The following is a 72,089-nucleotide window of genomic DNA, read 5'->3' on the forward strand; positions in this document are numbered from 1 at the left end:
TATCTTCGGCACACTGCTCAGTTTCCTGCATCTCAGTCAACGTTCTAAATCAAACAGCATCGCACATCTAAGCCTCTTAAAATGTATGCAAAATGTAAGCTAATACTACTTCTAATATGTTGTTACCACCACTACTGATACTCCTACTATGATTTCTACTTCTACTAATATTGATACTATGTCTACGACTACTACTACTTCTAATATTGATACTGTATCTACTACTACTATGTATATTAATAATATTGATAACATTGGTACTACTACTACTACTACTACTATTTCTAATATTGATACTATATATATTACTATTATGTATAACAATAATATTGATACCATTGGTACTACTACTGCTACTACTAATATAGATCCTACTTCTACTACTACTACGACTACTAATAATATATATACTATACTGACACTACCATTACTACTATAGATACTTATACTGATACTCCTACTACTACCACTACTGTTGCTGCAGTTGTAGCAAAGCTCTGCTACTCATTACCTGGAAAGCGAGACCTTCCTTCATGTTGGTCTGATTCCTGATGTTGACAAGCACTTTCTGAACGTTAGTGACAGGTTAGACTATCAGTGCAGTGTAACCTAGTTATGCATCAGGATTCATGGATTGGATCTACAAAGATCAATACATGCATCTCACAGTCTGAATGATAGAGATCGAGATCAGAGATCGAACCACCAGCGATCCCCCATCCCTTCTCTTCTCTCCCTCCTCGTCACCACTCTCTTACTGTTTTAACCCCCTTCCGCTTTATTACGGTAGCATCACAGAACACCCGCCCCCGCCCACTCCCATACCCACCTATGCTCAGTGACGCATAACCAGTACCCCACCTCCCCGGCCTTCTTCATCGTCCCCTGCCTTCGTGGTTGTGGCCTTTGGCAGGTGATGGATTGTCACTTTCACAGGGAGGGGGGCAACCCAAGTGAGGGTGTCTGGAGGTTTTGTTCCGGATGGTGGTAGTGGTTGGGGGTTGGGGCGGGGGGTGACGCTTATCCTTGTTGTGGTGTATGGTACTGGTGGTGGTGGTTAGGGGGGGGCGGGGGGGGGGCCTCACCGAGGGGTTACACACTGCATGACCCCTCCCGCCCACAGACGCTGCCTCTGATTTCCAGCTCCCCAGGAGAGAGATTCAGGAGAAAGTGAAACTGAGGCCCCTCTTTTGTTCTTTAATGAGCTTTCCATATGTATGACTGAGATCAGCCCTCCATTTGTAAATCAAAACACTTTCTTTTGTCGCAAGCCCCATAATTCCCTTTCTCTGTGCTGTAATAGCGCTCCAAGGGATCTTACGACAATTCAAATAAATGTGCTCTGCTGGTAATTACCTCTACAGCTAACCTGATTATGGATTTGAGGTAAGTGAACATGACACAATACCCTCTGAACACTGTGGATCAGACCCTCTTGTTTTGATTACGAAGCGCCCTTTTCATTCAACAGAAAAAAGATCTACGCTGACCTTAAGAAGCAGGTAAATGGAGTTAGCTGTATATTACACAAACATCTTTTTACTGATCTTTTTCTATTTTGGAATTTGGACATCAGATCCTTTTTCCCCCCCAAATGAATGAGACTACTGTTCAATGTCAAATTGTGTTCAATGAAGACAAGTCGGCTATATGGGTCTGAGAAAATCAAGTCATTGCAGCAATTAATGCAAGCTTCTCTTTGAAACTGTCAGCGCTTACACAAGAATACAGATTAAAGAATGCATTCTTTATGCAAGGGGAGTCTTTCAATGACAGAAACCTCCTTGACATCCTAAGTATCTGGAAAAAACGCAAATGTGAACCACAGGAAGAGAATCCCTCATTTGTGTTGCCGCTGTCAGTCTACTGTCAAAGAGTATTGTCTGTACTTCCTGTTAACAAGCTATCAGTGTGATTACTATACGGTGGCTCTAAGCTCCTTCATAGCCCTCGTCCTAGGTGTGTGTTTGGGAGTCTGTGGGGAGTCATCCTTGGTCCTGTTAATCATTCCCAGTCCTGCCTGTGGCTGTGGACGGGGAGACGGACAGCATCACACTCCCATTCCTCCACAGCACACCTCGGCTGAGGCAGGGCCTGCATTGTTATGAAGACAAAATGGCTGCTGGTGGCAGGATGCTGCGTGTAACCATTAACTAGTTGCAGTACAGTGGTGCTGGGCTAGCAAGGTGACAGATCACCCGGCCACAACAAGAGACCCGGCTAACCATTAACCAGCTCTCTGTCAGGGTCTTCCTCTCCTCTCTCAGACGGATTGGAGCGATAGGCTGATCACTCCAACTATATCCATCTTCCCTCCTAACTACTCCCTTCCTCCTTGTCACTCACATGCTCAGTTCACTTCCTTGCGTTTGGTTGAGCTGGGAGGACAGCAGTGTGTGTGTGAAGGGAGAGAGAGCGAGCTGGAAGATGGATATGACAACAGATGGACGCGTTGTTTCCTGTTCCTTGACGAGGCGAGATCGTTTACGGACTTGTCACTCTTATCATGCCACTTGGAGAGGGAGTGTTGGGATGGGGAGGGGGGTGTGAATGTTGGAAAAGACTGAAAAATGCCAATAGTGAAACAATACAGTGGCTGTCACCTTGTCAATTGTATGGCTTTGCCATTGTGAATGTCTATTCGATTTTTGAATGTTCTGTTACTTAAGTGACATGGAACCTGTATGTTGTGGCCGTATGAAATGATGAAACAGACACAGTGCCAACCTGCCATTCTGCACTGCCTGGCTGGAGAATAAACTATTCAGTAAAGCGTCCAATATGTACACAGTTCCAGTCCTGATATCCCTCTTGACCACACACTCCAACTCTCTCTCTGAAACATTACTGGAGTGTGCCAGCTCCATTTCCCCCCAGAGAGGATTAAAAGGGTCACTTTCTCTGCAGTTTCCTCCGTCCCTGTTCAGCCTCCCCTGTCAACCGGTAGACCAGGCCGCCATGACGGCTCTGACTGGAACCGTAATGGCCGCCCTCTTCCGGGCCAGATGGACTGGAGAGCTTTCTTGTTGCCGAGCGGCGCTCAGCTCGTTAGCGTCTGCAGTAGCACCGCATCAAACGCCGCTCATTATTTTCAACAAGGGAGGAAGCACGAGCGGGGGCTACAGAGGGACTAAAGAGTTTAGACGGGATCTGAACCCTGCGCCTGCGTTGCCGTGGCATGCGTGAGCGCATCTCAGGCCACCTAGCGCGCCGGCAGGCCAACAGCAAAGATGTCTGACGAGATGAAAGACTTAGAACCAACACTGCGCCTCTACTATAGCTTCTTTATCCTGTACTTTACAGTTTCTGTCCAGTTATAGACTGTAAAAGGATGGAGAAAGGATAGCTCATGAAAATGTTTGGTACAAAGCGCTTTCTGGTTCTCTGCATTAACAGACAAAGTGTAACTAGGTGGTTGGTACCTACCTTCCTAAGAGTGAGGTCAAAGCCCAGAGAAATAAACGCTGACGTTGGAGCAACTCACCATCATCAGTATGTAATCCTCGATCATATGAACACTACATATCTGGTAAATGTCTGGTGATGTTGATGCTACAGGCCTGTGTGTTACTGCTGCCATGTTTGTGCTGGGCTGCTGGATATCACGGTGGCTTCATTGTCATTGCCCGTGTGACTAGGAAGTGACACATCGTACATACTCTGAATACACATTTTGTTGGACATGAAGCTAATTCCGCACATGCTGATTCTTTTAATGTAATCTTCTGTCATTGTAAGTAAGTGCATATTTGGTCGAGTCCGCTAAAGACTGCTATTAAAAACAGTTACATGGTCAACAAAGTGGCTTCTAATGTTATTGGAGTAGAGCCCAAAAAATTGTGTGGATATCACCATCAGGATCAGCTCTCATCTGAATTACGTCTATTTATAGTTTTAAAGAGCTTTACATCATTTACATAAAAGCCTCTATATATAGCTATATTTAAGGTAATGTGACAGCTGTTTGACGAGCCCTCTGCTCCGGGTTAAGATAACACACAATGGCTGCTGAAACTATTAAAATGCAAATGAATGCAACAACTCAACAGCCTGTTGTCATACCTACAGTACACTGAAAAAAATGCCCAAATAAGTTCCACTGAAAAAAAACCCCACAAGAGCCATACTTGATAAGACATACTCCTGTTACTATGGCAACGTCTATGGCTAAAGCGGAGAACGGAGAGGTCTGTGAAAACATTGTCATTGTAATCCATGGAGCCTGCCTATAGTCTATTAGACCTATGTATGCAACATACGAGGAGTATAATGAGGTATGAGCCGGCTGCAATTATTGAGCTTTATCAGCATTGACAGGGTAGTTGTATTAGTGAAAATAGATAGACAGGGTCAGAGCACTGCTACATGAAGAATATGATGAAGACAGCTGTACAATTCAATAGTGCTCTACATGAGCTTTCTTAACAATGCACGTACATGGTTTATTTGAAAGCATTTCAGCTCTATTCGAAGCTCAGGGCAAACAACTGGGAAAATAGAATAGTGGGTCCGTTTGACATTTTTCATGAAGCTGCGTCACAATGTCAGCGTGTTCTAAGTTGATATTTATTTTCTGTCTTTGCCACAGGCACATATAGGGGCAAAACAACAAAGTCAACCTGAACATAGCCCTGCCAATCTAGTACCTCAAGTAGCAATTATACACATTAAGTGGAATAAATGGGATAGATTGCAGGTGAAAGGCTTCATAATGACAGGCTCACATTGTATGCATACCAATTTAGCTCTGGCTAATAAGCATGTCTTCAATGTTTATTTATATTCATTTTTGTTTCATAGGTGAAGATAATATGGAGCTTGCTAACACTCACATTGTGGCATAGTACTGCCCGTGTTTTTGCTGGACTTTGGACCATGTTTCTGCAGGTGCCATGTGCCATCCCCAGATCTACGTAGTCTGCATTTGGGCTTTTGAACTCACACACAGACTCCTCACCACGTGGTCAATCATGAACACTCTATGTTGAAATGATCATATTAAGCTGTGTTTCAATGTTGGCCAGCACCCAAAGACACTGTGGAAAGACATGGACTAGAGGAGTCTAATAGTCATCAGCGGTATCTACGGGCATATTATTGGTGTATTAATGGCGCCCTCTAGTGTTCATAAACACAGTCTACAGGTTGTTCTTGTCAGTTTGTCCTTTGGGAATTATGTTCTGGGATTTCATTAAAAACAAGTTGTCATCTTGTGTGTATAGACTGTCCATACATTCATGAAAATAACCTTTGTGAGTTGACCTCTTGACCTCTAACATCTGTTTAATTGGTGTGACCGAGACCAACGTGGTACAAGCCTTGATTGATTGTACAGTAATAACTGCCTCAGGGAGCAATGATAAGAATGTGCTTAAAATACTCTGAACAAAATCTCTGTTATGAATTCCTTCTGATCCCTTGATCGCCATTACTACTGCCGGATGCTTGTCCCAAACACTCATGTCATACTTTGACATCACGCTTTTGTACTCCGCACTAAAGGTTTTCAGTATGACACACATGCCTAAATCAGGGTTCAAATAAATGTTGAGACAACAAAACTCATCTATCAATCATGCTGTTCTTCTACTCCCCCTGCCTTCTTCCCTCATCCCCCCTTTCACATCCGCAAGGCCAAAGTGAAAATAAACAGTTTGGAAAAATAGGATTTCATGCTGAAATGTCAGATATGTGTTATGGTTGCTAAGTCAACAGTGACTAAAAATAGATCCGGTTGGGTTTGTGAAAGTGCAGACAAACTAGAACGCAGCGCGTTTCCATCTCGACCAATCACAAGACAATGAAGGTGCTTTGCTTTGTAATTAGGCCACAATGGTGGTGTCTGTCACTCGCGGTGAACATGAATGAGAGAGATGGAAGGAAAGTGTCTGATCTAAGTCTGTCATCCTTGTCCACAACGCTGGTGGAGTGGAGTCTGGAGGCTGTTGTCTCAATCAGCTAACTGCTAAGATCAAGGATTATTCTTTACATTACTGCGAGATCAGGGCTGCATATCTCATTGAAAAGCCTTCAACTTCTACATGTTCATGTCTTCATAATATAAATATTTCAGAACTGTATGTATGTAATACAGCGCATTGAATAACAAAGACTACACATATAGTGATCAACTTCATTTTTCTTATCCAGAATGCTTTTTCCCAGTGCTCAGAAGTACCAATGCCCAACTGTAGTAACTTGGCCACAAGGGGACGTTTTTGGTCCTTCTGGGGAAAATTAAAGTAACGCTGATTACCTCACACACGCATGTCTGGGCATCCGTAGATGCCCAGACGTCCAAATCTGGAGTTCCCTTCACGGACAACAGTATCGGGATCACATGGATTGGGCCCAGTCTGGAGAGTGTTGAATGCATCCCTCTGTTGTTTCCTTTGAGAAATTGACCTGCAGGAGAAAAGAGCTTCCACGGTCTTAAATCAGCAAACATTAGTTTTCTTTGCTCGGTCTGATATCTTTGTCAAAGACTATAGTATAACTGATATGCTCTAACTTACACAATTAACATTCGGAATGTCTTTACATGATAAGCTCCATTCTTACCATGATTCAACTAACTAAACCTCAGATTAAGATGGTGGAGTGTGTAGGTGGATTTGCTACAGACATCACAAGCTTAAAATAGGTGTTGTTAATAGACTTAAAATAGGTGTTGTTAATAGACTTAAAATAGGTGTTGTTAAAAGACTTTTGGCTTTCACCATTGTCTATACTTTCATGTCAGGAATCCCAAACTGCAGGTGTGGACTCTGCACTGGTTAATCGGGTGTTTATCTTCTGTGTGTAAATCACTTACACAAACCTTTATGACACCTGTGATGCAAATAGCGAATTCATCTGTAACACACATTGAAGGAAGCAAACGCATTTCATATAAGAAAGAGTGAGCCATTTTTGATGGCATGATAAATTAATTATTTACTCCAGAAATTGATTGTTGAGTAGGTTATTGGTTTGTGGATTGATTCGTTTTATTGGGTGTATTGAATGCGGAAAAGAACCATCTCCAAATGATTCTCATTGTTGCTTGGTGGACTGAAGAATAATTCTCTGTAGACCTTTTTGCATTTGAAATAGTAGCCTAGTACTCAAGGGAGCGCTGCTGTGTGTTAAGGCCTTATTCTGCTATCTGTTTTACTGCATTGACAGCCCCTGCCTAGCGAACCACATAGGTAGTCTTTGGAGGAGAAGAATGCCTTATGTTAACGTCTACCGTTGTTTTCTTGATTAAAAACATCTCACCCGAAGACCCCCCCCTCCCCTCTCTCTCTTTCACAAACGCTCTCCTCTTCGCCCCGCGCGCCTTCACCGTGCACTGCATGCATGCCTACTGTATTCTGCTGCAGTGGCGCGCGTGACGTCAATGAAATCTGGAGCGGTTCCTTGACTTGGGCGAAAAATGGGGAGAAAATTACGAGGTGAGGAGCGTCTTTTTAAGATACATTAGGGGTATTTTAGGGACGATGGCAGTGCGTGGCTGTGTGTGTTCATTTATAGGTATCTAAAAACATTTGGGTAATCGTAATGGGCGATGGCTGGAAATAATGTCAAATCGTATCCAGCACACAACTGACCGCCTGCCCGCTGAAATTCAGGGCATGCGATCCCATGCCAGGCAATCTGCTACACATGTCATTAACACTAGGATGCAACGCGTCGCCATCCGTAACTATATGATTTATTCTGCAAGCGGCAATTAGCTATCTTAAATAATGCTTTCGCTCCTTCTGTTCAAAGTGATGGCAGCCGCATGAGGTGTTGGGCTATGCCGCTTGTCCTGACACTGAAATACGAATAAGCTAAAGCTATAGTCTACATTCTGTACGCAGGAAGTAATCCATAACAAATCAATTGACAAATTAGTTATCAATCGGTAGTATTGGTTTTAAAGAAAAGGATAGTGAATGCATAATACCATTGGCCTAATACGTCTCAATGACACAGTGGGTTGGTGTCAGAGAATGTCATAATGAGATCTTACCATGATATCATCTAGCACCATTTAGCTGGTTGTCTAATTTACGTGTTTTGACAATACACGGCTATATCCAATATCGAGTCAATGCGTGCATGCATCTTAAATTGCAATGCAAATTGTATCATAGCATAGTCATTTAACACAGTGTTAGATTGCTTATTTAGTACATTTCTGCATCCTGTCCTTGGCAGAGCAACATTATGTGCCATCTTCCTGAGTGTTCCTGGGCTGAAGGGTGTGAGGCTGCAGAGCGTTCATTACTTGGCAGTACGGTCTCAGCAGGGCCCCTTGAAACAAGAAGCCAACATATCCCGGCCTGTCCTGGGTCCTTGAGCAGCCTATAGCTCAGTGACAGATAGGCAGACAAACTCAGAAACTGCTGTGTGGGACTTCTGGAAGGCATCCTTGATGAACTGGAGTGCTGTCACGTTGAGTTGGGAAAGATGTGTTGCTGGTCAACAACGCTGAAGCGTGGGGAGGAAGAAAGGGGAGGGGATCTGGTCACAGTTTGTCATTGTTTGTGTTTTGAACGTGTACTAAAAAGTGTTCTAACCATAGAGGATTGAAAATAGTTATGCAGAAACAGTGTCACTGTCCCAGGTATCACAGGTATCACATGGTCTGGGGAGGGCGCTTCAGTAACATTTCTGTGTAGCTCACTGACTGTTCTAGAGACAGGATCACCCCGTGGGATCGGGAAACTTCAGTTTAGAACTTATCGTGAGGTTATTCTGATGCAACTGTCCAGGAATACTTGAATATTAATAGATAATATCAGCCTGTTTCTCAGCCTCACAATAGTGTTGTATTTAAATTCTAAAATTTAAATTTGAGTGAGTTTGCATTAGCTAGTTCATTGTACATTGTGTCATCTGTTAAGTGCTTTTGAAAGTTTGCTCTAATGGATAGAATTGTCTGACACAATTCTGTCACACAACTACACACACACACAGTTTGAGGGTCTGAGAGACAACAGAGGTGCAATATATCACAGAGGCCATTTTCTGCTCCGTTTCCCAGGGATGCCCTACAATAGTCAGCTATGTCTCTGAGCCTTCCTATTGGCTGAGTGCAAAGTCTTATGTACACAAGGATATGGGCTGTGAGGGGAGAAGGCTGGGAAAAGGTTTACCGCTCAATCTCTGCCTCTGAATAGCATATGACAGCTTTACAATAAAAGTCCCCTTTCCTGTTATTAGATAATGTAGTAAAGGTCTTGGGAGATTCAACTGTGCCCTGAGGTCAGAATGCTATCTAATCAGTCAGCACAACTTGAAAGAAAAACTGGAAAATGGAAGTATCCTGAATGGGCTATCTGACGGTAATGGTAGCATTACTGTATGTGATAATGTGGGTTTATATAATACATTCAGGGCATACGTATCACACAGGCTTAGTAGCTCCTCTACTGACACAAACGTCAACACATTCCTTATACTGAATGTCCATGCTATGAAAAACACTGTCACATCTGTCACATGAGCAGACATCTTTGAAATGGCAATAGATGGAGGTTTAACTGTGATTGGGTGTCAGGCAGATATCTGTGTGAGTCTGTGCGGTTTTTGAGTCCAGACCGTGAGTGTTCCTTCGAGTCGAGATATTCCATGGATTGTCAGCATGGGATGATTATCCAAGGATAATGGTGGATAATTGCTTCTTTTTAACGGCCTTTCCTGGATCAATAGGAGAAACTGGAGGAGGGAAGGAGGTGTCTATTGGCTGCACACCCTCCTGCTCCATCCCTTGTGACAGAGAATACATTCCATCTCCCCCTGTGGGACAATCACTGGATGTTCACTGGCTGGGCCAGTTGCAGTGTCACCCTTGTTGCCATGTGACCCTTACCACAATAGTGCTATTGACCTAATTCTGTATTGTGATATCACTGTATCCTCGACCAGTGCTTTTATGTAGATCTACAATCCTAGGTACAGACAATGTCTGCAGTACGTATACCTCAACTCTCTGACGTTCTTCCTTCCATCTTCTCTTTTCACCTTCTTGGTTTGTACACTGACCTGATAGATTCCTTCAGGCATACAGTATATAGTAGTGAACACTTTTGGTTGGAGATGGAATACACGGACAAAGCTAGTCCCTACAATGGTGAAAACATGTTAGACTGGCCCATGGGGTTAAGGCAGGTTTGCGTAAGTGAGTTGTACTTCGGTCTGAGGCGAGGCCTTGCCCTTTGCTGTTAGGTGGGGTGCCTTGGGCAGTGTTACTGGCCCGTCACTGAAAATCTCTGGCTTTCACAGAACTAACACATTTTGACATGCTAAAGCCTTAGCCTGGCGGGTCCAGGCGAATTTCAGCTAAACAGTTTTTAAGATGGGACTGAAGCCTTTACAACCAGTCAGTGGAGCTTACAGGAAAACGACAGTGAAGCGCAAAAGAACAACTAATGGTTCTTGTGTTGACATACAGTATATCTCATCTTTCCTTCCTGTATCCACATCAGAGGTGGGCTTGAGAGGCAGTGCTGGCACAGAGTTGGCATGGAGCCATTAAGCGTAGTCAAACGTCTGCTCTTGTGGTGCACCTTGGGCACAGTCTTGGCACCTTGAGTGGCAAGCAGTCACCTGACGACCTGAAGCCTAGCACAACACCTCCATGGAACCACTGCAGCGGAGAACAACAATGGTAGTATAAGTCGCACCCCACCTCCCTCTTGTTTCTCTATCTGTCGCTCGCTCCCGTTTTCTTTTCTGTTTAACAGCCTGAAGGGATATGGGAATACAGAGCTGCTCCGTCTGTCTGTCTAACTCACTGCTCGTGTGCCTGTGGTGCTTTGATGAATTTTAATCGTGGGAGAAGGTGCCTTGCCTATGGACCTGAACACTGAAAAAACGTAATGCCTGACTTTATCTTAGGGGACTGGCACAGATAAGACTTGTCTCCAAAAGACAAACCCATCACTGACCCAGAGGAAGACAGACAGGATTAGTTTCAGAAGTTGTGGGTTGATGCCAGCCCCATATTGATGGACAACAGCAGACTATTCCTCTGTTTGGTTCTTCCAACAGCAGATCTACTCTGCTTCTAGAAAGGGGGTTTAGCAGCAGGGCCCAGTGTTGACTCCCTCCCTCAGGGTCCTCTGGGACCTCATTAGACCTCGCTAGCTTCTCTCAGGAACGTAGCGCATGTTCTGAAAGGATGGTTAGCCGTGCCACACTGGGACGCTCTGTTAACCACGACAAAAAAGGTGAAGTTGAAGGAAAGAAGGAGAGGGGGGGATCAAGCCAGTTCAGTTGGTGGTGAAACTGACCCAGAGGAAAAGATCCTGATCGGGCTAGAGAACACAGCTTAAGATCTACATCTGAGGTGAATTTTCAATATAGAACTTGTTTGACTTTTTAGTTTTTGTCCATTGAACCTCGCAATCATGTTTTAATAAATCATGCTTTAAGCACTGTCCCTCCCTCCTCATTTGCCTTCTTTAAGGCATCATACCCCAGAGAGATCAGCTGGGACAGACCCCCTGCCCCCACCCCCTGGCCTGTTTCTCTGATGTTGTCTGTTATTACCTCAACATATCATTCTCTCTGGCTCTTCAACACCTGCGCCCCTCCCCCGACACTAGCCTACCTAGCAACCTCCATCTATCTTTCTATCTCCATCTTATTTATTTTTTATCTTTCTGTGTCTCCCTCTTTCTTTCTAGTTTCCCACCTTTCTCTCTCCCCAAATCATCTCTTTACCTCTACACAGTCTCTTTCTCTCTCTCTTTGCAAACTTTCGCCCTGTGACTTCCTGTCAGCGCAGTGGTCCATTCCTACACGACAGCAAGGGATTCTGGGAACTTGTGTGCCACCCCAAAGACTGCCACCATTTTTAGACCTTGCTACATCCCCACGGGTGAGACCTTTCCCCAGCTCTCTCCTTGTCTGCAGGAGTAGGCAGGGTCTGATAGATAATGTGCACAGTAACCGTCGTTCCTTTGTGTTGCTGCTCAGAGCCGTGTAACGACCCCGAAACATTTTATTGGTCTGTTTCATCTGCCTACTCATGGTGCAATCAACCTGGTGATAATCATGTCCTCTTTCTTCATTTGACAACAATATAAGGACCTGGCAGGACACCAGGGTGTTAGACCATTACAGCCTGCCAACGAAGGGTCTTTAAACGTTATCTCCAGTTAAAGGTCCCCATCGTTTTAAAAGACATCTCACAGACCCACTTTTCGGCACAATAGGGTCATACAAGTAAGGGAACAAAAACGGCTTCAATTAAGAGTCGAGACAAATGCAGCCTCCCAGCCAGGTTCTATAGATCTGCTTCTGCTCCTGTTCTGCTCAGACAGAAGGATGACAGGTTTGAGCTTCAGCCATGTGCCTCCTTTTCCATGTCTCCTTTCACAGGCAATTCTTCCTCAAGATGAAGTAAATGGCGCATGTTGTCAGTCTGAAAGAGTATTTGATAAATCCATCCAAAAGGTTATGCAACCAAGCCTAAAGCTTATAACCTGGTGGGATACGAGCTAGTGGTGAAAACGGTAGCATGCAGTATGGTAGTATGGTAGAGCAGAGTATAGTAAAGAGGGGTAGTATCTAAGTGTTTACACAGGACTGAAGTTGACTGCTAGTTGACTGGACGTCCCTGAGGCTTCATTAGAGAGCAGCCCACATGGTCCAGGAGGCACTCTGCATGGAAGGACGCTGCGCTAGAAATGGTCTGTGGCAGCCATCGTTGCTTTCACTTTAATGCGCAGTTCAGAGGTCAAGCGTGTACCGCAGAAGCCATTTCGATGTTGCTGGCTTTATTGTTCTGATCTGCTGTTTGTGGTTGACTAACTTTAGTAACTATAAACCTTTTTCAGTATTTTTAGGAATTGTAAGTATTGATGTAATTTTGGGTGAGTGTGTAACAAAACACACACACACACACACTTGTGTTGAGAGATCAACATCAGTCCACAGGGTCAGCTGCATTCCGAAGGCAGGGTGTAACACGTGGCCGGCAAGATGCCTCACTTCCTTCCTGCCAGACAATTAAATCACTCCTTCTAGAGTGAATGTCAAACGTGCACTGTACATGATGTCATCCTACAGCTGCAGACAGAGACCTGATCCTGTTACATAACAAGCTTGCTAGCGGTGTCTCCCTGATGCTAACCCCTTGAGACTGGTATTAAGAGTCTAGGACTGTGTCTGGTGAGGGCAGTGTTGGAGCTGGATGCAGAGAGAGGATCCTATGTCTGTGCCAGCCTGTTACTTCCCATCTGGCCTGAGCCAGGCTGGGTCATTAATAGATAGTTGTAGATAGTCTGGGGGGGGAGGGGCTTAGTGTCAGGAAGACATCTGTGGAACAGGTTTATGAATGGAGGGATGAAAGGATAGTGGGATGGAGGGAGAGATGATTTAATGGAGGGAGGGATGGAGGGCTAGATGGATGGAGGGAGAGATGGATGGATGGAACTCTGTCTATAGCCTTTTCTAGAAAAGAGTTGTGCAGCATGTCGCTGTAGCGGCAGCAGCAGGCCTGTGTTGTGGAAGCCGAGGAACTGACACGTCTATTTCTGGAAGCGTGCAAATTTGTTAAGGAACCGTGTTGACGTTTTCAGCATTTTCTATCAGTAATTTCTGCTTGAGAAATAAATTGTGAACTAGACCGGAGCAATAACGTATACATTCTTGTTTCTCTCTCCTCAAGGGCCACATTTAAGGACAGCACATAAGAGGCAGCGCTGAAGGCAAGGAACCTGTGAGGACTTTGAATGTGCCCGCGGGCCAGTGTGTGTCCCAGTCCAATCATGCATGGTGTTGTGAGTGTACAGAGGTCTCCCAGCACACAAAGCCCCCCCGTCGCTCCTCTCCTCTTCGTCTAACTCCACCCCCATCTCTCCTCCACTCATCCCTCCGTCAGATCAGCCATGGGACGATCTCTCCGCATCCTGGCCGGTGCGCCAGAGGACCGTCTCTGCCTCCCCGCCGCTTGAGCCCCCCCCCCCCCCCCCCTCTCTCCCTGCCTCACTTCCTCCCCAGCGTCTCTGTGGGCGCGGCATGGCCTCTCTGGACCTGCCCTACCGCTGTCCTCGCTGCGGAGAGCACAAGCGCTTCCGGAGCCTGTCGTCCCTGCGCGCCCACCTGGAGTACAACCACACCTACGAGACCCTGTACGTCCTGTCCAAGTCCAACAGCGTGTGCGACGCCGCGGCGCTCCTCCCCCTCGTGGCCGAAGGGGCCCTCCTCGCCCCCACCAACAACAACGACCCTTTCCAGCCCCTCCGACCCTCCTTCAAAGAACGACGGTTCCCGTGCCGCGAGCTACCCTGCCCTGACGACCTGGGTCTGACCCCCGCCAACTCCAACACTGCTGCACGTTACCTGCCCAATGTAGAGTTTCCCCTGGGGGAGATCTTCATGAAGACGGCCATGACCTCTGCGGATCCCGGTCCCCACGGCAACCCTGGCAATGCGGTGGCGGTGGCAGCAAACGTGGCGGCGAGCGCGGTGGAGGCGGCCTATGAGGAGGGACTGGCCAGGCTAAAGGCTCGGGCCTTCGAACGTCTAGAGCTGGACGAGAGACTAGAGAAACTATCTGAAGAGGTACAGGTCATTCTGAGGCTGACCGTCAAAAGGAAACTTAAAATACTTTGTATTTCAAGTTGTCCTCATCGCATCTTCTTTCTTTACAGAATAAAATAATTTCAAACATAAAAACGTGCTGAATCCTGGTGATGAACCCTCCTTCTGAATCCTCCGTTGGCAGGTGGAGCAGAAGATCGCTGCGCGCGTGGGCCGCCTGCAGGCGGAGCTGGAGAGGAAGAGCTCGGAGCTGGAGCGGGCCAAGCTGGAGAGCGAGCGGCTGGGCCAGGAGAAGCAGCAGCTGGAGGACAAGGCCTCGGAGCTCTCCAGACAGGTGGACGTCTCCGTGGAGATGCTGGCCAACCTCAAGCAGGACCTGGTCACCAAGGAGGACGAGCTCACTCACAAACAACAGTGAGTGGGGGATGTTGGCGTCTTTTCGTCTTTTTTTCTTCTTTTTTTTGTGTTCGACTTGAGATACGAGTCTCACTGTGACTTATTGTTGTTGATTATCATAGACTGCTGTGTTTGTGTGAGTGTGTGTGTGTAAATTCTGGTAGACAGCTGATTATGTTCCTGCTGTCCCTTGGGGCCTTACAGCTGTGTTAGTGTTAACAACGCCTGACTGAGCCCTGGGTGGGAAAACAGTGTTGTCACCTAGACCTATGCTGTACAGCAGGACAACACACACTAATTCACCCTGGTTAGCTTCTATTTTTCTCTCTCTCTCTCTCTCTCTCTCTCTCTCTCTCTCTCTCTCTCTCTCTCTCTCTCTCTCTCTCTCTCTCTCTCTCTCTCTCTCTCTCTCTCTCTCTCTCTCTCTCTCTTTCTCTGTCTCTCTCTCTGTCTCTCTCTCTCTCTCTGTCTGTCTGTCTGTCTGTCTGTCTTTCTACCTCTCTTGTCTCTGTTGATAGTGTGATTGTCAGTGGTAGTCCACCCAGAAAAAAACTGTGAGCTGCTCCTGTCTACTTGTGTGTCTATGTCTCTGTAAGCCTGGGGGGATGCAGTAGCTCAGCAAAAGGGGAAGTCTGGATCTGGTCTGCTGGTCTGGGCCTAGGTGCTACTGCAAGGCGTAGTCAGGCAGAATTTTACCAAGCAGGCTCAGCTTGTGGTTCTCGTGAGAGGACTAGCTGGCAGCAGAACAGTGAGCTCTGTCTGAATTTGGAATGAAAGCTGTGCTCAGAGAAGGAAAAACCGCATCACTGCCTGTGAATGTTGAGCCTGGGCCTTCATGAGTCAGCAATACTGGTCCACGGGACCGCCCAGAAAAATGTCACTTTTTTGTATTGAGTGTTTCACCACACCCAGGCCTCAATCCCCAGGCTTGATTTATACCTCTTCCCTGCCGAGTTGAAGGCTAAGTTGGCCTAGCAGGAGGAGAAATCCTCTTGTGATGACATAAAAAGACAACGCACAAAGCAGACACAATTCCACATCATATTTTGCCTCATGTCTTTTCTAACACAGTAGAGCAGAGGAGGGGGGAGTGGTCTCCTTATCTCCTTCTGTCACCTCTGCCGCTGCCGTGGAAACAAGATTGTACGACTCAAAAAGCATCCCACAATGCAAAGCGTAGTTGTCAGCAGAGAGAGAAAGAGAGAGGGAGAGAGAAAGAGAGGGAGAAAGAGGCCGGGGTGGGGGGGGCGTCTCACCTCATTAACAGCTGTGTCTTAGAGAGAGAAGTAGGGGGAATCAGCGCACGGCATTAGCATCATGTGGAGGTTAGTGCAGGCGTTTGCATCGCATAGAAAAAACTAACAAAACAAAGAGAAGATTAGAGAAAGAAAAAACGTCCGTCCAACTCCATTCTGTGGTAAATGCATCTGGTCAAATGCTCTTATACAAAATCAATAAGACGCTGCCACATGTATTGTTGCTCGTCAGCTATCATGGGTTCATATTAAGATAAGTCTTGGATAATATTGAAATGGAATGTTCTGGATATGAGGGCAATACAGATCATCCCCATTTTCAAGTTCTTTGAAACCTCACAAGAATATTAAACATACATTAACTGCATGCAATATGAACTTACAAGTGTGTTGTCCAGCCTGTATGATATTATATGTAGAATTCCTGAGTTCTCATTATGTACGCTGGCCTGTAGCAGGAGAGAACCAGGAGAGGGGGGGTTGGCGATGAACATCGGCCCACAGTCAGAGTGCGATTTATGGGTATAGGGCCGTCCGTCTTCCCCTTAGACAGCTGGGACCGAGGGCGGTGATTTGTGGGTCCTTGAAACTAGAAGTGCTTTGAGGAGAATGAGAGAGGAGGCACAGGGACAGCCCTGTGTCTTCTCAGACATGCCCCGCCCCTTCCTTTGTTGTGTGGATATAGATGGGTCAACAGGACCCAGCTCTGCAAGGAGAGAGAGAAAGACAAAGAGATAGACAGAGACACTAGAAGTGACAGAGATAGAGGAAGACCGAGACAGAGAGACGTGAAGAACAGAGAGAGAGACCAGAAGGAGAGAGAAAGAGATTGATACAGACAGACTGACAAGAAGGAGACAGGAAGCGTGTGAGAGAGAAAAAATTGAAAGAGAGAGAGACCAGAAGGAGACATGAGTGAGCGAGGCACATTAGGGTCCTGAGGTAATTGATCAGAGCTCCGTCCTGGATTAGCTCTGTGTTGGGAAGCAAGTCACGCTCTCCTGGAAGGGAGGGTTTGGAATACAGGGTCGATGCTAGCATCAGTATGGTGAGGGTGTACCGTTAACACTATAGCCTCTCCACACTGTGTCACTGCACGGCAGTATGAAATCACCTCAAGTATACCTCTCTCTCGGTCTCTCTCTCACACACACTCTCTGTCCAGGTGATGGCTAACTCCCACATGAGCCACTGTCACTGTCAGTTGTTGAGACGAACAAAGTGACTATTTACAGCAGCTCGATGTACCTCACACATCCTTTTTGGGGGGATAAATTATTTCAAACCATGAATATGAATGCAGAATAACATTGCATTAATGACCAGTCATCAATGACAAAACTGAAAGGAGGCTGACCAGCGGTTGTGATTACCATTTAAATAGAGCACTTTAGGAGGTCATTACTTATTCATTGTGTCTGTTGTGTCCAGAAACCCTTGGATGGGCCAGCCTGTCTGTCTTGGCCTACAGTACATCAGATTCAGGATAGCATTGCCTTCTCCCAACCTTCTGTCATGTAAATGACCACAGATCCCCGTGGTGGCTCTGCATCCACGTCTGTTTTATCTTTGCATCGAGAATTGCTGCTGCTTAGTTGATGAATTTGCGGGCCGCCTTCACTTTTGTCTGTCTGAGCTTTGTTCTTTTTCACCCATCGCTTCTTCCCCTGTCCGTCTCTCCAGAGACGGTGCTGTTCTTCTGTGGAACACCACACTATTATATCGCCTGCTGGAATCAGTGTTCTGATGTCTGTTCCATGGGAGATCTACTGTGTCTGGTATTGTACTAGTATTGAGTTGTCCCTGTTTGCATTTCCCTACGGAAACACCACTGTTAGGCAGACAGACTCTGACATATGCTATTCAGCTTGGCCTCTTTGTATTACTTAGGTAAGAGAGAGAGCGCATCATTGTGGCAGAGAGAAAGAGAATGAGACACAAAAGAGAGAGAAGGAGCTGGAGATGACTAAAGAGACTTTTGACAGGTGGACTGGTAGCCCCTCCCTCTTTAAATAGCCCCTCCTCCTCCACCAACCCCTCCCACCTCCTCCATACACAAACTGCTACACACACACACTGTACAGATGATGTACACACACACTCTTGGGTTTAGACACCGGTCCCATTAGAAAGCTCCCCATTTCACATCTCCTCATCTGAAACTACAAAAGGTGTGTGTTTTTCCCAGACTGCACCAGGACTCCCGCCATGACGGCAGGTAGTCCTCAGATGTTTTGATTGACTTTTCATTCCTTCGGGGATAGTGTGTTGGTGCTGTGTGTGTGTGTTGACAGTATGTGTGTGTGTGTCAACAGTATGTGTGTGTGTGTGTTTCCTCTCCCTCCACCTCTCCCTGTGCGCACCCCCTCTCCCTCGCTGGTTCTCCTCTGCCCCCTCGTCTCCTCCTCTCCTTTCCTATTTCCCTCGGAATATTCCATTGTGTGTTCAGCGTGGGGGTTTCTGCTGCCCCTTCGTCTCTTTCTCAAACGCAGACGAGGCCTCCTCCTGGAGGGGGGGCAGGAGACCGTCGTCCCTCAGTCATCCACTACTTCCTGGAGGGCTCTTCCTCAACCAAATTACGGTTACTCTCCTTAAACCTTCAACTCGTATGTAAACAGCACGGAGGAGCCGCCGTCCTCCTTACTCACCGTTTCCCCTGGATGATGTCTCTCTCTGACTATGCTTGTGACATCCCATAATAGGTCAAAACAAAGAAGCAAAGCAGAATCAGGCTGGTGTCGTTTCAGCTCTGTACCGCTATTTCAGCTCTGCTGTGGTTAGAGATATGTACTGAATCAGATCTGCCCGAAAACGAGCTGTTACCGGTATTCCAGGCGACTGAACAAGCTCTTTCAGGCTCAGAGCGGTTTCTTCACATCACACAACTGTCTCAGCTATCACAGGTTTGATTATTTATTTACACGCTGTTTTAGATACTGTCAGCTTTAATTTCTGCACTTAAATCACATGCTTGTTCTAATCGGGGAATCATATTTTGGACGTCTTTGCCCCCCAAGACAGGAGCAATTCTTTTTTCCCTGATATCAAAGCATTTCAAGGCCTGTGTTCTTCCTGGCTGCCAGTGTCTGGCTGGATCTCAATAGTGTGAGATCCTTTCTTATCCCTCTCTTCCTCCTTCGTCTCGTCATTTGGTAGTTGCTAGAGTCTGGCAAGAGGAGGCTAGCTGAGAGTAATGAGATACAGGAAGGGAGAGACTGCTTCTGCCCCAGGCTCAACTGAAGGACATGTCCTGGGAATTATAGAATGCAGATCTACATAAACAAGTAAGAAAAGAAACAGAGGGAGATAAGGAAGGAAGGAAGGATGTAAGGAAGGAAGAAAGGGAGGGAGGTAGAGAGGAAAGAGGGGACATAACTTTAGGTGTAATTTCTGTTTGTGAAAGTGATCAGAATGCACGATTACGGAAATCGTAGACTGCTTTAATCACAAGACGTGTGTGAGTGTTGGTGTGTACGTGTGAGATTGTGTGCGTGAGTTTGTCTGTGTGTGATCATAAATTGCGAAAGAGTGAATATGTACCTCATACAAAGCCATAATGTCTCTAGTAATATCTTTAAGGCCAGTGTCTGCTCCCTGTTGGGCTTCCTAGACTCTATACATTGCACAGACCCCCGTGTCCAGTGGCACTCTTTGTTTTGTACTTGTATATGGGTGTCTATGCACATGTCATAGCGTGTGTGTGTCAATGCATAGCGAGTATGTGTGATTGTGTATATACACACGTGTGTACTTGTGTGTGTGTGTGTGAACCTGCCTCTTTGCTTCCCAGGGAGGTGGCCCAGATCGACCAGTTCCTGCAGGAGACGGCGGCGCGGGAGGCCAACGCCAAGGCGCGCCTGCAGCAGTTCATAGAGGAGCTGCTGGACCGTGCCGACCGCGCCGAGAAGCAGCTGCAGATCATCAGCAGCTGCGGGACCACGCCCAACGGCAGCCTGGGACGCTGCAGCCTCCAGGGGTCAAAGGGCAACGGGCGCCAGGTGAGGCAGGGGCGGAGCTCCACGCAGGGGGGGTGTGAGGGCGAAAGTTTGCGTTTTCTGCTCGTGTGGATCCTCTTTGTGTTTGGATATGTGCGTTTGCTTTGTCGCGGTCGTCATTTGTGAGGCGTCTGAACAGAACCAGGAGCCTCAGCCAGGACAGCTGCCTGAGTTTGGTCTCAGAGAACAGCACGTGGGCACAGATGACCTCACAGCTTCTCAGTGATGTCAAAGCAGGTTACCCCCCCTGCATTATGTATAGGTATCGATTATATTGAGCTCTTTAGAGGCAGTGTCTCACTGTGTGATAGACTTGGAGGCCCCAGACACGTCAGTTATGTAAACAGTGCCTCCCTCACAGAATAGCAACACTGTGAAACACATACTGCCAGCGGATTCAAACAATGCCGTCACTTGTAAATATGAGTCTTGTAACTGGTCACACTGTATTTTTATAACGATGAAAAATGCCTGATTTCTTTTCATCAGATGTATCTGTAGCCGGTACTTTCTCCTACTCCTGCCGCAGATGAAGCATTAGTGCTGTGGAGTTTCCATGGAGACCGGTGTCTGTGCTGGGTAGACTATGGCTGCATCCACCTTTGAGAGGGAAAGCAGCCATGGCCCTGTGACCTCTGATCTCTCTCATGGAGGAGGTCTTCAGTGTGTTAGAGCCCTTCTGTCCTCACTTCCCCAACTGGAATACACCGGAAAAATGGCTAGATGGTAAACTATGATGAAACTGGCAGTTAGTTACTGTCAGGAGGCTTTGTGTCACATACATTTCCATCCTGTTTTTATGTAAGGCTGTTTATTTGATCATTTTCGAATGCTGCTGAGCACAAAGTCTGTTAGTCATTCAAGGCTGTAGTACAGATTGTTTCGTTGCGTCACTGAGGACGGTGTTGTCATGGGGCTTGACGTTAACGCTGCTGTGGCCAGCCAAGTCCTGCCTGTTATATTTAGACTGTTTACTCCAGAGCCTCTCTGTGAACCTAATGGCAAGAGCTGCGCCTGGGGCTTCAGAGAGCAACTGGAGAACCAAGCACTTCACCACAGGCAGACAGACAGGCGAGCTGGTGCGTTAGCCAGTTGGCGTCATGTGTCTCTGGTCACAGGGCGGGCACTCTCACCCTTGACGTTGGCTCAAATCGAGTCTAACTTTCTCCTCTCATCTTAGCCCAGCGCTCCTCTCCTTCCCTCTCCTCTCCTCTCATTTCCTTTACTTTCCTTCCCTCTCCTTCCCTCTTCTCTCCTCTCCTTCCCTCTCATTTCCTTTCCTTCCCTCTCCTTCCCTCTTCTCTCCTTCCCTCTCCTCTCCTCTCATTTCCTTTCCTTCCCTATCCTTCCCTCTTCTCTCCTCTTATCGCCTCTCATTTCCTTTCCTTCCCTCTCCTCCCCCCTCTCTCCTCTCCTCTCCTCTAATTTCCTTTCCTTCCCTCTCCTTCCCTCTTCTCTCCTCTCATTTCCTTTCCTTCCCTCTTCTTCCCTCTTCTCTTCTCTTTTCTTCTCTCCTCTCCACTCCTTTCCTCGTTTCATTGGGAGACAAACAACAGGAAGGGAAAAAAGGGGATAGGGAAGTGTGCCAGACAGGCCCACGCCCAAAACCTTACCTCCACAATGCACACACACACACACACACACACACACACACACACACACACACACACACACACACACACAGCTGTAAGTTCCTTCTTTCTTGTGTTACAGTAATGTGGACATTACCAGTGTGTGTTCCTTTGGTTCAGTCAGGAGACTCAAGTAGTATTTTAGCATGAGATGACTGACTACAGCCATGTCGTCATCGGCTGGATGGTTCTGTTTCATGAAAACTCTCTGCCCGAGAGCTCAACTTGAGACTTCCTCTCGACATCAGCAGCAAGGAGCTTAGACATCCATCATTCCTCCAGACAGATCAAGCCAAGACATAACCACGGGTGAAGTCTGGCCTGGTGGAGGGAACAACCAAAACAATCTTAACGATGAAGCACCCCTCTGAGTCTCCCACCTGAACCAGCTCTGCCCATTTAGATGATACACTCCCCCCCCCCCCCCCAACTCCAGCCAATTAGCTGACATGTGTTCAGAGATTCTTCCCATCACAATTATTTCTCCAGCACTGACAGCCCCAAGGATGGTATCTTTTAGCTTTCTTTTTCACATAGATCTGTCGGTGTGTGAACAGTTCTCTCTCTCCCTTTCACTCTCTCTCCCTCTCTCTCACTCTCCCTCTCCCTCTCTCTCTCTCTCTCTCTCTCTCTCTCTCTCTCTCTCTCTCTCACTCTCACTCTCACTCTCACTCTCACTCTCACTCTCTCACTCTCTCTCTCTCGTTTTCTCCCTCTCCTCCTCCTGCCCCTGCCTCTCCTGCTTCTCCTCCTCTTTCTCCTTCTCCCCAGAGAAACTCCAGTAACTCAGGATCCACCAGAGGAATGTACCAGGTGTCAGAGCAACGATCATCTCCCAGCACAGGGTAAGGAAGTCTTCACAGCACACACAGGACGGGATAGTGGGCCTAGGGACTATTTCAGAACAGACTAAATGTGGTCCCCTTGCATCATTGTGGAAGCTAACAATAGGAACTTTTTAACTGGCATATGTGTGTATGTATTTAGCTGTTATTTAGCACTTTAATCAGTCTGTTTATAAATATTACTTTCTTTTTTCCTCCACAAGATGCTATTAATAGAATATGACTTATGAGAGGAATGAAGCTGGTTGCTGTGTTGGTGTTTGAACAGAATCTCATTAGTTTCTTTATTGATTTTGTCTGTATTTTTACACACCACAACCGGCTCCTTCTTGCATCAAAATGTCTCTGCCTTCTGTCGTCAGCTTAGTAGTGCATTATCCATCAGGAAACTGCCTAAACTTCCTGGTTTTACATGCAAATAATGATTTCCAGCCAATTAGCAAGCTCCCCCAATTGATTTTCCTACATTGATTCAACCTGTGGTCCTGTTGAGCTAAAGTCATCTCAGTCACAACAAGATGTCTCTGTGGCCCCATCAACTGTGTCACTGGACGGTCACTCAGGTCCCCAAGGTTACGCTCATCCCAGCAATATCATTAATCCAAACCAGGACACCATAGTCCCAGCACGCAATGATAGGGATTTCATAACATCAGCTGCAGACTGTAAACAAATGTGGTCATTTGTACAGTGATAATATGCAATGCTCTGATGATATCCAGTGTTGGGTAAGCCGTTACTGTAAATAACATTATGTCAAGGCTTGTTTGAAAGCTGCTGGAGGGTGTGCATACATGAAACCGTAGGCAGAGGAAGAGGGAGATGGAGGTAGAATGACAAACAGAAGATGTCCTACTTTTTCTCAGACTCCGATTATAAACTGCTCATTATATGTAAGTCTGGAGGAGGAAGGTTAAGTGTGCTCTAATGCTAACAGAACGACTGTTTCTCCATCTCTTTACCGTCTGCTGCTGAAAGGCTGCTCTTTCTAAGACAAAAGCTCCTTAACTGAAAAGCATGTTAATATTCCGTAGCATTCATAGGCTCATTGTGCTATTGTTTAGTTTGTTTTAAGACATTGCTTGTTAAAAGGACATCAGTGTTTGTTTTATGTTACTGGACAGGAGGAGGAACTCTTTGATTCGTAAAATGCAGTGTTTTTGCTACTTAAATGTTTTTAATGCCGACGGCCACTTTGCGGGAGTTCATTCATATTTATGTTCTCACCCAGCTTCTGTATCTAATAATATTACTGGGTTGAGAAGAAACCCCAGGCATCTGCAGTTCTAATATTAACAACGTTACTAAGATGCGTTATACTGCAGTCTCTGCATGACGGAACCTTGTCACGGAAACATCTTCCTCTAATGTAGACCCCTTCTTATCTCCACTTGGTCCATCACCCCTCCTCTCTCTGTCCCTCTCCCCTCCTCTCTCTGTCCCTCTCCCCTCCTCTCTCTGTCCCTCTCCCCTCCTCTCTCTGTCCCTCTCCCCTCCTCTCTCTGTCCCTCTCCCTTTCTATCTCCTGTTCTTTCTGTTATTACCCTTCTCTTCTCCCCCCCTCCTTCTCCTTTTCCCCCACATCTCTCATCTCTCTTCCCCCGGTCAGTGGGATGGGTCGGGTTCACTCCATGTCCCAGGGCTCGGGCGGGTATGACAGTGACAGTGTGGATGTGCACCCCATGGAGGAGTGCCCAGAGGCCCAGTACTACCACGTCCAGTGTCGGCTAGGTGAGGGCGGGGGCGCGGGGGCGTACGAGCGCCTCCCGGCGACCGGCGGGGGCTGCTCCCGGAGTTGGGGGCTCCGCAAGCAGGCCATCCAGAACTGGCAGCGCCGGCCCTACCGCAACAGCACGGAGGGAGAGGAAGGGGACGTGTCGGACGTGGGCTCCCGAACCACCGAGTCGGAGGCGGAGCTGTGGGAGCAGGAGAGGAGGGCCGTGGCAGAGGTGCAGCAGTCTTCAGCACACCACAGAGGAGGAGGGGGATACCGTTTGGGAGCAGGTAGGGGGGCTGGAGAACACGCATACCGAACACACACACACACACACACACCCGACATGACCCCGTACACATGCACACACACACACACACACCATTCATTACCAAACACACATGTTCAACGCATTCACACACACACAGCACACATTACCACACATTCAATTCCCGATGTGTCCAAGACTAGACCAGAACAAGGAGGACTGGAGTGCAGACAGCCTGTGCAGAACTAGGTCAGGGTGAATCACAGCAGATCTGGGGCTAGACTGACCAAAGAGCAGTCAGAGGCTTTGTCACTTCAACATGACTAATGAGCAGACTGCTCCAGAGTCTGACTCTAGGTCAGCCAAGAGGTAGCTGTCACGAAGGGGTGACGGATGGCCACACTGCAAAGACCAGGTCACTACTAAAGTGACACACTTGTGCTGTGTGTTGGGGTGTGCGTGTGTGTGCATGCGGGTGACTAACTCCAGATTATATTTGAACCCCCTCAGCTTTTGAATCATGGAGCCAATAATTCTAGATATTCTCAATATTCTAAACTAGTGCCAGTTTATCTTTTACACGCCCTTCTCTGCCAACTTCCATTCCCGACTGCCGTCCCACACGTTTTATTTCATTTTATTAACAAGCAGCTTCTTTAAATGGCTACATGGCTGGGAAGTTCGCTGAAGGGGGGAAATCTCAACAATCCTCGACACCAGGAACCAGCCTGCTTGGCCTTCCAGCGTATCGCAAGGCTGCAGTGTCAGTCATGTAACTTCACGCCCTGACGTCGTCCTCCATATTGGGCTCTCAGAGTGTGTGCGAGGTGAGAAGGAACACAGCAACATATCACACGGTTTCTTCAAGCACATATATCCCATTATGGCTGTGAGAGTGTTTGGTGGATCTCACGCGTGGGCGGTGCTTCTCTAACGGCCTGTTGCTGCTCCTTCCAAGGCCAGGATGACATGGATGACTCATCCCAGGCTGATGGAGTTGGAACAGTGTCAGGGATCCAGCCCAACAGCATAGACATCCAGACCATGTTTGAATGTAGGGATTTATCATGGTGACATGTTGAATGTTGGTGCCCTCATGTGGATTGAAACGGAATGGCACTTTAACATCCTGGATTAAAATCCAATCAATTTATACAGCCTGTTTTCACCAATGGCGCATAAGGATGCTATTTCTCCCCAGGGATAAGTGATAGTCTATTCTACTCTACTCTGTATGGAAACGAACAAGCATCGAAAACAAAGAAACTATCTTTCGAACTAAACGCCTTCTCTGTCCTGTCTGCAGGGCGGTCGGAGGGGGGCCACAACAAGCCATGCCACCACGAGAAGCCAGGCAGGGCCAACGAGGTGATCAGCCCCGAGGTGCTGAAGATGCGGGCGGCGTTGTTCTGCATCTTCACCTACCTGGACACCAAGACGCTGCTGAGGGCGGCTGAGGTGTGCCGGGACTGGAGGTTTGTGGCCCGCCATCCCGCCGTGTGGACCCGGGTGCTGCTGGAGAACGCCCGCATCTCTTCCAAGGTGGGCTCCGTCTGGGCGCACACACACACCCACACACGGGACATTTAGACATTTCATGAATTCATGGCAGGCGATTCTATCCTATGTGATGTGCAAAAAGTGCATCTGGAAAGATCAGCAGGAGATCAGATAGTTTGTAAGGAACACAGGAGCGTGGTGAGTGAGAATGACAGACGCTGTGTGTTTCTGTGTTAGTTCCTTTGCACCCTGTCTCAGTGGTGCACACAGACACACTCGCTCATCCTGCAGAACCTCAAGCCACGCCAGCGAGGCAAGAAAGAGACCAAGGAGGAGCACCTAAAGAGCACACGGTGAGACACACACACTCACACACACACTCACACACACACACACACAAACACACACTCTCAAACATGCAAATCTTTTCTCTCAGCAGACTGCATAGGGTTTCTATCCTGTTTGTGGTTCGTTCACACTCCATCTTTCTCTCCCTTTCTCCCTCTCTCTCCGCCCTTCTCTCTACCTCACCCTCTCTCTCTCTGCCCTTCTCTCTCTCTATCTGTCTCCTTCCTAGTGGATGTCTGGAGGAAGGTTTGGAGTCCCTACTGAAGGCCACAGGGAGCCACCTGCTCATCCTCAAGGTGTCACACTGTCCCAACCTGCTGACAGACCGCTCCCTGTGGCTGGCCAGCTGCTACTGCCGCGCCTTGCAGGCCGTCACCTACAGGTACCCACTGAATATACACTTTATATATATATATATATACTAATATTCTGTATATAATATATTAGTTATCTAATGTAATTTGAGACTCAGTACTGTGGTTGTGGTTATGCTGGAGGTGTAGCATATTGTTAGCAGTAGATTATTTGTATATGTATGTTAGGTATCTAACAAACTGAGTCAATACATGGGATGAATGTTCAGTGGGTTGTGGCAGATGCTTTACTGTAGTTATATAGTTCGGTTCAGTCCTCCGTGTTGTGTGAATGCGTTCCCTCAGGAGTGCCACAGACCCGGTGGGTCAGGAGGTGATCTGGGCTCTGGGAGCAGGCTGCAGGGACATCATCTCCCTCCAGGTGGCGCCACTGCACCCATGGTGAGAGACAGGCCTGGCCTTAACGTGGAGCTATCTGAGCCCTGAACAACTTCGTCTGGGGTTTAACACTGATCTTTACGTAACCTTCAGACTTTTGAAATGGAGGAAATATCTCAGTTGCGTTGTGAGGCTGCTGTCCAATCAGTGCCCATCTCTTGTTCTCAGCCAACAGCCGGCCCGCTTCAGCAACAGGTGCTTGCAGACCATTGGTCGATGCTGGCCACACCTCCGTGCCCTAGGAGTGGGCGGGGCTGGCTGTGGTGTACAGGGCCTGGCTTCATTGGGTATGTGTGCTTAGTCTGTTGTTACCATGGTGATGCATTCAGTATAGAACTCTGCCATGTGTTCACAGGACTGACAAGGAAACAAAATGCCCATTAAGGCAGATTTTGTGTGTGTACGTGCATGTCCTCCTCCCCAGCGAGGAACTGCATGCGTCTGCAGGTGCTGGAGTTGGACCATGTGAGCGAGGTGAACCAGGAAGTAGCAGCAGATGTGTGCAGGGAGGGTCTGAAGGGCCTGGAGATGCTGGTGCTCACCTCCACCCCCGTAACCCCCAAAGCTCTGCTTCACTTCAACAGTGAGTACACACCAGATACCCCTCAAGGATAGGGGAAGGTTGGCCGAGGGCTGAGGCAAAAAACTATAAACTGAATAATCCAGGGATGCAGTCCAGGTGTATTTATTTATAATGGAAACCAACTGCAAATATTCACAGTGATGGCCAGGCACAAATAAATGATGATAATTTTAGAACGTAATATTTGCAGAAAACAATATTTAGAAAGAAAACAATCTAATACTATACTGTAGATCCAAATGTAACTTGGGAAAACTAAGGATAAGTCCCTGCATAAGGCAATGGCCACAGAATGCTTACTTTAACAGTAAGTATACCCTACACAGTAAACTCTACAAATACACCCGCCACACTCTTCTTTAGTATAACTAGCATTGTATAGTATGTTTCTGTAGTTGCTGTTTGTTCAGGCCTAGCTCTGTCTCGCTTCTCTCCTCAGGTGTGTGTCGTAACCTGAAGTCCATCGTAGTGCAGATTGGGATCGAGGACTACTTCGAGGACCCCAACAGCCCCGAAGCCAGGAAGCTGTTTGACGAGATGGTGATCAAGCTGCAGGTGACCCTGTGTCTCTGACCTCATCCTATAAATTTAGATAGTTCCATCCTGTTTTTCCCTGACTAACAACCAGAGACATGATCCTCTCCCCAGTGTCTGTCAGGTGGGTGGGAGGGGTCTATACTTAGAACACAACCGGACAGGAGCCACATGACTCAGACCAGGAAGTTAACCGGCTTCTAGAGAGAATGAAAGAGAGAGAGATGAAGAGAAAGAGGGAGCGGTGCTATCCTAGGCCCCTTTGGTGTTTTCCGTTTGTTAGTCAGATTGTGGATGTTCCTGCTAAATGAGAGACGGTGTTGGAGGAGTGCACAGGGCTCTTAGATAAGTTCCCCACAGTGGAGGAACCGTGTGAGTAATCCTGCGGCTGTTTTGTAGTCTGCCGAGGAAACAGCAGGGCAAACATTTCATCACACTTAATGAGAGCGCTGTAGGAGGATCTGTTGTGTGAGTTATGAGTTATATGATTCCGAAGCTATTCCAAGCTCCACAATCATTCATTTTGTGTAGTGCTGTGGAATAGGACTCACACTCAATCGAATCAAGATTAATGGACTTACTTTTCTCTGACTAATAAGTGTAGCACTCTAATTCTTCTTTTTTGGTCCCTGCTATTTCCATTTTCTTTCTTTCTTTCTTTCCTTCTCTCTCTCTCTCTCTCTCTCTCTCTCTCTCTCTCTCTCTATCTCTCTCTCTCTCTCTCTCTCTCTCTTTGTCCTGTGAATTAGGCCTTGAAAAAAAGACCTGGCTTCTCCAAAATCCTCCACGTCAAAGCTGACAGCCTCTGCTAACACCCTCCACATGCCATGAGGGCGCAAAGGACACCGACCATTTTGAATCCAGTAACTCAAACAGACACAGTCATTTCAAAAGCCTCAATATGACTGACACACTGGCCATATACCACCATGCTGGACCAGGGGGATACAATTATCCAGCCAATGTTCAGTCAACATGCACTCTGAGACTAAGCACAGAAGCTTAGTCTGCACAAATAGCCACAACCTGAGCTGAATCAGTGAAGATCCCAGAAGATCTCAGAAGAAATAAACACTCTACTAGAATAAAAGGGACAAAGTTCTGACTAGCACAGTAACTGGGGACCCTGCCTGACACCTGTCAAATGAACAGAAACAGTAACAGTACAACTAGACATTCTGGCAGCCATTTTTTTCATTTTCTCATCACAAAGAGAGACGTAAGTTGGAGGATGACATCATAAGAGTAGGTTCTGGAAGATGAATTCACAAGTGAGCAGATTCTGCTGGATGATGTCACAAGTGAGCAGATTCTGCTGGATGATGTCATAAGAGAGCAGGCTCTAGGGGATGACTTCAAAAGGGTGCAGACTCTAGGGGAGGACAGCAGAAGGGAGAAGGTTCCGGAGGATGATAAGGGAGTACGCTCTATAGGATGTGTTTGTCTCAAAGTGGAAGATGTGTTTTGATGTTTGAAGAATTTGACCATGCCCAGAGCCAATAGCCAGAGACCCAGGTGTGTGTGTGTGTTTGTCTGTTTGTGTGTGTGTGTGTGGCACCTGGGGAGGTAGACATATTGCCCCCCAGATTGGTCAGTATTGAACTGTCTTTCCTGCCACCTCTGGAAATGACTGCTTCACGGTGCCTGCTGCCACTTTGGGAAGAACAACACTGCTTTCATCCATCATAAACAGAACTTTTACAACTCCAGACCTGTTAAAAAAAACGAACACAAACTGCTACTTACTACCTTTTAAGGAACCTGACAAAAAAAATTATCCCCCAGACCAGGGGTCGGCAACCCAAAATGTTGAAAGAGCCATATTGGACCAAAAAAACAAAAAACAAATCTGTCTGGAGCCGCAAAAAATTAAAAGCCTTATATATGCCTTATAATGAAGGCAACACATGCTGTAAGTGTCTATAGACCAATTATTTGTTTGTAAACATTCGGGATGCGCGCAATGTGGCTGCAGAAAACCGGGAAAGGATAGCCTTTATAATGGTTAGAGAAGTACACGGATTATACAAATAGTACGATTTAAAAAGACCAAAAAGGTCGAGAAGAACAGCCTTTAAGAGAAAAGTCGATTCCCCATTGATCTGTCACATCAGAATTTTGATTTGGGTTACGAAAGTCTTGAAATTTGAGTGAGAATGTCGCCCGGTAGACCGCATCTTATGCGGCAGCCATGTCTTCACGTCACAAAGTTCATAATTTTACAGTTTTAGTCAATTATACACCTTAAAAGTCAAGCAGGGAAGCTTTAAAGAGATATGTGAATTCTGCTTTTAGCCAGCTGGTCCGATTATTTTTGTGATTTGTGTAAAACTGGCAATCTGAGTGAGACTGCGTCCCCGTTACACTGTTTTGACGTTGTTAGCCTCAGTCAGACTCGGGTCGCTCACTGGCAGTGTGCACAATGTTGTATTTCACTCCATTCTCCACTATAAACGTCAGGGAGGACTGCCTTTTGTAGATACAAGCCTGCTGAAGATAGCCAGCATCTCAGATTTCTTTAACCAAGCCTGTTTCATTCATCATTTGCCTGAGAAAGCGACCTTCGTTAGCCAGGCTAGTTTTGCCCGAGCCAGCCTAGTTTTGCCCGTTCACTCCATTCTACAGTAAAAACGTCAGGGAGGACTACCTTTTGTAGATACGAGCCTGCTGAAGATAGCCAACATCTCGGATTTCTTTAACCGAGCCTGTTTCATTCGTCATTTGCCTGAGAAAGTGACCTCCGTTAGCCAGGCTAGTTTTGCCCTATCACTCGGTCAGGATATTTAAGGTATCGGGGGTCAAGTGACTTTTGTGCATGGACAAATGGAACGTAAATGTATTTGTTCAAAGGACAAGTGCCTCAAAAAGTTAATGTCAAGCTCTGAAATCCAGTGGCCAGAGATATATGATGACCTGATCCAAGTGTATACCTGGGAGAAGTCCGTCCTTTGCAGCCGACATGCGCAGTTGAGCATGCTTGACAGTGGTGTGACGTAGGGTGATAATTGGTCTATATTTACATTTACATTTAGTCATTTAGCAGACGTTCTTATCCAGAGCGACTTACAGTAAGTACAGGGACATTCCCCCGAGGCAAGTAGGATGAAGTGCCTTGCCCAAGGACACAACGTCATTTGGCACAGCCGGGAATCGAACTGGCAACCTTCTGATTACTAGCCCAACTCCCTAACCGCTCAGCCACCTGACTCCCCACTCTCTAGAGCCGCGGGTTGCCGACCCTTGCCCCAGACCCTCTCTATACTTTCATTCTTATAGTCACTGCATGGTGTGTGGTTGTTATGTAAACAGTGACCTAAAACCTCTCTGTCTGCGCCATTTCTCTCCCCTCCTCAAGGAAGATGAGCAGAGCACACAATCTACATCCTTCTATCCATAAACTCGGAGCTTTGTTATTATGTCTGTCGAAAAGCTACTGGCTTTGCAGTCTTTGGAGTCAACTTAGTTCTGACTTTGGTGTCTAAATTCCATTCAGGTTGTCCCCACATACCTTCATATTGCCTTCCTTCCAGGAACTGGTGCCATTTGTTGGCCTGCGTGTGTTTTTCTCATCCAACGTGCCATTAATGTTAAGGAGCCATGTAACATCAGAAAGATGTCTACTATCTTCTAAAAAGACAAACAATTGACTGAAACTGCAAGCAAATCACATTTGTCACAAGAAAAACTGTTGAAACCTGTGGAATACATGTGTTTTCCAGGTGTATAAAAATATGATGTGTTACAGCAGTATATATGTATACATACGGTATACATGTACAACAGTATAAATATATATATATACATGTATTCATTTCAGACTAACAGACTTGCACTACAACCACAACAGAGGGCTTTGTGTTCCTTTCCTCTGATGTCATCAAACAGCTAGCTCTCTTTGGCGCCATCTAGAGTGCTTTACTCCTGGGAACTCCTTCCAGCACCGTCCGTCCAAGTCAACATCTGTCAGATCATCTCGTTTTAACAGTTAAATGATCTTCCACAGAGGCCAGAGGTGCCTGTGTATGCTATGATAACATCAGGCAAAATGACTGTAATTCAGTATCCCTTATCTGTTCGAGTGACTGGATTACAGACACCAAATTAGAACTGGTCCCAGACACAGAGTAGACAGCGCACAGAGTTACATCGATGGTTGTAGGAATGTGATCGCCGGTTTTTCTCCTACTCGGTAGGTGACCCGTAGTCATTTTCTTTAGTAGATTCCATGGAGATTTGCAACTCATTCGCTCACCTGTGACTAAAGTTGTGGCCCTTCTCATCTGGTCCTTAGGACACTAATCCATTTCCCAAAAAGAGAAAATACATTTTATGTAAATGTTTGTGAAAAATGGCTTACCAAGCACCAACCCCCAAACCCGGTCCGATCTCAAATTAATTGTTTTTAAGTTACAGACAATCTTGTCTTCTGTAAGACTATAAAAACCCTGTATATAATGTTGTTTATAGTGTGGGTGGCAGGGACTTGGCGTGGGTGATTGCATTTGGTGTTCTATACATTAAGGTCATAGGAATGTGGATCTTCACGGTGAAAAGAGGTGAAGAAAGGTGCCTGCTGTTGTTGGTTCTGTACTGTTCTCTCTCGAAGGTCAAATGGTAGATCACCACAGAAAAAATATATGATGTATAATGGTAGTGTTGAAATTGCAGTTGTGTATTTTAAATCCTTTATATTTAATGGGCATCAGAGTCATATAGAGATGGAAATTATTTAATGAGAGGATGAATACAATTGAGCTATTTATTTATATAAAAAAGAGATGTCTATAATATTGGCATGTTTGTGTTCAAGCATAATTCAATCATCAGGTTGCCTTCTTAACCATTCTGCTAGCCTGGCTATAGAGCATTATTAGGTGTTTAAAACTTAAATTTGCTTGCAAAGGTTTATGCTGTTTTATTATTTTATTAAGTCTGTTGTTGCACTAGTGGAAAAAAATATAATCCATATTAATATTAGAGTGCTGTTTTTTTTAATATTCAGCTATTTGTCAGTATTTGGCATATTACAATGCACTTTTTTCTAGAGCGCTTTTAGGCGTCAGTTGTCGTTGGTTCAATAAAAAAAGTTAATCACACGTTTCTGTCAGTCAACGTGATGCTTCGGTTTCCATGGTTTCCTCCGTTGTGCCAAAAAAAAAAATATATATATATGACATTACTTATGTTCTCATAGGATGGAAAAAATGGACAATTCCAGTGATTCTGAATTATTGTCAATGAAGGTGCAAGACTTTTATGAAGGTGCAACTACTTTTATGACTAATAGCCTTTGGCCCCCAGGAGATCCTGTGTGTTTAATTGGCCCAGGCTTCTCTCTCCTTTATTTGTCAGATCTCTGGGTTGGTTGTTGAACATGTATGGTTGAACCTGGGCCTACTGGGATCAACAGCATCCAAAGTGCTTTTAAGGTTTATTGCGATCATGACAGTACACTCGCCTTTGTGTTGGTTGCTGTCAGTTATTGTCAGGTGCCGGCAGTTGCTAGGTATAATCACTGTTGTGTTCATGCTCAGCGTTCATATGTTTGGTTTTATTCCAATACTTCATAAAAGAAGGGGTACCCAGTCCACATCAGTGTCTGACACCCATGTTGCAGTATACTTTTAAATATTAATTAATATTATTTTTTGATTCACTGTATAAATTTGCTACCTGAAATTACCCATAAGTGCTCATTTGATTTTAACATTCATATTTGTATATTTTGAGGGATATTATAATTTTTGACTTTTAAAGGCTGCAGCATTTTTAGGATTAAAATGTGTGCGTTCTAAGTGTGTATGCTATACGTGTGTAAATTGTGCTCTTCTACTGTGAGTGGTAACGTTCTGACCTGCTTAGTGCCAAGGCTTTAATTTACTGCAGTATACAGTATCAGTTTGTCTCAAGGTTTTCATAATGTACTTCTTATGCACATATTATGCCCCGTATGAATGATTGTACTCTTTGCCCATTTGTCTGAATAGTATTTTCATGCATTACCTCAACACTTAACTGGGCAACTAAGTGTGCAAATTATTTTATCAGCATTGAACATGATGCTCACTCATGAACTGTAGTCACTTTCTTCATGTTGCTCTTTCTTAAGGAGAATTGTCTCACCTCCAGAATAGTGTTTGAATCCTTAGGCCATGCATTGCAATAGATGAAAACAGTTTACTGTCATTCTATTCATTTTTGCTCATAATAAATAAAATGGATTAATTTAATGTAATTGTTTCTTTATTTCTGTTACATATTACCTGGATATGCATATAATTAGGATTTAAAATGAATTATTGAAACATACACTGGAAAAACATGACAAACTGGAAGCTCCACTAGGAGTAGGGCACGTCACACAGGTAACAGAAGGCTATCCAGTGTAGCTCGTCAAAAACACCTGCTGTCTGAGGGAGCCCCTCCCCAGATACATGTGCATACCATGCAGGCTAAGGCCTTACCAAAGCAGCTTGGTTTTGAATCCAACTTTGGCCTTTTGTTGCAAATCTTTCCCTCTCTCTCTTCCTGCCTTTCTTGTCACACTTCACTTAAGTACTGTCCAAAAAAACATAAAAAATTGCTGTTAGCAGTCTGACACTAGATGGCGATGTACATTTGGCCAACACATCCTATAATTATTTTTGCTGATTGGCAATGACATTTTAGGGAAGGGAGATATCTTGTTTGAGAAACCAACCAGATACACTAGATTGAATGCAGCAATGTCCAGAGTAGAAACAGTTAGCAGATGTAGCTTTACCATTAAGTCTATAGGGTGCAGCTTCCACTTTGGTCCAGTGTAAATGTTTGGACAGTGGAAAGATAATGGTTTGATTCCCATGTGTTTTGTTTCCCACTTTACTGACCTATTTGTGTCCGGGAAGTAGAAATGTAAAAAGGACTCTTGTTTCCAGTGTTCTCGGGTAACTCAATGTTTGAGATTTAACTCCTTTACAATGGTTCAAATCTCATGCAGAGTAGATTATATTCAAACATTTCTCAATCGCTTTGGCTCACTTTTGGAAACAGTCTTAACACTCTGTAACTTATAAGTGCAACTGTCACAACTGTTTAATGGGACATCACAACTGCATCTCTGCAAACAGGTTGTACTGTACTATGCCTCTGCTCAGGATAAAACCCACAACCTCTTGGATGCAACGTACCGACGTTCCTGAATTTCTCCACGGGATTAATAAAGTATCTATCTATCTACCATCTCTTTCCTCCTGGACCTTCCTTGAAAGCCCCAAAAAACACAGGGGTGGTAAACGCTTATGCTACAATGGCAAGAGGCAATACCAATTTATCACGGTCGTTTTTTTTAACCAATCAACAGAGACATGCTTGTCCCAGAAGGATCTGTCCATTGAGATGGTCTCTGACTAGGCTCTGTAGCCGTGTGGGAACTAATGCTGGGGTTGCATGCTGTCCTCCAACCATTTCACCAGAACTTACATGACAGGGAGGGGCTCCTTTAGTGAAATACACACACACACACACACTCACACTCTGTGCAGAAGGTGTACTGGGATGAGATGTTTTTGTTTGCTTGGTTTTGAGTAACTGAAAAGGAAAGAGCAGACTTATTGTATTTCTTCCATGTGTAGAAGTAGAGAGCTGCTTTGCTGCCATACTCATCCAGAACAGCCCAGGCGAGGTTAAGGCCAGCTGGCAACATTGAATGACCAAACATCTACACACTGGCTCTCCCCTCACACTCAGCCATCAGCTCATCCAAAAAACAAGCTAATAAAGACCTGTACGTTATGTAACTTCTGTTCTGTAGAGCTGGACAGTGCATGTAGGGTATGCACATCTGAGAAATCCATTAAGTGTTACATAACTTTAGCAAGGGGCAGGAGTATAATCTCTACTATAGCAGACATAACAAACATTCCATGTCATGCCATGTTATGGATACGTTTTTTTTTTTTAATAGATAGCCTCAGCTATTAGGAATGCTGTCATCACATTACGTGAGGTACTTCAGTATCATGTCATGAGACCCATCTATGCAGTGTTTTAGCTCCACAGATAACCCTGAACATTTGTGAGACACAAAGAATGGCAACAGTTTTAAGAAAACTGAAGCAAAGTTTAGAGTAAAAAACGCTGCTCACACTGTATTATGTCCAAAACTTGGTAATTTTATTTACAGTTCAAGTCAGTCACATGCAACAATTTCTTTTAAAATGAATAAACATGAAATTAGCAAAAAAAAAAAAAAAGCATCTCTTTATTTATCTCCTCAAAAATAGCAATTAAATATACAAAAATAGAGCTTACAAATACTGTACAGCAAATAGTCTCCAAAAATATTCTGCTGCAGAATTCTTAGTTTTACAAACATGTTTGTAGGAGTCCACAAACGTCATCAGTGTTAACGCAGATGTCACGGTGCAGGTAGGGAATGGGGGGGGGGGACTGGGGTATCGGAGGTGGGGGGGGGGGGGGGGTCATAAGGAACAATAATGATGGAAGATGCTTCACGAGGGGGGGCGGGGTGTTAGAGCAGGAATACAGTACAAAAGCACACACCAACTCAACACAGGGTTGAGAGAGGCAGTGATATGCAGGGGCTTGACGTAGTTGTTAAATGTTGTCAGTAAAACCCAGCTCGCCTCCTCTGCATGCCGTTTCCTGTAAGTCCGCGATATGCCAGCTATGCCTTCTTCTGCTCCTGGTTTGATCGTTACAGGACCTCTGAACATTTTGTAATCAAGGACCTTAACACTGAAACATTAGTGTATGGAACTGCAACTCCAAGGCTGCCATGTTCATTACTGGTTGTTTCTAATCATTTTGATTGATCGTGATTCAGGCTGGCTCACTGTAACTGCTTAAACTCATTTTTAACAGAAGTTGTCTATGCTTTTTCCTAGCTCCTTCCGAGAAGTGGCATGTGCTACAGATGAAGGAACTGGAGAATACATGGTTTCGACAAATACATGTTATTTCGACTCGAAGAAAGCCTTTAAAATCCACCCTCCTTCATTACAAATCTTCAATGAGCAATGGCAGCAGGGGATCTGATGCAGAGTATTTTTAGGCAGAAGAGCAATCTAACTCATCCAGGGTAAATATGTCACTGCCATGACTCTCTTTTTAACAACAACTGGGACTTCAGTAGTTGTCAAAATCACATGCATGCAATTCACATTTCAACCCGCCTGTTTCAACTGCACATCCTATCCTAACTGTACATTCAGTTGCAGAACCTTGAGTTTGGGGCGGAGCTTTAAGACTTGCTGTGTTCAGGTTTAGAAGGTGGCAGGGTTGTCAGTCCAAATACTGTACACTGCTTTACAGGTGGGCTAGGGAATGGACAATAAATATCAGTCTGTTTGTTCAATCAAATATGCAATATACTTAGTGATAAATAGTATGGCAGAGATACAACTCTACTGAAACATAGTTAACCGGTAAGTCACTCACACATACAAACAACGTTGAGTGCCTTCAAACTTTTTTCTTTTTAAACTCCATTCTCCGGTCAACTACAGGACTGTTTCATCACAAACATTGACATACAACACACACATAAGGAAAGAAAAAGTAAAGTAAAAAAAAAAAATCCACTTCCCTGCTAAATTTGTTCTATTTTTTCACCCATTTGGAACAAATACTACTGTACAACTGTTCATCTGTAACCAGGCCCTACTTTATGATGTGATGTTCCAGAAAGTTGGGGCAGGTCTTTTCACTGAGGCTTCGTAGAAGTGTTTAATGAGTTATTAATCTGAAACTCTGCAAACTGTTGTCTGGCAATTTGAGCTATCAAACTGTTTGGTGATGCCCATCTTAAAACACAAAAACAACTGTCCGGTATCATGGCTGTATGATTCTTAGCACTGAGAAAGCCGTAATGAAAAAGGCCCTGTCCATTCTGAGAGTAACCAACAAGACAGCTTCGATCACCATTCAGTCCTGTTCAAAAATCCAATATTTGGCCTTAGTTCGTTTAGAGAAAGTTGCAATGTCGTTTGGACTATTATGTGACACTAATCATTGCCATAACCTCTCACCTTTATCTAGTCTGTGGCCTTCACAGTTTAGCACCCGGCACCTGCCTGGGTCAGGATTAGGGCAAGAGGACATTCGCACAGATGACCTGTTTCATAGCAGGGTCCAGTTTCCTAGTGCTCTGTGTAGGACCAACACATGCAGGGAGAGGGAAAAGCCCAGAATAAGGGGTCTAAAACAGCTACACTTTGTGACGAGAGAATGAATGAAAGTGCTGCCTCACTATAACTTGCCTCACGTTCATCTCTCCCTGTGTGTGTGTGTGTGTGTTCAGACCAGTGTTCTGGTCATTAGCAGGGTCCTTGTGTCAGTACTAACAGTACAAAGAGGTGTGCTGGGCTGGGGACAATGATATGCTGAGGGCAGCATGATTTCTGACACGTTTTAGGACCAGTCAAACAAACAGCTAACTCATACAGCTAACTCATACAGTACAAGGTCAGAATACTCAGCTATAACTAAGCTTAAGGCCAGAACCTTGTCCTTTTTAAGAACCTTGATCGTGGGTTGTTATTTTTATTGAAATTGTAAAACAGCTGGTTTGCTCTGGTCTTTGACAGTGCTGGCAGCCACAAAACACAATTAGCTTTCTTCTGGCGAGATATGCAACACCACAGTTGACACAAACAACCACAGGATATAGTTTCTGATTTGCATAGTGTTTGGCTTATATATATGTATATTTTTTTTTACTTCAGGACCTCACAACATTCTAAGTGCAATCGAGGTATCCGGTAACTAAATCTAGACTTGGGCCTGACGAGATCTCAGATCTGAGAGATCTATCTCAACATTCGGCAACGTCTGCTCTGTACATATAATATGTAAAAATACTTTTATTAGGTGTAAGACTAAGAGTTAGTTTTGTTCAGTGATTTCCTTTTCTGCCCATCCAAAGAGGAACACTGGTGTTTCTGCTAATGGAACAGCTCAAGGTTCTGCTAGTGGAACAGCTCAAGGTTCTGCTAGTGGGCTGTACGCTGAATCGCATCACAAAACAAGCAACCTTTAACTATGGGTTCTGACATTCACCGGCTGCTAAATCCATGACTCACAATTCAGGAGCACTGTGGCGGGGAGCCATCCTAATCCCTCACTTACGTAACATGAAACAAGGCTGCCGATTGGCTGCAGGGCCGAGAAGTGCCGCAGACGCAGGGTGTCGGGTTTCTCCATTTCCTGTTTGCATTAAGACAGGAAGTGACTGGAGCCAGGATGCTCCCAGCGTGTGTTGACTGACGTGTGGATTGGATGTGCAGCACTCTCTCACACACACACACACACACACACACATGGTATGAGCGGGTGTGTTTACTGTTAACATGGCACCCATATTTAGAACGGTGTAGAGATCAGGGTCCTGGATGGGACAGAGATTTAAAGGCAACTGAAAAAACTTCAGAGGACTGTAACGTTTGAACTGTCCAAGTACAGATGGGTTTTCCAAACTGTCTACGAATGTTACATTTCTCTGATGAGCCAAGCTCATTCTAACCAGCTGTTTAACATCAGCATTGATGCAGCTGCCATTCTGTTCCTAGTGTCTCAATAGAGTGAGGGGGAGGGGGGGGGATTGGCATGGTTCTCACATCATCATTCTCATAGCATATTATTCCATGGCCTGGCTCTACTGAAATGACAGTGGCCACACTGTCAAAGACACACTCACACACACCGAGCTGTGAGTAACAAGGGGTGGGGGGAGATGTCAGTGGCCTTCTGGGCACATTGACCTCCATGTTCACATTGAGGTGGGCACCATGACCCGAGGTTAACAAGGCTTAGAGCTCTTCTCACAAAAACACGCGAACACTCCACACACACACACACACACACACAAACCTTCAGTAATCAGTTGACTTGTTTTGTGCAGGAAGGGGAGGGGGGGTAAGAGTGAAGGGGCATCTGGTCTTTAAGATGGTGAGGTTCTAAGCATCTAATGTATTTCCAGATGTTGATTTGGAGGCTATTGTCCCTTTTAAGATATTTTCTCAGTAAAAAAAAAGAAGTCCACACAACTACAAATGAAAATTCATGTGGCTCTGTACACATAAAATAAAAATGAAAGTTAATCTTAATAAAATATAACCTTGCTACTACTCTCCTCACAAGCAATCAAGGTTGACTTCTTATAAAGTGCTTGTTAAAAACAACAACAACAAAAGTTATGTAAAAAACAAAACAAATGCAGCCATTTCCATTTCACTGTCATAGTCGTCTGATTTTGTGTCTTTCATTCGTCTTGCGCTGGCGTCCCCAGAAAAGTGCTTTGGTTGGGAAACAGAGTGACCTCAGTCAGAACTGGGACAGCTCTCCTTCATCGTCCCCCCAAAAAAACGTCATCGAAATAAGACACCAAAAATGATCAGTTGTCGTAGCAAATCTTTCGATTTTGGGACTGTACAAAGGCAGCGAACAGAGAGGGAGTGCGTGGAGTGGGAGATGCCAGGCTGCTGGGTGTCTGCGGAGCGGCACCAACTCCTCATGTCCCACCACACTCACATACACGTGTACCTGTACAGGTGAGGAAACTGCTGTGTTGAGTGTGTGTGTGTGTCGATGGAGTAGGTATGTGTGTGCTACACCAAGTTCTCCACGCCTGGCAGAGGCTGCGGGGGCAGAGGCAGCGGGGGCAGAGGCAGCGGTATGGCCACGGCTGCGTCCAAGGTGCCCGCCTGCTGGGCGAGCTGCAGGACGGGCATGTTGCACAGCGGGCACACCTTTCTCACCTCCAACCACTTGATGAGGCACCTGGAGGGAGAGAGGGAGACAATGAGACAGAGACGGTGAAGAGAGAGAGACAGATAGAGGGGGCATGAGGGAGAGATAGACAAGCCTGTTTTTTGGGGCTATTTTTTGTTGATATGTTTTCTGCATTTCCAGATTCTAATTCAGGCCTCTGGGGGTAGGCTTCAGCCCACACTCTATCCGGTGAGACGGCGGGGTGGGTTCTTCAAATCTCTACATCCTCAGCTCGGGGCGTCTGGAGGGCTAACGCAGCGCAGGGATGAGGAGAGAGGGGATGAGGAGAGAGGGGCTGAGGAGAGAGGGGCTGAGGAGAGAGGGGATGAGGAGAGAGGGGCTGAGGAGAGAGGGGCTGAGGAGAGAGGGGATGAGGAGAGAGGGGATGAGGAGAGAGGGGATGAGGAGAGAGGGGATGAGGAGAGAGGGGATGAGGAGAGAGGGGATGAGGAGAGAGGGGATGAGGAGTGCAGGGATGAGGAGCGAGAGAGCTACATGGAGCCAGGTCTGGCTAATCAGCCACTGCCATGAGTCAGAGCGACACACTTGAGAGCTCTCTGCATGTGAATTATTTAGGGCCGGTCCAGGCTATTTCTGGCGCGCTGGCCACTGAGGTGGCGGGCTGAGACGTGAGGGGGGGGGGGGGGGGGGGGTTACGAGGGAGGGGGGGTCACAGAGGAGGTGGGGGTTGGGTGGGATTGAGTTGGCCCCTCCTCTTCAGAGACTCCCAATCCATCAAGTCCTCCATTGTTGACCTCTCTCAAACATCCACTTTGTCTCATAAACTCATTCCTTTTCCCTCTCTGGCTCTGTTTCCACCTGGCATTAACATGCGCCTTGGTTGTCCCAATCACAAAGCAGACAGCTTTGAGGACGTCAGTTCACACCTGGCATCAGAATGTGTCTCGAGTGACCCCTTGTGAGACAATCTCACAAAGCCACTTCTTTGTGTAAAGAAACACATAATTTCCCTTTTGCAAATACCAAAAGAGTTGTTGTTTTTTAACAAGCGCAAGGCAGCAATGCACTTCCCGTGCCTAGTCTGACGGAAATGAACAACATTTGAAATCAAAACAAGCAGACTAGGCCTATTCTTTGACTTTGTGTTCCAGACAAACCAAATCGCCCAAGATGTTTGACGCACTCATAATAATAATAATATTATCTCTATGGGACTTTTTTGACGTTTTGGACAAAGCCAGCTTACACGATTTGTTGTTGGTGCCTATAATCACACTTTAAAATGTTGGGATGGAACTCCACAAACATGTCTGTGTTTATGTGGTGTGAGCGAGAGCAACACGCTCATACCACAGACACACATACCCCTGTGTTGACGAGGCTGTGTGTGTTGACGAGGCTGTGTGTGTTGACGAGGCTGTGTGTGTTGACGAGGCTGTGTGTGTTGACGAGGCTGTGTGTGTTGACGAGGCTGTGTGTGTTGACGAGGATGTGTGTGTTGACGAGGCTGTGTGTGTTGACGAGGCTGTGTGTGTTGACGAGGCTGTGTGTGTTGACGAGGCTGTGTGTGTTGACGAGGCTGTGTGTGTTGACGAGGCTGTGTGTGTTGTGCGTGTGCACCCAGGGTGGTTGTTGACGGGACGGGACGGGAGTGTCAGTACTTACTTCCTGTGAAAGGCGTGTTTGCACGGGCAAATCCCCAGCTCATCCTTCTGTTTGAACTCCTCCAAGCACACTGCACATATCTGGGAGAGAGAGAGAGACAGACAGAGAGAGCCAGAGACACAGAGAGAGAGAGAGAGAGAGAGACAGAGACACAGAGAGAGAGAGAGAGAGAGAGAGACAGAGACACACAGAGAGAGAGAGAGACAGAGACACAGAGAGAGACAGAGAGAGACAGAAACAGAGAGAGAGACAGAGACACACAGAGAGAGAGACAGAGAGAGAGAGACAGACAGAGAGGGCATCAGCATGGCAGACTGTAAAACGATGAAGCAACAGAACAGTTTGTTGTTAAGAAAGTCTGTCCTTACACATGCCTCTGATGTGTGAGCAAGCTTGTGTGATTGAGCGCTCGGTGCTGTTGAGATATGTGTTATGTAACCAACACACATGCACACAGGGTGTCATTTATTTAACATATTAAAGCCCACTCACTCATTCGTGACATAATACGTCAAACTAAAAATGAAACTGAAATATGCACACACACACACACATCATCCTCAGCTTGACACACCAGTGTCAACAAACGTCCAGGCGGGAAGCAGTCTAAACCTGCCCCTCGTATCTCCTCTCCCAAAACTGGTCTGGCCCGGTTCTACCACGTTGGCTCCCCGGGCCCTGCGCTGCCACAGAGGTGACACAAACACCAACCAGGAAGTTACAATAACAACCCACAGGGGAGACAGACAGGGAGGGGGTAAAGAGGAGGCAGGGAGGTACTGTAAACTAATGTGTAATGAGGATCCGGGTGCTTCCATGGTCAGGGCTGTGTAAGACAGATCGCTTCAGGGCCTAAAAAGCCTGCTTGCTTTTGTACGGCTTAATTCAAAGACCCGAGGCCGCTTTCCTGCATAAACAAACGAGTGTCTTCCTATTGTGTTTCCTCCAGGACCAGACGTAGGGAGGCTGAGGGGTTAAACCCAGCAGGTGGGAACATCAGCAGATCCTCTCAGTAGCTAATATAAGCCCTGTCAGTCAAAATGACATATCCAGCTTCAATGTGTGAAACTAGTATTTTCAAACTGTCTATATGACAATACGCCAATTGTGCCCCATTCAACACTTTGCTATAGTGTAAAAGCTCCACCGAAGCTGAATAGAGACTGTGGCAAATGTGGCTGGAGCTCTCACAATTACTAACGTAGGGTGTGTGTGTGTGTGTGTGTGTGTGCCGTGTGACAGTGCTGAGACATTATACATCCAGAATGTGACAATAGGGCACATTGTGGGTGGGTAGACAGGGTGCATAGTGTGAGTTGTGTGTTAAACTTGGACAATGGAGAAGACAGTGACATAACCAGCAAAGGCCGAAGGGCAGACTCCATTTGGCTGACCAGACTGGTGGTGTGTGTGTGTGTGTGTGTGTGTGTGTGTGTGTAAGAGGTCCACTGTTACCATGTGTTTGCACTTGCTCTTTTTTTACACCATTGAAGTGTATTGTTCCTGATCTGAGTCTTAGCTACATCTTAACACCTGACAATTAAAAACCAGACCATTGTACTCATGGTTCCATACTGTGTCATCACAAACAGGTGACGCTACCTGCAGGAGCAGCACGGAGGCCTCCTCCCTGTCTCTCTTCCTGTTGCCAACACACTGTTGCTCAGGAGCACAGATGAAAGCATGGCGGCCCAAGCTCTGGACTTTCTCCCAGGTGACTCCGGGAGAACAAGAGAACAAGACTGTGTTGAATCCTGCCTTGCTCTCGCTATCCTAACTAGTTCAATGCCTCGGTTCTTTTCAATGCCTTGGCAATAGACACACTATCCCCAGAGAGAGAGACACTGACGGTGACAGCTGGTGGACTTTCACGCCCGAGAGTCTCTACTTATGTGAACTTATTTTCTAGAAAACTTTTCTGGAGCTCACGTAAGCAATTACGTCACTGGGGGGAAATGGCAGGATTTGACCTGGGGGAAAAAACAAATCTTCCTTTGTACTGTGAAACATACTGAAAAACACAAAGGTGCCCATGGGATGGCAGAATGAGTGTGTGTTTCTATTCAACGACTGTTCCTGTCTTGCCTCCTTCTTCATTCTCTCTTGAATGTTGCTGGTTCTGACAACTGTGCCCAGTACAGAGACCCTGACATGCAAGATCCAGACCACGGCCAAGACATTCTCCTGAGGAAAAACATCACGACCGCTCTCGCCAGCGCAGAGACCGAAATAAAGAGCCGGCCTATAAAAAGCCACATAATGAGTTCAGTCAGAGAACATGATAGAGAGGGTGAGAGAGGGGGGGAGGGACAGAAAGAGATGGCGAGATAGGGGGACACTCACGACGCCGAATTTCCTGGGCTCTGTCAGTGAGGTTAGCACAGCGTGCTGCATCAGAGTCATCTAGGAGTGGTGGCGAGGCAGGCAAGGGGATTCTGGAACTGTGGAGTTGCTGCTCAATGTTCATAAGATGTATTGTTCCTATTTATTTTCAGTGACCAAAAATAATCTTTGCCCTGTTGAGAATTCTGGCTCATCCTTGGTGCACCTCTGTGGTTATGCAACATGCGCCTCTTTCCTCTCATGAAATAGAGCGAACACAACAGCTGGCTTTAGAGCCTGAAGGAAAGCTTGTCTTCTGCCGCCCCCCCCCCCCCCCCCCTCCTAACTGATTTACACGTTTGCAAAGATGCAAATTCTCCCTCAAACTGCCACCAACCAATCCAGTTCTAGACATGACAAAACTCCATAACCTTATTTTAGGGGGTTTATACCAGCTCTCACGTGAAAGCACGCACGGTTTCCTGGGTACATGTGAGAGGAGGGTGTGTATCGTGAGGTCAACCCGGGGTAAGGGGCTAGGGTGGTGTGTGTGTGTGTGTGTGTGTGTGGTAAGACATGCTCCACCACCATGGTTGTGGCCGTCAGAGGTGACCAGCCCCTTCTGTCCATCAGCAGGGTTGATGAGTCAGCTGTCTTCCAGCCCAGCTAGCCATCAGCCACCTGGATGTACTGGGATGGGAGTAGAAGTCGCACGGAGCGAATTACACAAACACACACGTGTGTGTGCACGTACACACACAATGTCATCACTCGTGTGGGGGGGCGGGGTCGTAGTTTCAACTGACACAGACCAGTAAACGTGTCAGGAAAAAGCAACCGCTGCAGTATTGCACATTCAATAAACAGGCTTACAGAGGCCATGTTCTGATCTGATGATTCCTCTAGGAGATTGATGATCCATAACAGGTCTCTACTGTTGTACGGTAAGATTTACAGTGTACACCATCTTCTCTCTACATTTATAGCTCCTAACAGAGGAGCTTGATAAAGGATTGAAGTGCAATTTTGCTGCACAAGGCTCAATCCAAAGTAATATGCCGATGCCTTTTTCTTTTGGAATGGTTCCCTCCAAAAAATGGGTCAGCCCCTGGGGCTAGCATTAAAGAGTGTTTTCAATTTGGCTCAGCTTGGCTTCTGTGCCACACAACACACTTCCGAAACAGACTGTAGAGCCCTCTCAGAGCTAATAACAGCGTGGGGGAGGGGGTGGGGGGGGTTAGCTCCTGGCTGTGAGAAATTCCAGGCCAGAAAGTGAGCTCTGAGGTTTAGCCTAACAGCCCACCTAGCATGCAGGTTACTTTTCATTAGCACGGCGGTGCTGAAAGCCGAGTGGTGTTTCAGGACGGTCCACCAGGGCAGCGATGCACACTGAATCTGGGTGTGTTGTAGATGTAACAGACACCTGGAGCTGATGAACACACCGACGGTGGAGCGCCTGCACTGGCGTTGACAGACGGCCATGCTAACTTTAGCCGGAGGTGTTAGTTTCACGTTGTGGAGCGCAAAATAACTCATGAGAACAACAAGCTACGCCAGGGACAGAGTATGCTTTCAGTCAAAGCTGTAAAACTCCCAAGCTTTCTATGGCACATGACAAGTCCATGGCACTTTCAGGAAATCTCTGGACGTATGAACATCAAATGGCCTATTCACATGGCTGTCGGCAAAACATGGTGACTGTGATGGCAATACACAGATCATGACAGGCCTTGTCAGGACTGATCCATTCCAACTAGTGGCTGTGTCCCTCGTCCACAGACGGACATGACGTCCACTCAGAGCCCTCTGGGATCATCCAAACGCCACACGACTAAACATACGTAGCAGAAAAACAAAGACATGGCAGGCAACTTACCTCATGCAAGTTTAACTCTTTCACTTTTTCTTTCTGTATAACCTGCGTGAAAAAGAAAGGAAAAAAAAGGTCACCATTAGTCAAGCCAAATGAAATGCTCCAGCTCCACTGTGATGAACGTATTACTTTGCCGGCACTGCATTCATTGATCACAGTGAGTACCAAGTGGACCATGGGAGCTTCTGACTCTGCCCCCCCCCCCCCAATTAGCTTCCTTTCTGGACACCGGGGCTAACTATCTGGCATACAGTATATACATTTATTTAAACTGAAATAAGTCCCAGATGTGATACAGTATGTACCCCCCCCCCCCCCACCCCCACCCCACCTCCTCCGCGTAGGCGGGTGCTAAATGTAGCCGGTACATTCTGTATTTATGTAAGTACATCTATCTTTAGGGGAATGCTGGAGAGCCATTCTGCTGGGCTGTAGTGTGAAGTGAAATGGAAACCCATGTGTGTCTGGAGTCTGACTGTCTAGACTAACGCCTTCATCTAGTCAACTTTGGAGAAAGACAGGGAAAGAGAGTGTGTGTGTGTGTGTGTGTGTGTGATGAGAGACAGCGAAAGAGAGCAAGAGTGAGTGTGTGCGACAGAGAAATGGACTGCTTACTTGTTTGTACGCGTACAACTCCTTGTGTGCCTGATGCCGTAACCTGGGGGATCACAGAAAACACAGCACCTTTACATTAGTAGAGGAAACCACCTAAAGATCTTACAATGTCTTCAAATGTCATGGCATAAGAAACCTGCCTTAACAAGAGGAGAAAGGAAAAACACTTAGAAAAAAGTAGAAACCTTATACTGAAACAATAGTGCTATAATAGAATCTTCACTATGGTCAATAACAGAGTGCTACAGTCCGTTTCCACCAAGTGGGGGGGGCATATAAAAAAGCTCTGAAGTCTGGTTGCTCAGACATGACATGGAGAGGTTAGTTTTAGTTCATTTTCTCCCAGCTCATTGCTGCAGCTGCTCAGCCATGCTTTTAAAAGGACCTCACGACCTGTCTGGTAACAGACTCATTGGGAGCCTACATGCATTTGGTAAAAAAACGAATAAAAATGGATTGTATTGAAAAATGGGCTTTCCGTGAAAAAGCTGAACATCCTTCGGTTTTAGAACAGAGGTCAATGCTTGAGTTGATCAGACATGTAGCCTGCTCTCGGTTTAGTGCTACTGGACTGAAACAACTTCACGTCATGTTCATATCAGAGCAGCGGGTTCTCATACTACTTGGCATTTCTCTGACAGTATTGGGCTTCTGTCTAATTTGATGGTCTGTGAAATGGCGATGCGCCTGTTTTACGGAGAGATTTGAGGGAGCCGTGCTGGCCCTGAACCCAATGACACTGACCTCTGACCTTTGTAACACTAACACCCCTTCCTTTCCTCTCCAATGCATAACCACCTGCCCCCCCTCTCTATTCCACACACACTAAATCTAAACGTATGTGTGAATGGTTAGTAAAATTGCTTACTACCATTTCTTCCAAGGTATTTATACAATCATTTCATGTGAAAAATAAAAGTTTGTACAGACTAAATCAAGTTAGGCTTGAAAACAGAGGAAGAAGATAGTGTAGCTCAAGAACGAGGGGGAGGAGACCGACATGAGAGAAGAGAGAGAGAGAGAGAGAGAATGAAAAAAGAAACAGACAATGCAGAAAGAAAAAGACACACACAGACATGGTTTTGTTGAGATTTACCTCCATTACAAGTAAGCTTAACCTCTCGTAGCAGTTTGAGAGGGATCTGTGAAACAGACAGCACAGTCTAGGAGAGAGAAACTGATGTTCTGTAAGAGAGCAGCAGGTAAGAACGTAAAGCCTCCCAGGGGGGAGGGGGCCAGGTTATGGGCGATGTGTGGCCCCCCCAGCAGAGCAGGAGGGGTGGCCCCCCCAGCAGAGCAGGAGGGGTGGCCCCCCCAGCAGAGCAGGAGGGGTGGCCCCCCCAGCAGAGCAGGAGGGGTGGCCCTTCACCCCTGACCGGCCAACACAGCCAGGCAATGGAGTCCATGTACACGCTTATCGTTCTGGGAGGGATTGATGTGTATTTACAGCTAAATAAATGTTTTGCTGTATGTGCTCATGTCAACCTGCTTAAAATACACAGGCACCGCACCGATTAAAACTCAGTAGAACGTCTATATGCTACATGTCTATATAACTGTGGAGATGTCTTTGAGGTATTTATGGGTGTACTCGTTTTCCTTCGAAATCCTACACAAACACTCCCCAACGTCTGCCTGTCATAGGACTCATTTCGCACGCGTGTGTGGACTGTTGAGGGTAGCTGTGACGCTCGGCCGCACACGCTTGACTGTGTGTGTGTTTACCTTTGTCCGGGAAGGTGTGTATTCACATGTCTACTCCAGCTCGCTCCATTTGCCTTTCCCTGCACACATCCCTTCCTCCCCTCATCCCTCCCTCGCCTTCCTCCCCCAGGATATTTGTCTCTCTGTTGAGAGCCTATGACTGGATCGAGTCTGAGTTAAATAGGCCTCCAACATGATAGTTCTGTGTGTGCGTGATGGCTAGTGTGATTAAGGGAAGCATTCAAGGGAGTCTGCATCTTTAGAAGCCTTTTGCTCGTGTCGAGTCTCGTATTGCTATGAATTGACTTGATAATCCGGCCACCTTTGAACATGTTCATGAATCGTGACACTGAATTATTTTCACACAGTTCATATTTAAGGGGGGGGGGGGACACAAATGGTAACAGTAAGCAGAAACACACTTACCGTAGTCCCGGCTGGGCGGGCTAGGGTGGGTGGGATGGGGTGAATGAGTCTGAGAGACGCTGCTTCTCACTGCATTAGGTAAGAGATGCTTCACAGTTGCAAGTTATTTCTACTGCCTACTGCTGCTATGGGATTGACCACACCCCACGGCAACAATGGTCTGGACAATTGTGATTGGACCACAGAGGCCCAATCAGATTTCCAGTGTCTTATCCTGTGGAAACAGCTAGCTTCTATAGAAGGTTGGGACTTAAACCATAGCTGTTTTCTCATGAGGATTTAAATACATTAAGCTGCTATGGCTCAACTCTGATTCAATAACCTCACAGTGATACACGTCAGGTTAGAACTACATTTAGATCAAATATCTAAACTAGTGGCTGCACAGTAGCCACTAATTTGGAGGTAAACAAGGACTGGACAGTGTTAGTGAGAGGTACGACGCGAGCCTCTTCATGTCTGGGAGGGTCATGGGATTTCTAATGAGGAGAAGCAGCTTTGAAATAATTACGTTTTTAGCAGTCGAGAAGCCTTGTTTTATCTGGTGGGATTTCTTTGTTCAGATGATCAAGTCAGCAATTGTATAGACATTCTCCAAACTGTTCTGTTGACCCTTTTGACCCCAAAAAGATGCAGAAGAAGTAACCCAATTTGATTCCAAAATGACAGAGTTACTGTAATCCAAGCCATCAAAGAACAGTTAATAACTTAGTAGATGATGTGTGTGACCTTGTTCTGAACCAAATCACAGATTAGGGTTATGGCAAAACTGCCAACAATTTCAGATACAATTTAATCACTTCCAACACAGGCCTTTCTCTAGGGTGTGTATCGTTCATTTAGCATAACTGTACTGTAGGCTGGAACCCCTTCTCTGAAAGCAGCTCAGGTCTTCAAAGAGAGCGTGATGAAGAACACAGTCACTTGGACCTGGCACAGGAGATGAAAGAGCCTTCCCAGAAGCGCCCCCTGCCCACACCATCTCCACGCTCACCCTGTACTCGCGAGGCGGAGCTGCTTTTGAACATCTTCTAACAGTGCAAACTAAGCCCCCCCCCCTCCGGTACTCAGAGTTCTAATAAAACTCTCTGGCTCCTCATGTCCTCGGGTAACATGCTGGCGTCCATTCAGGTCAGATAGGGGGAGGGGGTCAAGCATCTGATTGGACGCTTGACTATGCAAACTCAATCAAGACGCCGTCGGACACCCTGAAGCAAACTGTGCCAACCAAGTCGATTTTTTTTTTCTTTTTTTTAAAATAGTAGAATGAAGACTATGGCGCTTGTGGCGATGGGCCTTGAACACTAACCAAACAGCTTGTCTAAAACCGGTCATCAATCCGATGTAGATCTTACCTGATCAGGTAGCAGCAAAAGAGGAGGCTGAGGATGAAAACAAAGATGGCCGTCCCAAACACCACAATGTAGATGTTGAGGGGAAGGTTCTGGAACCCTATATTAGGCATCCTGAAACTGTAGTGCTGGAAGTCAGAGCTCATGGATATCCTGGAGAGAGAGATGGAGAGAGAGAGAGGGAGAGAGAGATGGAGAGAGAGAGATGGAGAGAGAGATGGAGAGAGAGAGAGAGGGAGAGAGAGAGATGGAGAGAGAGATGGAGAGAGAGAGGGAGAGAGAGAGATGGAGAGAGAGAGAGGGAGAGAGATGGAGAGAGAGAGATGGAGAGAGAGAGAGATGGAGAGAGAGGGATGGGGAAGGGAAGAGGGAAGAAAGGAAGGAAAAACAAGAGGGGAGAGAGAGACATTAGACTGTAACGGAATGATAGAAGTGGCATGACTAGTAACCATGACAACAGTGGAAAGCTGGGTCGATCAAGGGCTTGGTGATAGGAGAGCCCACTTCCATATCACCTAACCTACCGGCAAAAAAGATTTGCACCTGTTTTCCTACAAATAGCTTATGATGACGTCGATTTCACTCTCTCACATTATTCATACCGGGGGGGCAACAAACACTTCCACAAAGTCGGGGGGGCAACAAACACTTCCACAAAGTCTGCTTTGCAAAGAAACCAGCAGCATTGAAAACAGAGGTTTAAATCAGGCAGTGCTGCTTCCCAGGGAGAGAAACTCAATCCCCCCCATGGATCAATGGATAAGAAGAACCAAACCGTGTAATGTTAATGCTCATACTGTGGGAAACCAGCGATCTTAAACACATCTGTGTGGTGACATTGATCTGCATCTGCAAGGTTACATAAAAAGCCTGTCTCTTTTCCTAGAAGTCGATGGGAAACAGATCGTTATCGTAGCGTCGCCTCCTCCGGAAGACGGCTGCCTCTTTGTTTATGTAGGACAAACATATCGTTAGGACAGAGACCCAACAGAGGTCATGCACACTGTACATGACGCCTGCAGTGCACCCCAGGCAGCACACACTGTACATGACGCCTGCAGTGCACCCCAGGCAGCACACACTGTACATGACGCCTGCAGTGCACCCCAGGCAGCACACACTGTATGCAGTTTGATTCAAGGGGAATGTCCTCGCGTCCCTCAGCCATGCTTTGAGCACAAAACCCACCGGCTCCCGGGGAGTGTGCGTTTCACTGTCTCAGGTTCCCTCCCACTAGAAGGGGCATGACTGGACATGCCCGGTCTCAGAAGAGGACGACAAGAATGGCTGTTCTGTTGCACTGAGAGCCTGCTGCAGCTCCCCCCCTCTCTAGCCTTTCTCTCACTCGCTTACATACACGGCCACACACAAACACAGCCACTCTCTTGACTAACACTCTCACTCACTCACACACACACACACACACACACACACACACACACACACACACACGGTCAGGCTTTACTTCTCCTTTCACACCCAAGCCAGCCGACAGGGCCAGCGATAAACACTGTTTACTTCAGAAAGCTATGGAACGCTTCTGCAACACACACACACACACACACTCACACACTCACCCTTGTGGTGCCTTCATGTTGCAGGGCAGAAACAAATCTATACCTCAGAGTGGCTGTGGTTCAGGGCAGAGTTCGTCAGAAGTGGAGGGAGGAGGGGGTGATGTTTCCCCCCCCCCATGTATGGTCAGTCCACCCCCCCCCCCCCCCCCCTCACACACGCCTGGGCAGTGATAACAAACACAGCGCTGCGTCCCCCGGCAGCCTAGACGGTAGCTGGTGGGCAATCGTAAACAGAGCAGCTCTCTCGTTGGCTCTGCTCGGCGCTATCCCAGCCCCTAACCCCCGCCAGCGGGACCTGGCTCACAGCCGAGACCTGCTCTCACACACGGCCGCTCTCCCTGTCGTTCTCTTCCTCTCCCATGTCCCCTCTCTTACTCTGCCTTTCCGCGATCACCCATCTTGCTCTCTTTCTAGGTCTCTCGTCCTCTGCGCCCCTCTCTCTCTCTCTTCCTCTGTCTCTCTCTTCCTCTGTCTATCTCTTCCTCTGTCTCTCTCGCCCGTCTGTCTACCAAAACAGAGTGAGGTTATCTCAACTTATCGGAGCTAGCGAAGCCACCAGATCCACATGGCCCTTTGACACCCAAATTCCAGTGGGCGTGAATGCAGGCACACAGACCGGCACACACAGACTCACACATCTCTCTGGAGCAGCCTACTGTATGTCAGGAAACCTGAATCTGCTGAACCCACATCTGCTCGCAGACAATTCACCCATCCACCTCCATGGATCCCGAAGGACATTACGACATGTTGACCCAGTAAGAGGAATACCTGAGATTGAGCTGAAAGGTTTTGCTTCATTTTGCTGCAGTTAGAGAAAGCCCGGCGCCCAGAGCTGCTGTTTGGAGACAAAGCACTTTCTGTTGAAGCTGGCAGCGCCACGCGCGGTTACGCAATCCAGCCCGGGGGATAAACCCTGCTGCTGGGCGGTCTCCAAGGCCTAGGAGGCAGGGGTGTGGAGGCAGGGGGAGGGGAGGCAGGGAGAGGGAGGGAGGGGGAGGGGGAGGGGAGGAGGGAGGGAGGGGAGGAGGGAGGGAGGGGAGGAGGCAGGGGGAGGAGGGAGGGAGGGAGGGAGGGGAGGAGGGAGGGGAGGGGAGGAGGGAGGGGGGAGGGGGAGGGAGGGGAGGAGGGAGGGAGGGGGGAGGGGGAGGGAGGAGGGAGGGAGGAGGGAGGGGGAGGGAGGAGTGCGGCATTCAGATACCATCAATCAACGCCATGTAGGCGCTCCCATAACTTGCAGGGAGAACGTTGTTATTGTTAAGCTGCATCAGACTGTCAGGGAGAGAACATGGTTCCTTCAGCTTTTAAATAACTGGGCTGTTAATGGCCTTGGAGCTACTTTACTTCCTGGACTTGTCACTCATTACAAATGTATTTCTATGCAGAAAAACCCCAACTAGGATCAGACTAGAAGGGTGTTTCACACACCTCAGGGCCAATCTGAAAACCTGGAAGTCCAACTGTCAAAATAGCTGACATTCTATCTACAACGCACACCACCACATCTGTTCTGACATGACATAGCCTGCATGGAGCCACACCAGGGACCTTCCAAGTCTCCTAAAGACAGAACCCAAGGTGACTTCTGTTCTCCCCCACCCCATACTCCCTCCTCATGCAGCACAGCCCCCCCGTAGCCCTTCTGCGGGCCCCTCCCACTCCCCCTCCCCTCCCCTGCCATATCAAGATTCGCTGAGTCCAGGGGTCCAGGATGTGCCTCGTTGCTGAGGTAACACTACCCTGCTTGGGTAAACAACCAGGCATGTCAAGGTGTCTCACCGTGTGAAACCGGGACCGTCCGCAAGTTAAAGTCACACACTAAACCCACAGAGGCAACCCCCCCCCCCTGCCCCCTTCCCCCTCAGAAAGAAAACCCTAAAACAAACTTTGTTGTTTCTGTTGATGCTCTATGTCAGCTATTCAGACTCAACAGCCTCCCCCGCCCACCCTCCCTCCCTCCACCCCCGCCTCTCTCTGCAGTGCATCAATGTCGTCAACGGGACGTCTCTCAGCCCATGTCTCCTGGAGGTCTGGGGAGAAAAGACAGCTCATTCACGGAGAGGAACGGAGACAGGAAGGAGAGGCAGGTCCCTGTCAAGGAGCAGGGCAGGCTGCTATGGAAACGGCCACAGTCCCTGTCAACGTTGTGCCTGCGTGAGGGCTCTAAAACTCAATGAGGGCAAAACGTTGAACACACACACACACACATGAACAAAACGATCATCGTTCTGTTATGACCTCACTACTTGAGTATTTATGAGAATTTCACACCAACAAAAGATTCATTGAGTCATTTATTGTCACCTGGTGGAAAGCACCTTAACTTCCCTACCAGTCTCCCCTAGTCTGGAGGAAAGCACCAGAACATCCTCAGCTCATTCCTAAACAGATTGGTTCTGCCTGCTGGTTCCACCCAGTCTAAAAATACCTCTCTGCCTGCTGCTGTTTTAAAGTGAATGAGCCTCTCAGGACACAACAAACCCAGTCGCACGCCTGACTGGACACCAGAAAGAGAGAGGAGGGATACAAACGAACAGAACAGCTTCCCCATCGCCACAGATGAAACCTCGGCCTCCATCACACAGTCCAACAGAGCTGGCCCTGCACAGGTAGCATCTACTGATTGTCAGGATTACGTTTGCCTTATTGCATTGGGTGAAGCTGATGGAGGCTATTCCTACGCAGAGGCAACATTATTCCTAATCCAGTTATATGAATAGAACAGGAGAGCCTTCATGCAGACTCCATTAACTGGCTAACGCCTGACAAAGCCAGAAGTCGGACGGCAGATGTTCGAGCTTCCTATCCCTTCTCCCTCGCTCCGTTCTGCTCCCGTCCCATCCTCCCCCCCTCCACCCTTCCCCCCTCCCTCCCTCCCATCCACCCTCCCTCTTGCGTAACCCGCTGGGGGCTCGTGTCACCACATTCCTAGGAAATGAGAGCGGGTGTGAGCACGCCGCTGGTCCCAGCAGTGGTTAAGGACGTGAGATGTAAACACTGAGTGAGAGGTTGGACCTGGGAGAGGCCGAGAGCGGCGGGCGGCCTGCTGTCCACTGTACTGTACGACGAGGTCCTTCTGGAAGCTACGGTACGTGACAAAGGGACGTCCGTGAGCTCATGGAACAGCAGTGGTAAAACCAGCCCAACACAGACATGAGGAGAGGAGGCGGGGGGAGGGGTAGAGAGAGAAGGGTGAACAGAGAGAGAGGTGGGGAGAATGAGTAACAAAATAAATATAGCACGACAGGGTTGGTGGTCCAATATAGCACATGGGCCCTGCAATCAGACTGCAGTGTACAGGCACAATGCAGCTGGCTCCGTCATTTCAGATGGAGTGGACCCCGATCGCCCTCCGCCCTGGCGTAGCCACACTGCCGTCGGCATTTCAGCACGCCGGCCCTCGTATAGGAGAGGTTTGAACTAGTAAAAAATATGTTAAGACATGTTTTACTTTTTGGGGGGAATGGACGTGGTCCTTGGGCTTTAATGCAATAGTATGGCTTTAATAGTCCTGCTGTAGTGTGCAGGATTCTAGAAATTACCTGTGCATGTGATGGAGGAATGCACAGTGCATGCTGGGGGTGTGGCCTCAATAGCCCTGCAGTAAGTGGTGTGCTGTGTGCATGTTATTGAGGCTAAAATGGGGGAGAAATGTAACTGAGTTTGCATTAAAACTGGTTGTTTTAACCAAGATTATGCTGCAAAATAATCCCCCCCTCCCTCTTATTACATTACTAATAAAAAAAGTTAAAGTTAGGCTCGTTCAATCGGCTCAAAAGATAAAAAAGGTAACAGATAGGCTCCTGTGAATTCAGGAGAATCAGCATCATGTCCTTGACAGAACTAAGGGGCTGGATGTGGTTTGCTGCAGCCTCTGAGCAATGACAAATGATCTTCTTTATTAAATCTGACACAATTGTTGGAACATAATGGCATCTTTATTAACCCCCCTCTCTAGCCAGCAACCAAATACGCTCGTAAAAGGCTCTTATCAAATCAACCCCTTTTTTTCTCCTGACACAAACCCACCACTTCTCAAATCATAAACCGTCTGATTATGGTGGGTTTGCCGTACCGCTCTGCCCAGTATGAGAGGTGGTGGTGTGGAGGGGGAGAGAGGGGGCTCCCTGTGATACAGTTCTGCCCTGGAAGCATTTAAGACTGTAAGGCAACCCCAACTCCACGTGTCCACGACATGGACACTGGAGCTGGACCTGGAAGTAAGAACACCCCACCTGCCCCAGAGACCAGCTCACTGGATCCTTCATTCCAGTAACACCCCACCTGCCCCAGAGACCAGCTCACTGGATCCTTCATTCCAGTAACACCCCACCTGCCCCAGAGACCAGCTCACTGGATCCTTCATTCCAGTAACACCCCACCTGCCCCAGAGACCAGCTCACTGGATCCTTCATTCCAGTAACACCCCACCTGCCCCAGAGACCAGCTCACTGGATCCTTCATTCCAGTCATCTCCCATTGCATGCACAACTGGGAAACGGTAGATCCAGTCCACCTTACAGAGCAGCCTAACTCTACAGTGTGTAGTCAACAACATGCTGGACTCCACAACCCCCACTGAGGGCAGAAAAGCAGTGAACCTGACATTGAGACCAAAACATATAGATCATCCGCTTTCCCCACTGCGATCTTATCTAGTTCTTACAAGCGATCAATAGTCCCTCTACGGTGTGGAACTGATCACCAGGTCTGTGACGCCGACAAACTGAAGTTCACCTTTCACCCTCTTCTTGTCATTTTGTTAAATGTTGTCACTGTAGCTGCATGGCTATTTGGAAACTGAGTAACCTCATCATGACTAAGACAAATAACAGGAAGAATTGTGAAATGTAGACATAAAAAAAAAACTTTTACAGAATGTTGTAACTGATTGATGAGGGCATACAACATGTGACTTAGTAGGTATTCCCATGGTGTCACATTAAACGGTCATTACTGTATTTTTACTGCAAACAATTACCGCTTTCAAAGCTGCTCACAATGGCATGCTATCAGAAACACATCTAATCTCTGTCCTCCTTGGCACCTCCATGTTTTGAAATGTCTCTGGGTTGGAAAACAAAAACAAACCCAATTTTCACAACTTTGGTCAGAGTTGGCTGTGCTGTTGCACATTCTTTCCCCTCACTGTGTCGCTCTCAAGCTTACCGCTCTCGCCTGTTCCGAAACAGCTTAATGTTTGCTGTATTTCGCAATAACCCTCCCCCCCGCCCAACTGTGATGCTGGCCAGTTTACAGGGCCTTGTAGTGAGAACCCCCCCCCCCACACACACACACACACACACACACACACACACACACACACACACACACACACACACAAGAAACAAAGGCTGCTGTCTGAATCTGGGAAGTGGAAATTTCCACTGGAGGCCATGTCCAGTCCTGCGATTTGCACTTCTGAAACCTAATATGCCAAAGGACAGCACAGGGAAAAAACGCCTTTGGGAGGATCTGAATTGACGAGTACTGGCGAGAGAGACCACACCCACACCGCGGCGCTACTGGTTCACTGAACTTGTAGAGTCCAAAATCCCGACACAGGGACAAGGCCTTATGGTGGCTTAGCAGAGTAATTGGCATCATCACTGCTCACACATGTTGTATTGTGTTGTGTAGAGTCATTGTGGGGGGGAACAGTAGCGAGGCTAAGCTTTGAACAAGCTCAGCTGTGACCCCCCCCCCCCCTCTCAGGGACATGCAATGTACACATCAGGCATCATAAAGGGGATGGTAACCTTAGGAAAACTCCACTTTGTTCTGGTCAGGCTGTGAAACAATGACGGGTGTTTGGTTGTGGGAGGGGGAGAGGGTGTTAAATAGGCGCCCCATCGATTCTAGGAGAAAACATAATAGCCTGAGGCTCTGAAATATGTAACGCAAAAGAGGAAAAACAGATCTACTTGTTTTTCAGCCGAGTTGTGCCAAGTTCAGTAAAAAGTAGGTCAGACTAACTGTAACTTCAGACATGGAGATGGAAAAGGGGGATGGGAGTCACTTGAGCCGAATAAGGTCAACCAAACGTCGTGCTCTGGAAACATCCAGAGAACACACATTCATTATGTGTACATGTACACACCCGCACACACAGGGGGGGCGGGGTGAGGGGCCGTCCACCTGGGCCTGCTGAAGTCCACTGCCCACCTAGCACTGGACACAACGGATGTTCAAATTGACAAACTTCCATGCTTCATGCCATTATGGGTCTGCAGGCTAACAGGTGAACACATCTCCAAGCACACTATAAACCCATCACTGCCACAACTGAGCAGGAACACTCAACAACTCATTTGATTCCCCTACCTTGAGACATGGAGGACAAAGTAGACACCATGACGACGGTTACGTGTTTCAGAGAACTGCCAACAGCATCAGTGAGCAGGGTGCCACAGTTGACCTGCACGATCGTCTAAATTCACTCAGTGTGCTGGCACCCGGATTAATCCGACCCTTAATCCAGGGCAATGGTCTTGGTTGTGCGGTTAATTAATCCACTTTACTGCTGGGGCTGATCTGGGGCCGGGCTGTGGAACCCCTGCTCAGAGAGGAGGACAAGTGGGAGCACACAGACACGAACTGGGAGGAAACACCAGAGAATAACACTGCCTCCGAATGACTGCTGTTGGCCTGGTAAGTAAGCAATCCGGACTTGGTGAATTGGACAGATGCCTTTACATGCGCCTGACTAGAGGCAACATTCGGGATCCCGCCCTATTCTTCTTCTGTGGTCTCATTCAGTAACACAAGCTGGGCCAAACAGCGACTGACACACACAGCTGTCGCCCATCACTCGGCGGCCCTTGCTCGCCCTCCCTCCCTCCCACCCTCCCACCTAGCCCTGCATGTACGCAGGGCTTTCTGTCCCACACTTGAATTCCCCTGTTGCCTCATAAACAACATCCATTTCAGAGGCGGATAAGCGTATTTGTTGGACTTGATTCACGTGTCTCAAACATGCTTTGTTTACATTGTCGGAGATATGTTTTCCTGCCTGACTTAGGCTACACGCAGCAAACAAACATGGACATTGATTAAATGGTTGACTTCTTCCCGAAGATACACTGCTGCCTTAAAATGAAATGACCCATACGAGATATCAAATTTGAAAGAAGGGAAAACATAGACTAGCAGCACTACTTTTCCTTCTTTCCTTCTTACTTTTCCTCACCTCCTTAGTTTGATATTGCGCACAAACTCACCTAATTTTCGCAAAGACGTCTGCTAACCTGGTGAGTCGGTGAGATGGTAAACAAGCCCTCAAGTTAACTCTGAATGGTGTTGGGTGTGGTATGTTCGGCTATTGGACTGTATGCTCTCATCTTCAATAAGTTGATAGAAATAGGACCCTCTCTTGCCCTGCTAAAAACAGGGTAACTGATGCTCAGTAAAACACATGGTCACGTGAGGCCACGTGGGCCAAAACTGGGCAACAACCACATTGTGCCAAATACAGATTTAGGCCTGTATATTATCCCAACCCCAAACCTCACAGACACTAGGACTCCAGCTCAAACAAATGAGGGTGAAGTGTCGACACAGGAAGCACTGCAAGAATCCTTTTCTAACAAAACACACACAGTGTTCATCGATCATTTGCTTTACGATAGCCAACGTATGTATGGCACGCTAAAGTACCTGGGCCTCTGGAACTAACAAAGCTCCAACGAGACAACAAGCCACAGCACGACCCCAGCCGTTTGATCACAGTGAGTCACATTGCCACATTGCCAAACAACCCAACCACAAACAGACACTAAAGAGGAAACACGGTAATGGGGAAATTAGCATTTCAGTCCACAATTTAGTAAACAATGATCTCTATGATTGGCCTGACCTCAGAGGATCATCTCATCACAGCATTGCCCTAGGGGTTTCTTTTGTCAAAATGCTTGGTGCTTTCTTTGCCAAAAGCACAGGGTTTCTGCCACGTCAGTCCAGCACTGCAGAGGGAAGACCTAACCCAGCGGCTGTTTGTAACATGCTGTTTGGGTCATTCAGCAGGCAGCTGGAGTATAATACTTGGAAGATGGAATCCTGCCCTGCACATGTCTGGTTGGTGGCTACATGATGTGATCTGGGAAAAGGGACTACATGTAAATCTGTTGTCAGTGACAGCATGGTTAAAGTGTCACATGACGGATAGAATGGTTTCTTGTTTCAATGGGCATACATTATCCAACTCCTTGACATGTAGTGAAGCATACAGGTTTTTCTGGTTGCCATATCTCCAATTCAGTGTTTCTATCTGGCCTATCAGTGAGATGTTAATCGACAGCCAAAGACATGACGCGCATCCAAAACAAACACGTTTTTTTGGCCTGCCCTTGGACCGTTAAGTAATATACCGTCCTACTTTTGCTTTCATTCAGTTGTTAATCAAGGGCGTCGTACCCTAGTGTACACCAGCACAAGTACATTTACAATTACTGTCAGCCTTGTTTCCACTTTAACAGGGGAATTGCATAACTTGGATGAAGACCAACACAGCTGGGCGTGGGGACGATGTGTTGTTAACAGTGAATCTGATGTATTGGTACTTTTTGTGTTTTTATATTCCGAGATATCGGCTCTTGGAAAAAAAAACTACAGTTGACTGACCCCCCTTTTTCTCAGGGGTGTGAGGTGGGGGGGTTCAGTTGTTTGTAACCACGGTGCAGCAAAGATGAGGCTAACTGACATCTCACATTGTGCAGAATAACATGTCCCTGATTCCTCCTTAATAGCTGGTCTCCTATTCAGAGGCCACAGGGAGCACGGCTAAATGGTACACAAGGCGAACTGAGGGGATGGTATCAGGGGTGGTGACAGACACAAACAGAGTGTTTTAGTGCTTGGTTTTACGATTTCAAGGTGAAAACAATAATTGTTTCATCTTGTTGCTATGCTTTGTCAGTACATAAGAGTAGATCCCAAAGTTATAATCTAGTAACTATCTCATCCTTGATTGAGGTACATTAGAAAACAAAAACCTGTTTAACATTATTAGAAAAAGATACAGACAGGGTTTACAATGTTTTATACAACAGCTCTTATTTCAAATCCTTTGGGACGCTCATTGCTTAATAATAGTCATTTTAAAATTGCGGGCCTAGTCCTGACCTACAGGTTCTCGATTATTAGGTCAAATAAAAAGCTAATAACCAGATAAAAGCATCTTATTCCAATTGACATACCTAGTTATTATTCTGTTTGATGGCACAACGTGTTATGAAAGTGACTCATTAGTGCTATAGAGATCCACACAGTTTCAGCCCAGTGCTAAGAATATTTCCATGGGGACGCAAGGGTTAATGTTTTACCTAAGCGCGTCTTCACCGTTCATTCTCCAACCTCGCAGTGAAATTCAATGCAGCAATAAAACAAGACAGAGGCAATATCTAGTTTATGCAAGTGATGCTTACCACAATACCAGACTGTTATTTCCATAGAAGACATAGGCATAATAAAAGCGATTATAAAAAACACAAAAAAGATTTTGTGTAAGTACTTACAGTGCTCAACTCAAGAGGCTTTGCTTATGAGTTCTGTTGTTATTCAACAGCACGTGCCGCAATACAAATCTAGTGATGAAGTCTTAATTAAAGACAACGTATACTGTAGTCTGAAAGTCTACTACTCAACAACACAGCGCCCACTGCTCAAGAAATCGAGTATTTCGTTAGAATAATACTTAAGTAGCGTATGTCGATGAATAATAAGGTTTGCTTTGTTAATCGACGTGATCTGGCGGAGCGATTTTTGGTAGCTAGCTCTCGGTAGTTAATAGTTCTGACTGAATAACTGAAATAACTGAAAAACCTCCCAAGTAAAATTGTCTTCTTTAGCTACTGTACCAAGCCATATAGCTAGCTAGCTAGCTAGACATACACCAACATCCATACCATAGCCCATTAATGAGGTAGGCGTAAGTAATATTCAAGCATCAGCATTAGCCTCAGGTTAGCCTTGCCTTGTAAATGTGACTGAAATTACAGCACCAAGATACAGTACTCTGGCAACGAAGCAAGATATAACACAGTAAGACAACTTACCAATCGATCTTGACTCCACATTAGTGCTATAGAGATCCACACAGTTTCAGCCCAGTGCTAAGAATATTTCCATGGGGACGCAAGGGTTAATGTTTTACCTAAGCGCGTCTTCACCGTTCATTCTCCAACCTCGCAGTGAAATTCAATGCAGCAATAAAACAAGACAGAGGCAATATCTAGTTTATGCAAGTGATGCTTACCACAATACCAGACTGTTATTTCCATAGAAGACATAGGCATAATAAAAGCGATTATAAAAAACACAAAAAAGATTTTGTGTAAGTACTTACAGTGCTCAACTCAAGAGGCTTTGCTTATGAGTTCTGTTGTTATTCAACAGCACGTGCCGCAATACAAATCTAGTGATGAAGTCTTAATTAAAGACAACGTATACTGTAGTCTGAAAGTCTACTACTCAACAACACAGCGCCCACTGCTCAAGAAATCGAGTATTTCGTTAGAATAATACTTAAGTAGCGTATGTCGATGAATAATAAGGTTTGCTTTGTTAATCGACGTGATCTGGCGGAGCGATTTTTGGTAGCTAGCTCTCGGTAGTTAATAGTTCTGACTGAATAACTGAAATAACTGAAAAACCTCCCAAGTAAAATTGTCTTCTTTAGCTACTGTACCAAGCCATATAGCTAGCTAGCTAGCTAGACATACACCAACATCCATACCATAGCCCATTAATGAGGTAGGCGTGAGTAATATTCAAGCATCAGCATTAGCCTCAGGTTAGCCTTGCCTTGTAAATGTGACTGAAATTACAGCACCAAGATACAGTACTCTGGCAACGAAGCAAGATATAACACAGTAAGACAACTTACCAATCGATCTTGACTCCGATATCTTCTTTATGTTGGAATCTTCTGTACTGCGAATAGAGAAAATATTGCTTCGATACCAATGGAAAAAAACTGACCAGTTAAAAAAAATTACGCAAAACGCCAAAGCCGCTCAGTTTAGGGCGTCTTGAATCAGTTCACGACTGCTGTGGTGGATGTCCAGCTACTGTAACGTTCGTATGCTCTGCGTTGAATCTACGGTCTTAACAAGGTTACGGCCAACATAACGTTGAATCAAACAATTACTATGTCAACAAACGCTCCTCGGGCGACGGTCTGTGTGTTTCCAGGTAAAAATGGCAATTGATATTTGCGTAGACAATTTCAATTCAACGCGTTTCACACGTAGCTCTCGACTAGGTCCCTCCTCCTAGCCGATTGAACATAGACAGAGAGAGTACAGTTTGTACGCGGAGAGTGAGGGATGCGAGCTGAAGCGAGGAGGGGGATGCTCACGTAGATGAGCATCCTCCATCCCCACATAGCTCCATTCGAGGTAGTTTTCACATTCAAGCACACAACTGAACTGAACAGATACAGACCGAAATTATTACAGTCTACTCCCTGAAATCCTGGGTATTGTACTTTTAATTGTTTAATTATGTTTATTGCCTTCCCTTCCCTATAGTTTAATACACAAATGTGTAATAACTGGATCTCTAAACGTTTTTAATGGCCTGGTCTGCAGCACTTTAGTTGACAGACACTGATGGTAACACCAGATGGTAAACACTTTCAAACATGTTAGATTTAAGTGTGTGTGTGTGTGTGTATGAGCGTGTATGAGCCCAACTTACATTTACATTTAGTCATTTAGCAGACGCTCTTATCCAGTAGGTACAGGGACATTCCCCCGAGGCAAGTAGGGTGAAGTGCCTTGCCCGAGGACACAACGTCAGTTGGCATGACCGGGAATCGAACTGGCAACCTTCAGATTACTAGCCCGATTCCCTCACCGCTCAGCCACCTGACTCCCTTAGAACTCAGAATAATAAACAGGTCTGTTTATTGAAAGTCTGACTTGAAAATGTGTTATACAGATTGAAAACATACAAATAGGCTCCACAAAACAAGCCTAAACATTCCGCTAATTAAATCCACCATAATTCTGTAACTACACAGTTTGGCTACAACACTTTAAGGGGTCAAATTGCATGATCAGTGCAAGTGCAAGGCTTCCAGGCTACATCAGTCATATATATTTGTCTGCTTGTCTTTGTTGCAGGACATGCACACACTTCCTCAGTGTCTGAGAAGCACTTCAGAGTTCTTATGAGAGGGTTTGAATGAGGACCGGAACCAGGAAGTGGGGTTTGTTTCTGCACACACACGTCCCTTCCCAATCCTGTGTGAGGCGTCGAGCTAGGCACCCTGTCCCCCTGCCAGACGCCACAACCACAGCATGCCAATGAAGGGCTCGTGACAGGGACGCATTGTGAGGCGGGCACGGAGTGGGCGTGCCATGTGACCATCCTGAATGTGTAGGAGGGGAGGATGGCAGCGTCGACAAAGGCCCATTGAAGGGTGGCACACTGGGGCATTAGACTGGCACCAGCCCCTTCCCATCTCCTTCCACCCTTGCTCTGCCCCCCGACGCAGTGGGTATGAGGGGGGCGGGTGAAGGAGGAGGCCGGCTGCCTGATTCTTACTGAATGGATGGATTCTTCTGGAAGAATCGGAGAGAGGAGGTATTTCTCTATTTAGCTCTTCACCCAGAGTCTTGTTGGTTGAGGGTGTCATCTCTTGTTCTCAGAAGAGAAAAGCTGTTAAAATGAATTTGATAACATACATGAAAAGACCTATGTTTCTCTCTAGACAGATTGCATATTAGAAGACGAGACCTTCCTCTACTGTCCTCTTTTCACTTTGTGACAACACACATTCTATCTCTCTCTCACACAAAAACACTAGTTCTCACTGGTTTGAAAGCATTTACCATCACTCAGTTTTCTCTACGCTCACAAAACCTTTCCACAAGAGATGAATGTAGTGCTGAACAACAGTCTAGTTTATGTAACAGACTCAAGCTTCACACTGGAGTGTGATTGCCATGAAGCCGTGAAGATGCTCTTCATGGAACATATTTTAAGTCCTCAGTTATACAGGCATCATCACTTTGAGTCACATTCTATTCCCGTACGCCCCACGAACAGCATGTTTTCCCGTTAAAGTTCCTGTCTTTTGTTGAAGTTTCTGGAAGGTTGTTGAGTGCGCATATGTGGTTTGCCACACATAGAAAGACTTAGAAAGACTCCATTTAAAAGTTTTGGACCTCAAAATTAGTACATTAGTGTCCAGAATGCATGTGTGTAGTACATTTAAAGAAAATGTCACTTTAACATTGTTGTCCAAGGATACTCAATCTGATAAGATAATTGTGTATTTGATAGCCATAGGCTGAATTAATGTGTGTGTATGCCATTTACAAACTAAAAGGTAAGTTATTTTAAGATGGTTACATCAGGCCATACTATTTTCATGCAAGACAAGATGCACAGGAGTTTAACGTGTGTATGTGTGTGCACTCACGTGTGTGCGCTTGCATGTGTGCGTGTGTGCATTCTCTCACACACACGATTCACAGAATGAACAGATTTCCCTCTTGTGGTAGAAGCAGTACATTGCAGGGAATGCAGACTTGGAATTTGCAGTACAATAAATCAGATTTGAAATATGTTTCTCCGTTCTACCATTGGTAACTTTGCTGCTCTCTAGTGACCAACTGTGTACACTACCATATTGCAAATATGTGCCAACTAGAGAATGAATACACCACACAGACACACATCACTACCCTATATGTACTTTTGCAGTATGTCATTTACAGTCTTTGCACTTTTGCAGTATGTGCAAAAATCAGCCGCTAGAATCTTGACCAGGATGAGGACAGGTGATCACATCACTCCTATTTTGGAGTCCCTTTACTGGCTCCTTGTCAAGTTTTGTATAGATAAAGAAAAATGATATGCTTACCTACAAGGCTCTGTATGGTTTGGCCCCTTTGTACTTGTCTGAACTTTTAACCCCTTACATTCCAAACTTGTTTACGCTCTATGGGTGACAGGACCTTATCGTCTTTTGCTCCTAAACCATGGAACTCTCTGAAGTTAGGCATGCTGAATCTTTTAGTGTTTTCTGAAAATGCACTTTTTAAAAATTGCTTTTCTGTGAATATCGTGTGATTCTTTTGAGGGGTTATCTTTGTTCTTATTGCATGTTTTCTCTAACTTTATATTCGTTGTATTTTTATTTCTTATGTTGTAAAGCACTTTGAGATGCAACTTTTAAAGGCGTTATAGAAAATAAAGTTGTATTACTATTATTATTATATAAACCTGACTCCATGATAAGATGTAAAGTAACCCACATCTCTTATAATTGTTACATTTACATTTAATAATTTAGCAGACGCTTTTATCCAAAGCGATGTACAAGTGATCATCTATGAACTCACTATCTATAGAATACAAAAATACGGATGAGTTTGGCCTTACATAAGACCAAGATACCCACAGGAAGAGTAGATTTGACCCTTTTTTAACATGGTTGATCTGCAATTACTTGACGCACTAAACGTTTTTAAATTGTGTATTTTTTATTGTGCAGTTCAATTCAAACTTCCTATACTGTCTGATTTGCAGCAGGGTGTACCCTAACTTTTGTGTACCACATGCACACACAGACAAACACACAGACACACACATACACAGGAATGAACTCAAACATAAATCGTACACACACTTGCAGCTATAGTGGCACTTCCAGACCAACTCTGTGGTTGATTCAGCTGTTTTAGCGCTAACTGCTAACTCTGCAGATCAATGGCCTCCTAGCCTATTACTCATACAGTCCCTATTAGCATCCGCTATTAGCATCTGCTCATCAATACCATCGATCAGTTTTGCCACCAAGACACACCAGGGTATAAAAGCAAAGTAGAGTGTGTGTGTGTATGCGCGTTAGAGAGAAAGAGAGAAAAAGAAAGACAACTAATCAATTCAAGAAATCAATATTGCCTATGATGACCAGTGCCAGCTCAACTGATTTATCCATACAGTTGCCCACAGCAGCCTCTAGAGGGTAGTGCCTTGTTACAGAATAGCTGTCACTGACAGGAGTGTCACCTAAAGTGAAACCATGACATGACCAAAATGTACCTTTTAGTAGTAAGAGGGTTTCATGAAAGACTGGCGGGGGGGAGGGGGGGGGTAAACATGTTGGTAATGACTGTATCTATTATGTCCCATGAGTGGTGCTTTAATAAGGTCATATAGTACACACATTATTAATACAATAACACACTGGGCAGTCACCTGTTACACAGCATGATGCACAATGTTAGGAGGTGTGTGTGTGTGTCTTCTTTTTCAAAATGTCTCAGATCTTAACGTCTTACTGAGAGAGGAAGTATATCTGTGAAGAGCTGTGGCCGAAAGGCCACACACATGCACACACACACTTCCCGGAATTCCTGATAAATTGCTGTGTCAGCAGAAGACTAGTGTTTACATTTGGACACACGCACACACAGACACACACACACATGCACATTTGTGCATAACACGTAACACACACATAATGTACACACACACATACACGCACACTCTCTTTTGAAGCTTTCCCAGGATTTAGGAGTGTCAAGCTGGTGTGACTGGAAAGTTGCATTCATTATACTCTACACTCACTCACTATACTCTACACTCATTCCCAATCACTATACAATAATTAACACTCGTTCACTAATTCACTGTACTCTAAAGTAACTCACAGTAATTTGCATTAGGCTACTCTGCAGTGATTCATTATGCACCCATTCACTATACCCCACACATTCACTTTACACAAATGTACTTTACTCCACCATACGGTTTTCCACCATACAGTTTTTCATTTGACTCTACACAAATTAAACATTCACTATGTCCTGCAGTAACTCCTCCTATTTTCTTTCGACCCCTTTGTTCCTCTTTGTTCCTCTTTGTTCCTCTTCGTGGCTGCGGTCTCCTTTTTTTTTTACCCAACCCTTCTCTCCTCTCCTCTCTCTGCTAATGCTCTCTAAGACAAAGACAAAAGTCTCCATGTTATCTCCCGAGCAGGGCAGGCGGCCGGTTGGCACACAGACATGCTCCTCAGCATCTACTTCTAACCAGATCCATATGAAGGAGACAGACAAAAGGGAGGATGATAGAAAGAGAGGCACAGAGAGGGGGGGGGGGGGGAGGGGGAGGCAGGCTCAGCATGGAGTTTAAACAGAGGATATCCTCTCTTCCTCTCCTGCCCTCTCTCCCTCAACTCACTCTGTTTACTTTAGGAGAGACCTCAGAGAGACTGTGTGTGTTCGTACGCACGTGTCCTTGTGTGTATGTGTGCGTTTGTGGACATTCGCTTGCTTGTGTGCTTCCCTGCGTGCGTGTGTGTGTGTGTATTATTATAATTTGTAGAAATGGTAGTATTCGTATCAGTGTTATTATAATAACACTTTGGATACACAGAGGCAGCTCGACTATATTGAAGAAAATATGATGCAAATACTGGTCTACATGACAATAAAAAAAACTATTAAATGGTGTGTCTATGGATAAAATAAAATGCACATTTTAAAAGCAGTGTCATAGCCCTCAGTCTCCTGGTACTTTTTCCTTTTTCCCTGAAGCCAAAGCGGACCATCTCAAATCAGGTGGTCTCCTGTGGTGTCAGCAGAGCTTCCCCCTGTGTGGCCTCAGTAACACAGTGATGGATCATTCAGAACTCTCTGCCCCCACCCCCCCCCCCCCCCCACCTCCTCCCAAGGCTCAGGAAATCTCATAAAGGCTACCAATCCACCCCATCACCAGAGGAAGAGTCTATAATCTTTTTATCTTCCCCACTTTCTCTCTTTCCTTCTTTACTCTCCATCTCTCCCAAATACAATATATTGCACATGCTTTTTCGACTGTGCGTGTGTATGTGAGTGGGGTGTGCATGTTTGTGTCTGTAAGTGTGGTGTGAGTGTGTGTGTGTGTGTGTGTGTGTGGTAATAACATTCTTACCTGCTGATCAAAGCATCCGGAGGGTCTGGTGGACACTCAGAAGTGGAGGGTCTGTGTGAGTGTGTGTGTGTGCGTCTGTGTGTGCCTCTCTGGGGGGTCAGTAGCTTGGCCCAGAGTGCTGGCGAGGTACTTTCACAGTTTCAGAGACGCACGCTGATCAATATGTGCTTTAAATAGAAACACAAACACACACACACAGCATTAATCTCTATAGATTCAGCCTGTTTAAATACACAGCATTAATGTGAATAGATTGCATAGATCAAACACAGACTCTGTGTAGGTAGCAAAGGTTACACAGAACTACTACACTCCAAAAGCAAACAGATATCTAGGTGCTGCAGTTTTATTTTGCTCCAATAGATGGCAGCACTGGTAACTACCACTGAGAAGTTACTGTAAACAACATCATAGCCTAATCCAATTGTGTTGTGTTTACATTTACATTTAGTCATTTATCAGACGCTCTTATCCAGAGCAACTTACAGTAAGTACAGGGACATTCCCCCGAGGCAAGTAGGGTGAAGTGCCTTGCCCAAGGACACAACGTCAGTTGGCATGACCGGGAATCGAACTGTCAACCTTCGGATTACTAGCCCGATTCCCTCACCGCTCAGCCAACAGACTCCCAGTGTTTGTTTGCTGTGTTGTCATAATATTAAGAAAGTACCATTTACTACACTAGCATGTGTCCATGTCCTTTGTCAGTCTTGTTGACAATACACCCCAAGCCCAACACAGAATTGTGTGCTTTTAGATGGGCTATTACAGTGTAACTGGTAGTGCACCAACATCCAGTCAGTCAATTCAAGGCTATGTATAACCATATCAATGTCGGACAGATTCTAAACACGTCTGAACATTGAGACTGCTTGCACTAGACTCTGTAGGTAGCCTTCTACATGCAGGACTACAACAAGTAACTTCCAAATCATGTTTGGATAATGTCTCGTGATTCAAAGGACCTGTACTTGTCCTAATGCTATGGGTATAGAGCTGCGAATCTTCATGTGTCTGTTTCTCTCTCTCCTGTCACCAAGGGATTTGTTTTTTACAGACCCGCGCAGACAGCTTGGTGCTGGATTGATGGAGTGACGTCAACGCGCGGCTACTTCTCCACACGGCTGGATTAGTCGGCGCGCAGTAGAGACAGCGTCCCCTGTAATCTTCCCTTGGGGAAATGGGCACGTTTGGAATGACCGGTACCAGGCAACGAGGGCCTGATGAGACTCAGGCGGCGCTACGGGGCTTCCTCGGCGGCGTGGGAAAGCCTGGGGTTCCCTGTAAAGTAACAAAGAACTCACCGTGAACCCTCAAAGAAACAGCAGGTAAGCGTCCTCGAAGGTGCGTGCGGTTCCAAAGGATTTAACCTGGTTTTCACAGACGCCGTCAGCAACTCCTCCTTTATTTTTTACTACTGCGTTAATATCACTCTGGCAACTTTAAAAGCATTTTACGACTTTGAAAGATGAGGTTGCATCCGGTTGTACATAACCTATCACTGTACTCGTGTATCCGTAGCGCACCTGACATTAATCAAATAGCCTAGGTGTAACGGATGACATTGTGTATCCTGCGCACAGAGACTTTGTGAAGTAAAGTCACACTAGGAATTATTCAAACAAAGGTAGCCTATAGAGATATAGAGACTGAGTTTCTAAAGGGTTGTTGATGTCAGGCCTACGGGAACTAGATCAGCGCATCTAGCTCATACCACCACAGGTGATAACAGCCGGGGCTGTGTAGGCCAAAGCTCTTAGGTGGCATAGGCTACATGCCGCAAACAGTCGTGGAAACGACAGAAGGATAGCAACAACATGCTAATAATAGAACGTAACGAGCAATTATCATGTCCGGAAAGCGTATTAAAACATAGAAGTAGGCCTAGGTAGGCTAGTCTATAGGCCTACTGCCTATACGTTTATATATATTGGCCTATATCTATCTAAAGGCCTATATAGATTTGGCGTGCGACTCTATTCTCTCTTTCTCTTTTTTGAGTGAGGACGGGGCAATGCAAAAATTAACCCCATCTGTCAAATTTCACACGTTCGCCAATTTCACCATGTAGGCCTAACTAAATTACAAGCCCATGACCATGCTAACGGTATTTACGACCCTACTCTCACCTACTTGGAGAGAGCATTCTAAATGCCCCACATCCTGTCTTTACTAGGACTGTGCGTGGAGAACACAGACAGAACAACCCTCAAGCTCAAATTTTGAAGGCAGTGCGAATTTTACTGCCACCGGTTTTTATTTTTCAACTCTTTTCTCCAGTAAAAAAGTGTTGAATGCAACCCCCTCCCCACTCCCCCACCACTCCACTCCCCCGCTTCTTATCTATCAGCATCCTCGTTTCAAAAGAAGCCAAGATCGCAGAAAGGTAATGAGGGACCCCCCTCCACTAACACCCATTCCAGCCCCCCCTCCTCTTCCCTCCCCCCTCCACACACACACACGCACACACACCCCTGCACCATCACCTTCGTCACCGCTCGAGGAACCGCACATCTTCTGCACGGAGCAGAAGTGAAGTAGTAAGA

At 46.2% G+C, this 72,089-nt stretch overlaps 2 protein-coding genes across 5 annotated transcripts; one reads left to right on the plus strand and one right to left on the minus strand.

Annotated features, from left to right (window-relative positions):
* The first annotated feature begins 7,301 nt into the window (after positions 1 to 7,301).
* Positions 7,302 to 30,136, plus strand: fbxo41 (F-box protein 41). The gene is made up of 14 exons (XM_062477316.1): positions 7,302 to 7,436; positions 13,652 to 14,547; positions 14,711 to 14,940; positions 19,969 to 20,176; positions 22,576 to 22,649; positions 24,259 to 24,653; positions 25,938 to 26,173; positions 26,369 to 26,484; positions 26,709 to 26,861; positions 27,139 to 27,234; positions 27,400 to 27,518; positions 27,656 to 27,814; positions 28,254 to 28,369; positions 29,098 to 30,136. The coding sequence occupies exons 2-14, from the start codon at positions 14,002 to 14,004 to the stop codon at positions 29,158 to 29,160; spliced, it is 2,511 nt and encodes an 836-aa protein (XP_062333300.1). The 5' UTR covers positions 7,302 to 7,436; positions 13,652 to 14,001; the 3' UTR covers positions 29,161 to 30,136.
* A 6,344-nt stretch (positions 30,137 to 36,480) lies between these two features.
* rnf24 (ring finger protein 24) lies at positions 36,481 to 63,898 on the minus strand. Of its 4 annotated transcripts, none has more exons than XM_062477395.1 (6): positions 63,497 to 63,898; positions 51,041 to 51,190; positions 47,556 to 47,598; positions 46,944 to 46,985; positions 42,746 to 42,825; positions 36,481 to 41,128 (listed from the first exon to the last, which is right to left on the minus strand). In XM_062477395.1, the coding sequence occupies exons 2-6, from the start codon at positions 51,181 to 51,183 to the stop codon at positions 40,957 to 40,959; spliced, it is 480 nt and encodes a 159-aa protein (XP_062333379.1). In that variant the 5' UTR covers positions 51,184 to 51,190; positions 63,497 to 63,898; the 3' UTR covers positions 36,481 to 40,956. The 4 variants fall into 4 exon arrangements, with proteins under 4 accessions (XP_062333379.1, XP_062333381.1, XP_062333380.1 ...); XM_062477397.1 differs by lacking the exon at positions 63,497 to 63,898 and adding an exon at positions 62,667 to 62,675; XM_062477396.1 differs by lacking the exon at positions 63,497 to 63,898 and adding an exon at positions 58,939 to 59,279.
* Between the last annotated feature and the right edge of the window lie 8,191 nt (positions 63,899 to 72,089).

This window comes from Osmerus eperlanus, chromosome 14 (assembly GCF_963692335.1).
Source record: "Osmerus eperlanus chromosome 14, fOsmEpe2.1, whole genome shotgun sequence".
In the NCBI taxonomy this organism is placed as follows: domain Eukaryota; kingdom Metazoa; phylum Chordata; class Actinopteri; order Osmeriformes; family Osmeridae; genus Osmerus; species Osmerus eperlanus.

Coding starts and splice junctions, on each gene's coding strand:
- fbxo41 (XM_062477316.1), top strand. CDS start 14,002: ATGGCCTCTCTGGACCTGCCCTACCGCTGTCCTCGCTGCGGAGAGCAC. Junction 20,177..22,575: donor CAAAGGGCAACGGGCGCCAG/GTGAGGCAGGGG, acceptor CCTTCTCCCCAG/AGAAACTCCAGTAACTCAGG. Junction 27,235..27,399: donor GTGGCGCCACTGCACCCATG/GTGAGAGACAGG, acceptor TCTTGTTCTCAG/CCAACAGCCGGCCCGCTTCA.
- rnf24 (XM_062477394.1), bottom strand. Junction 46,986..47,555: donor AGTTGTACGCGTACAAACAA/GTAAGCAGTCCA, acceptor TTTTTCACGCAG/GTTATACAGAAAGAAAAAGT. Junction 41,129..42,745: donor AAACACGCCTTTCACAGGAA/GTAAGTACTGAC, acceptor CTCTCCCTCCAG/GTGCCTCATCAAGTGGTTGG.